Genomic DNA, 71,086 nt, shown 5'->3' on the forward strand with positions numbered 1-71,086 from the left:
TTTTTGCAAGCGAAACTGTCTCAAATTGCAGCTTGGGTCCCCAGCACCGATGGCAAGTTTTTATTTTGTCCTTCTGTTTATCCTTCTATCATCAAGGCTGAGAAACTGCTTTGCCATCTGGTTAGACCTAGGTGGGAATCGCAAGTGCCTGTGGATAAATGAGCGTGTGTTTGCTTGTGTTTAATTAGCATAGGCAAGCTTGGCCCATAGTTCTGTGTTCACATGTGTGATCGACATAAGCCAGACCTGAAACTAACAAAATATTACTCCTGACAGAGTGTAAACAAAGCGGGTATTTTCCAGCTGTTCTTTCCTGCCTGGACTTAGGGCACGTTTCCTGTATCCGTGGCTCACCTCCCAGGCTGCTCCAGCCTCTTGCCACCAGCTCCTGGGGTGGGCACCAGTGCCTGCTCTGCTTGCAGAGGGGACCCAGCCCTGGGGCTGCAGGCAGGAGGGTGGGGCCATCCCAAGAACTTCTCCTTATCAGGAGGATACAGAGTCCCAAAAATCCCCCACCCCCGGAGTCCGTGTTTCCTTTTGGATCTCCGAGCATCTTTTGATCTTGAAGCTAATCCAGTTTTCCTCTCTCTTCCTACTTCCTCCTCTCTTTCCCCTCCTGTCTCGACCAACTTAGGGAAATAAACTCCTAAGCGGGAGATAAGTTACCACAAATAGCAGCTGCTTTAACTCTTTCTTTGCAGGAATGCTCAGCTGAGCATCCACGATATATCAAGTCAGTCGAGCAGCTGTAAACAGGGAGTCTTTCAACTGTGTGTTTTATTGCAGTGTGTATTCCTCCACTAATGCCAAAAAAAAGTCTTAGTGGAGTTTTCTGGCCCCTACGTAACACCATACACAGTAGGTGTGCATTAAATTTCTGGACTAATTGGCTTGATTTTGGAGCATTAGGTAAATACTGAAAGAGATCATGTGCTCTGTTCAGGGGCAAGAGAGCCCTGCCACCCGGTGGATCCTGTCACTGGTCCTGGAGGGCTGGGGCTGCATGTGAGGAGAAAGCCTCCCTGTAAGCACTGACTTCAGGTCCAGAAACCTGACCGGGAAGGCCCAGTTCTCCCCTCACCTGCTCTGAGCTGGCCTTTCCCCTCTCTGGGCCTCATGGTCTTTTCCCCTAAATGCTCCACCTGTCTATTGCTCTAACAAGGGTGCTGCAAGGATCCACTGGGAGAGTGGATGAAGTGCTTTGTGCACGACAAAGACCATCCCCACACGGGCCTGCTGACACGCCTCAGGTCAGTGAAGTTTCTAAGGCCAGACCTCAGAGAGCCCTGTGGACAGGTTGACACTTGTCCTGGTTGCTCCATCCCCTTCCCAGGGACACATGAGCCCAGGCAGCCCCAGTGACAGCCAGGATGGAGTTGGTTCTGACCTGCAGCAGGCCTCGGATCAGGCTCGGAATTACCTAATCCCAGCTAAGAGCATTTCGGATTGCTTGACCTTGGACCTCCTGCAGCTGGATTATCAGATGTGGCTTTGGGGAATAGGCTTGTTTATGATGCCGTAGACAAAGAGAGGAAGCCCAGAGTAGTTAAAGCAGCAGTCCTTCCTGTTGCCCCAGCGCCTTTCATCCAGGAGCTCCTTACGAAGCAGGCTGCCCGCCTGAGCCGGCCCAGGGGAGGGGAGGAGGAAGGACAGTGGCTGTGCGGGACGGGCCCAGCTAATCCCCGCCACAACCCCATGGGCAGGTACGGATGTCTCCTTTCTGCAGAGGGCGCCAGCCAGGCTCAGGGAGGTTAGTTCGTCTACCCAGTGTCTGCCGGCTGCTGAAGGGCAGTGCTGGAACTCTGAGGGGTCTGGCTGACTCCAAACTCCCCTGTCTTCCCTTAGCCTCACAGTGACCTCTTCACACTGGACAAAGCACAGCTCAGCTGCCCCAAAGGCCCCCAACACCTTCTTTAAGCTGCCACTGGGCATCCTGGAGTCTTTGTTATGGAGTCTGAGCAGCGGCAGGACCCAGAAGCATTGCTGAGTCCAACTAGCTCATTTTGCAGATGAGGCCCAGAGAGAAGCGGCTCATCCACCCCAAAGCCGCACTTACGCACCCTGCAGAAGGCAAGTCGGCACAGGGAGTTGTGAAGGGAAGATGGAATTAGCAGCGGAGAGCCTGGCACCGGCCAAACCCCATCTTCCCATTCTCTCTGAACATGCTGCATTCACAGGCCTGTGCCAGGCTCTTCAGTGGGGATGGTTTTGTGCACAGGTCAGTGCTACGGCCTAACCTGGGGGGTCTCTCATGTCTGCTGACTCAATCGTCCCCCCCAGTGGGCTCCAGCTGATCCTGAGTCCCACTATCCATGCTCTTTATCTACCTAATGTTTATTTTGAAGTAGTTTCAAACCTACTGAGAAGTTGCAGGAATAGTACAGAGAGCTCCCACGTCTTCCACCTTCTCCACAAACACTCCTCGCCCTTCCCGCCTGTTTCCTTGGACACCAACAGCTCTGCGCCAGGAGGGGAAGCAAAGCACAGAGCAGAGAAGACTGGAAGCTCCTAGCATTGTTGAGATCAAAGGTCTTTCCCTTGATCATCCCATGGTTGCCCGGAGAGTGGGAGACTGAAGACCTCCTCTGTCCTGGGAAGCTGCCTGGTCTCCTTTCATGATGAGGCCTCTCATTCCTGGCGAAGAGGGTCTCACGGAGACGGGGGAGGACATGACTCTTGGTGTCCCCTGAGGAGGGGATGTGGCTGGTGTCCCCGCCCAGGGCTTCCTCTGGCTGGAAGCTGGTGTGATTTGGGGTGTCTGGCTTCTTAAATCTCTGCCTGCCCCTCCAGATTTATTCTTCATCCCTTGACCTCTGCAAGTTGCCCCACCAGCTCCTGGCCTCTGGCTTCTGGTTGGAGTGGCAGATGGGAGGCCCCAGCGGGAGACCAGAGGGTGGGAGGAGAGGCAGGCCTTGGTTTCCCTGTGCCATGTGGGGCTGTGGCTGTGGCAGGGTCTGCATTCCTCTGGGGAATGCTCTGCAGCACCGGCTCTCAGGGGGTCTGCAGTGTCATTCCCCCTCATCCCTGCAGGCATGGACATGGTAACAGCTTCTTGCTGTTGCGACCTCCTAGGCACAGCACTGTCCCCTGCTGGATAGAGAGTGTTGGACTCTCTGCCCGTGTTCCTTCCCTAAACCCTCTTCAATGAACCCTCTGGTGCTGACCCTTACTCTAAGAGTGACCCCAGAGGCACTGAGGCTCCTCCAGATTCTGGGGGGCCCAGCCCAGCAGAGAGGTGAGGGCAGGGGCTTGTTACACATCACGGCCCCAGACCAAGGAGCAGTGAGTAGAAATCAAGGACTCTGAGTGATGTGCTCTGCAGTCTTAATGCGGGGAACATTCTTGGCTCCAGGTAACGTCAGAGCCATCAAGGGGTCCTCAAAGGCGTGACATGCTTCACATGAACCTTGTCAACCCTGTATCAGGTCAACCTTGGGTTGAGAATCAGATGTCCTCTGTGTCTGATGAACATGTGTTCATTAACTCATCGGTCACTCAATAAACGCTGGCCGAGCGCCTGCAGTGTGCAGTGCTCTGGTCCTCACCCTGGACTACCCGCTAGTCCAGCAGGAGAAGCAGGCCATGTGCACAGCCACACTCTCGCAGGCTGCTGTCAGCAGGAGAAGGAGAGATGCAGAGTGAGGTGCGGCCGGGTTCAGGTGGAGGAAATCAGGACTAAGTCCCCCGCCCTGGGTTTTGGGTGGAGACGACCGCGTACGTTAGTGCATTGGATCGCAGGGCAGGAGCTGACTGTGTACCAGTGAGTCAAACCAAAGGACAGTCAGTCTTTACTGACAGCCTGCCACGGGAAAGTGCTCCCCGTCCATCCACTCAAGCCCCTGGAGAACACAGTGCCTGCACAGTGCAGGGAAGGGAGCTCCGCGCCGGAGGTCGGACAGCTGGCCAGCAAACTCCACATTCAAAGTCTATTTCCAGTCTCTTCTACATCCATTCCTTACAGACAAACTGTTTCCATCCACTTCCCAGAGGAAGAAAGGCTGAAGTGGAATGTTCTAGAATGTTCTGTCTCCATCCTGATGGGATCACAGAGTCCAGTGTTAGCAAGTGTAACCAGACACTCACAGGGCACCCAGGGATTCTCACCGTCCTTGCTCCCTGGGGTCGCTTCCGGTTGTTTTAGGTCATTTGCTGGAACCAGCAATGGGACAGTGAGAACAGACCCCTCCCACCTTCACCCCCAGCCCCTGCTCGGGCTGGAGTCTACCCATCTTTGTGCTCTTTCCTTCCTCAGCGGGACCTGTCCTCCAGTGGCCCCCTGTGCCGCCCACTGTGTGAGGCATGATGACAAAAATGACAAAAACATTCTCAAGGAAATGAGCTGCTGTGCTCACGGGGCCACCGGGGGTGTCAGAGAAAGCAGGCCTGGGAGTCATGCACTCTGTGCAGTGGAACCGCTCCAGATCTGCTCCGGGCCGGCTTTCCCCTTCCTGTTTTGAATTCAGATACTGTACTCGCCGGGAGCATCTCCCCGCGGAGCAGAACTCGAAGGGCCTGTCGTCCTGGGGTTGCGCCTTGGCAGAAACGGGCTCTCCTGGGCCTCACCGGCCCTCAAACGCGGCCACGGCAGCGTGCAGGGGACAGCGGAGTGTCCGCACCTGAAGGTGCTCCAGCTGGGCCTCTGTCATGAGGAGGCGGGGGCGGGCAGGGACGAACGAGAGCACTGCTGAGGCTCGGATCCCTTCTTTCGGAAGGGGTTTCCCAGCCTCTGCTCCCCATAGGTAACTGTAGGAACAGTTGAGATAATATTTATGTATATGCACGATCACTTTGTAAACTGAAAAGAGTTAAACATGTCACTGTGTATTTTAAAGATGTGCCCCTCCCCACTGTGGGTGTGTAGGTGGTGTCGCCGTGGCAGCACCCCTGCCTGGGTGGCACTCCCTGCTCTGAAGTCCACCATGGCTCCCAGCTGTGGCAGCTGCTTTGTGGACAATCCTCCTCCCCTTCTCAGCCACGAGCTGTACGTTGCTCCGCTCATGCAGGGCCCATTTCCAAGTGACCGCAGGCCTCGCTTACCCTGTCCCCAGCCCTGCTTGCCACCCGCATGAGCCCCACCAGGACATCACGTCCAAATCCAAACTCTCCACCACCATGACCAGCCTCTCCTTTGCTCAGCTCGGTTGCACTCAGCCTTCACATGGCGTGCGCTGGCCTGCAGTTGCTGTCCAGCTCCGTCTTGGGCTTCAGTTCAGTGGGTTTCAACACTGGCTGAAAATTCCTTAGGGAGCTTAAAAAAAAAAGAAATGAAAAATTTGAAATACTAAAAAATTGCCTTGGCCTCAGCCCTAACCAAGAACCCCTATCTCTGAAGGTGGAGTCTGGGTGCTGAACTTCCGAAAGCTCCTGGTCATCCTGCTGCACAGCGCATGAGCTCCTTGGCTGGCCATGCTGACCCCCAGCACCCTTGGACTGTCCTGAGGTCAGGGTCGTGACACCTCCTTGGCTCCCTTTAAACGTGCCAGCTAGAGATCCCCCATCTGCCATGGGCCGGGCCACCGGGGAGCCCCATTGTACTCAGAGGTGCTGCCGACTTCTTTGGAAGAGTTTTGTGCTTACCGTCCTGCCAGTCTTTAACACCCTTTTATTCTTTGTGTAACTGACAAGGAGCTGCATGTACTTACCACATACAATCCAGCGAGTCTGGCCACGTGTGAACACCCACGGTACCATCACCCATGCAGGCACGCCCCACAGTCCCCACGTAGCCTGGCCCCGGGTTTGTCTGTCTGTGTTTGTGTGGGTGGGGGAGCACCCGACAAGGGTCTGCCCTTGCAAGGATTCTGGGTGCACAGTGCCACCCTGGTGGCTGTGTTGTGTGCAGACCTCAAGCCACATCTTGGCTATTTCATGTGGTAAACAGTTTTCATCGTCTTCTGTTGCGGAACTGCTTTTCTCACTGGTGGACAGCTGACGCTCTGGTTCCATTTACGGGGCATGTTGACTACATGCATCAGCTAGCTGGTGCCAATGGCCGGCCTCTCCCCCTCTCTCTGGGGGTGTCATTCTGTCCCTTTCCCCCAGCCCCCTGAGGTGTGAGCTGGAGAAACCCCCCACCCCCACCTGCCCATCCCCTCCCCACATGCCCTGAATAATAGCTTCAAAACTGGATTTGGGGGCTGGAAATCCAGAGGTCATTTTACCGATGGGAAACTGAGGCTCAGAGATGGAAAGTGACTTGGAGACTGCCACGTGGTGGGGCAGAGCCTGCAGCTGAGGCTGCTGCCGGGCAGGGCACAGCTCTGCTCTCTGAGGCACACTGCCAGCCTGCAGACTGGCGCTCTTCTCTGGGAAACAGAGAGAGGAGGCAAAGCCCTCACCTCTGGAATCTGCCTTGAGTGCTCTCTCTGTCTGTCCTTCAGTCTCTCACTTTATCCTGCTTTCTCTTTTTCCACGGTGCCAGTGAAGGCCTAGATGGGTCATCCCTGCCAAGGCTCCCTCCCACTCTCTGTGTTAGGGACGGGTGTAGAGCTAAGTTCTGCAGCCGGTGTGGGGGTGGGTGGGCAGAAGTTGCTAGTTGGCGGTTTCAGGTCAACTTTATAAGGGCTAATTCAGTAAGTAAGTGCCGTCACCTCTCCCGTTCCTCCTGCCTGAAATGCACATCAGGTGGCAAAGAGAAGGAGCCCACAGAGCTGGGGTACAGCCCAGCGGGTCTGTCCGTGCTCTCCGTGCTCCACTTGCAGCTGGGGCTCAAGGGGAGTATGGAGGGGACATACAGATAAGGCGAGAGACCCTCTGAAGGCAGAGGGCTTTTGCGAAACCCAGCCCCACAACTAAGACCCAATCACGCCCCCAACAGACTTCTCCTTTGGCAGGGCCTCAGCAAGATGTGTTAAGGCAGAATAGATTGGACGAGGTTCTGACAATGGCTTTCCTGAGCCACCTCAGTACCCATGAGTTGTGGACAGCCCCATGCAAGAGTTGAGGGTGGGTAGTCTTGGTGAGCACAGAAACTGGGCACAGACCACCAGTGCCAGGCTAAATGGGACCCCAGTCAAGCTGCAGAGCCCACAGCAGCTGTCCTGTGACCATCAAGAGACTTGAAGAGGGAATCAGCAGAAAGGACAGCAGGGAAGGAAGACAGAAGAAGCCAGGGACATCAGTGGCACCACGAAGCTCTATACCAGCTCGGGAGTATTTATCTCCAGACTTCTTTTATGGGAGAGGAAAATAAACCACCACTTGGTTTAAGTTATTTGGCAGGAAGCATCTCTGTTGCTTGCAACCAAATGCAATTTCTGATACACGCCTGACCCACCTTGAGACCACTCCAGCTGTTTAAAGTTGTTTTCCGAAGTCAAGCTGAAATGAGTCTCAGTGTCCTAGGAAAGTCCCAGCCTAACTCCCAATGCTGCCCTCCAGGTCCACTCCAAGGACATCTAGTCCCTTCCTCACCTCTAGACTTTCCCTATTTCCTTCCATTGACGTTTTCATCTTGACGTTCTCAGCTTGTCTGTCTGTGATTGTTTGTGTGTTGGACCACTGGTCCCCAGTGTTGCTTTCTCAGCTGCTCTGGGGTGGTGGAGGGCAGAGGGTATGGCGCTGCTGGCTTTGCTCCTTCCTTGGCCATTTAGATGTTTCCTCTATGCACTTGGCCATGGCTGGGCAAGAGAGCTCTCTTCCCTCTGCTCCACTATTGCCCTATTCTTTGCTCTCTGTACTTTTACCCATTTTTACCACTGCACAGTTCCCCAAGTATCATTTATCCTGCAAACATTTGTCAAGCATGTATGAAGTGCCAAGCATGGGGCAGCAACGAACCAGACCCACTTTCTGCCTTCAAGAGCTCAGAAGAGGCTGCACTTGGCACTATGAGCCCTGCAAATCCAGGTCGTCTCATTAGCTACGTCCCTGCTGATAAGTTGTCTAGAAAACAGCAGCATGTGGGGGGGGGGGGGGGCGGGGAGAGAAAGATACTCTGGCACTGGTTTTTGTTTTGTTTTCTACAGTTTCCAAGGATTCTACTTCCTGTGTCAATATCAGGTTTCTCTCAGTCCTAAGTCTCTTCTTGAATTGTCATGAATGTGGCCTTCCTTTATCAGCAGACAGAAAGGGACCCATCACTGGAAAAACTTTTCCCAGTGACTACAGCTTGAGCAAGAGGGTCTGTATTCTCAAACTTAATTTCTTTCCTTCTTTCTCAGACACACTGTCAGGGGACCATGGCAAATCCAGAGCTCCTCCGTCTTGTCCCTCGTCCCCTCTGTTTTCTCATCACTTGGGACCAGATCGAAGGTTCTTAACCTTTGTGGATCTCTTGGGGAGGTGTCTGCGGGGGGCTTCAGAGGCCCAGGCCTGGGGATGGTGTCAATGTTTTATGCACATGGGAATGTACTCATTTTTCAGGAAGGGCATCGGCGATGTTTGTAATTTTCACCATGATTTTGAAAAGGGGGTGTATTTTTCATCTGGATTAAACATTTTGAGAACTAATGCCTTCGGCAGTTCTCAAGTGGTCCCCAGATTCAAGGCTCATGGTCTGTAGCACAGAGTCCCGTGCCATCTTTTCCTACAGACTCTCGTTGTAACCTCAGCGGCCCTTTAGCTCAGCATCTTTGTTTTCTGGTTCAGGAAAAGGAAGCACAGAGACGTCGAGTGGCTTGCCCAAAGCCATCAGTTAGTTGCCAGCAGAGCCAAGGTGGGCTCGTGAGGCGGGGACCCTTCAGAAGTAGCCGGTTGCTCTTGTGCTGAAGCGTGAGGACCCAGGTGCAGAGTTCTGTCTTCTTTCCTGGACAATAAATTCCATCGAGCACATGCCTGTCTCACCGTGCTGTGCCTAACCAGTTGTCCAGCACATAGCAGGAGTTCAACGTTTGCTGCTGATTGCTTTACGCCTATGGGTCGTAAGTTCCGCAGTCATGAGACCCGCTTTCTCTGCTCATTCTATTAGTCTCTACCTGAATCCACCACTTGGAACCTCAGGCACCAGAGTATCCTTTCTGCCATGTGGAGCAGCCTGGCGAGCCGCGAACCCCGGCCAGTCAGCAACAGCTCTGGGAAGACTTCCTCCACCAATCGCCTTTCATAGAGCATGATTCATCCCACCCACTCCTTTCAAGTTTTTAACTATTTTATTATTTTTTGTTGTGGTAAAATACACATAACAAAAAATTTGCCATCCTAATCATTTTTAAGTGTACAGCTCAGTGGCATTAAGTACATTCACAGTACTGTGTAACCATCACCACCATCATCTCCAGAACCTTTTCATCTTCCCAAGGTCAAACTCTCTACACCTGTGAAACACTGACCCCTGTTTCCTCTCCCCCAGCCCCAGGCACCCACCATTCTACTCTGACTCTATGTGTTTGACTTCTCTAGGGACCTCATGTAAGTGGAATCATACAAGATTTGTCCTTCTGTGACTGGCTTATTTCACTTGGCACAATGTCCTCAAGGTTCACCCACATTGCAGCGTGTGTCAGAATTTTCTTTTAATGCTGAATAACATTCCATTGTGTATATAGACCACATTCTGCTCGCCCACTCATTTGCTGACAGGCATTTAGGCTGCTTTCACCTTTCTGCTGCTGTGAACATGGGTGTGCACGCACCTCTTTGAGCCCCTGCTATCAGTTCTTATGGGAGTACACCCAGAAGTGGACTTGCTGGGTCATGTGTGATTCTGTTTTTAATGTTTTGAGCATCTGCCGTTCTGTTGTCCACAGTGGCCGCACCATTTTACATTCCCACCAGCAGTGTTCCAGTTTCTCCACCCCGCTGCCAACACTGGTTTTCTGTCTTTATTTTCTATAACAGCCATCCTAACGGGTGTGAGTACTGTCCCATCGTGGTCCCTTCTTGTCTACACATCATGTGTCCCCCCCATCGGCGTGTGTGTTCTGCCAGCTTGTGGCCCTCTGGCTTCCAGACGCTGTCCTCGCCCAAAATCGATCACAGTCCGACTTAAGCGCTGGGCCCTGTTGGGAACGTGAGTGCGTACGTCCTCGGGTGTTTCAGGACTTCAGTGCGCTCGGGCTTGGGTGTGTCTGTTCATGTTTCATCCCTCTCACATAGGGATACACCTTGTGGTCGATGGCAAGTCTTTGTCATGGTTTCCCACCCCTTTTTTCTTTCTTTCTTATCAGTTCATAACATAGCAGAGCTCCTTTCAACCCTTGGCTAATTCCAGCCCCTGGAAGGTGGTGCTGAGAATGACCCTTGAAGGCTGTGTGGCCCATGGGCCACGGGAGGAACATGAGGAGGGCTCGGCTGCCCACCGGAGGGTGCAGCTCTGCTTCTCTCTGGAGGTGACATGCCGGGCACCTCACATCATGGTGCTCCTGTGGCTGCTTCTGGCTGTGTGTGCAGGAGGTCGATCAGCCCATCGACGTTCCAGCCACAGCCCTGCCCCTTGCTCCTGCTCACCCTCTGGGTCTAGCCTCGGTGTCACCCCATGCCCGCCCTGTGCAGTGTCTTCCCGCAGGCACATTCGCTGCCCGCCCGCCACCTCCCCCCGCCTCGCCCACGTCCAGCACTGCAGGGGCTGTCACCTTTTCTGAGCACTTCCTGTGATTTTTCTTCCTCTTCCTCCGCCCTTCGTCTGTTTTGCTCTGCTTCCTCCACCCCACCCCACCCAGCTGGAAGGCCTCCTCCGTGTTCTCTCCTGGCTTCCTCCTGAAATCCCCGTGCAGACTCCCGTCCTTCCCTTCCCGCAGCGGCACCCCTGCCTGCTGCCTCAGCCTCCGCGGGCTTGGCTGGTGCTGTGGGAGCTGGGCTTTGCTGGGACCCACTCAGCACCAGTGGTGGGTCTGCAGTCTCTGTGCTCACCACGACCACTTACCACGGCTTCCCAGCCAGACCCTCCTCCACTCCTGCGTGGTCCTGTCCACACTCCAAGGTCACCGAGGTGGCTCAGAACAGCAAACGTTCGAGCTCCTCCAATCCATTCTGCCTTAACATACCTACATGAGGCCCCACCCTGAGCGCAAGCCTGGTTGGTTGGGAGAGAGGGGTCTCCTCTAGAGCTCAGCTGTGAGGCTTGGCTGGGCAAAAGCCCTCTGCCCCTGGAGAGTCCCTCACCTTATCTACCCCCCCGCCATGCCCCCAGTGCTCCCCTCTCAACCCCAGCCGGGAGTGGAGGGTGGGGGCTGGGAACCAGCCCTGTCCTGCTGTCCGTCCTCCAGCCCTGCTCCCTTCTGCTCTCTGCCCCTCCTCCCAGCGCCCCTGCACCCAGAGAGGTCAGGCCCCTCCTTCCCTCACATCATCCTCCACTGGCTGCGGCCCATGTGATCACCAGTGGGGGAAGAGCGGCTCCTCTGTGCTGCACGGGAGCCTCCAGAGTTGCTCAGGGCACTGGGGCCATCCTCTCCCTGGGCCAGGCCACCAGCTCATCTTGTTAAAGAGGCGAGTCTCCTCGCACTCCTGCCTGGGGGGAGAAGCTCGCTTTGCAGTCATGAAAGGAGGACACCAGTGAGGGGAAAAACTGATGTGTGCACCGTAACCTATCAGTGGCGGTTAATCCTGTGTCCCGCACCTGGAGGCCTGTCTGTATGTAGGAAGCGAAGTCGTCCTCTGTCGTCCATCGAGCATAGTGGGGGGATCTGGCAGGGGCCCCACCCCAGAAATCCAGCTTGGGACTCAGTGACAGGCAGGGCTCCCTGTTGCCACCTCCAGCTGGTTCACATCTCAGCTCTTCCCCTTCACATGACGGAGTCCCCAGCTCAGATCCACGAAGCTAGGGACAGACAGTCAGCTCATGCAACTCTTCAGTTTTCCAGTGTGGGGTGTGAATGCCCCCATGCAGGGACAGCAGGTGGCTGGTGCCCAGTGTGGCCCTTTTCCAACCTGACTCTATGGCCGCTGACCACAGCATGTAGGAAGCCTCAGGCCTTCTCCTCCCATCCTTCCAACCACCAACTCCAGAGTTGGCACCAACGCCATTTCTATGTGCCACGCCAGTCCTAGCTTCTTCCTTCTCTGGATCAGCCCTAAACATTGCTTTAGTCTCAGCTCAGCAGTCTTCATGTCACCTCCTCCAGAAAGTCTTCCCTGACCTGCTATTCCTCTGACTCTGCCTTCAGTCACGCTCTGCATGCATGTATCATATATACAGAACATTTATTATGGTGTGTTTTAGTGTGTTTATTTGTCATACTAGAGTGTGATGTTTTGAAGATGGGTGCTACGTCTTATTAATCTTTGTATTCCCAGGACCCAGCATAGAGCCTGGACCAAAACAGATGCTCAGAAATCTTGTTTGGATGCGTGAATGAGTGGATGAATGAGTGTTGAAGAGTGAATGAATAACCTGGTGGGGCCAGGTTGCTTTGAAGGTGAGAGACCAGAAGGTTCAAGAAAACCTTCCCGTTTGCGTCTCCCTTCCCTGCGGCTGCAAGAGAACGTCACAATTGTGGATGCTCTGCAGAGATGACGTGCACCTGCTTCTGTTCTGTTGACCAGGCTACAGACAGCCTGCTGTCCCTGTGATGAGCAGTGTGGCGTTCACACCTCGCATGCCCCAACTTCTACAGTCCCCAGGGTGGCCATGTGTGCATGCATGCATGCGTGTGTGTGTGTGTGTGTGTGTGTGCGTGCGTGCGTGCGTGTGTGCGTGCGTGTGTGTGTGTGTGTGTGTGTGTGTGTATACCACCTGAAGTTACCTGCAGAATTTTTTTATCAGTTGCATGTAGGGACACTTGAGTGTAAAGACACTTATTGGGGGCATGGCTGAGATTTCCGTCAGTTTGTCTGGGACTGTGTGGTTGGTCACTTTCCTGGGGCACCCAGTATCAGCCTGATCTCCAGCACTTAGGATCCCTCGGGTCACATTCGCTTTTTATATCAAGGGCCCAGTTGGAGATCAAGAATTCCAGTTCAGAAAGGGATTACATTCTAGAAGAATGCCGGAAGAAAGGGGCAGTTACCCAATTGAGTGTATGTTGGGGATTATGCTTTTGCCTGGGTCCCCAAGGAGCCAGGTGTTTGTCTTAGCTCCAGGACAGGCTCCTGTCTTCCCTCAAACACCCTTCAGAGATACGGTCCCTGAGAAGCTGAGAGAGGCTGTCTCTGCACAAGAAGGCCTGCAGAGAGGAGAAGCCCTGGGACACGAAGGGGATGCTGGGGGACACAGGGATACTGATGGACATTATGACTCTGGGGGACATGGTAACTCTGGGGACATGGCAACACTGGGGGACATGGTGATGCTGGGAGACATGGTGATGCTGGGGACATGGTGATTGGGGGACATAGTGAATCTGGAGGACATGGTGATGCTGGGGACATGGTGACTCTGAGGGAGACAGTGATGCTGGGGATGTGGTGACACTGGGGACACGGTGATGTTGGGGGACATGGTGATGCTAGGAAACATGGTAATGCTGGGGACATGGTGATGCTGGGGACATGGTGACTCTGGGGACATGGTGACGCTGGGGACATGGTGATGCTGGGGACATGGTAACATTGGGGACATGGTGATTCTAGGGGACATGTTGACTCTGGGGACATGGTGATTCTGGGGACATGGTGACTGGGGGAGATGGTGACTCTGGGGACATGGTGACTCTGGGAACACAGTGATGTTGGGGGACACAGTGATATTGGGGACATGGTGATTCTAGGGCACATGGTGACTCTGGGGACATGGTGATGCTGGGGGACATGGTGACATCGGGGGCCCACTGGCACTTCCTCCTCTCTCAATCCGTCCCTGAGAACCATGAAGGATGCTCACTGTCACAAGAGAAAATGAACAGCTGGTCTCTGGAAGAGCTGCTCTGGCCCTGCAGGGATGCCTGTGGGAGGCCTAGGCAGAGCCATTGATAGGGCTCAGAAGGTAGGAGCTTGAGGCAGCTATTTATAAAGCTCATGCCTGAGATGAGAGAGGATCAGGAGGCTTTTTGTGCAAGAATATTCCAAAAATGGGAGAAGAGTTCTTTTCCTTTAGAGGAAGGGGGATGGATGGTAAGGGAGGGACGGTGGCATGGGCCACTAACCCCGCACGCACAGATGCTGCTGCCTGCAGTGTGCACATTCACCAGGTCCTGCTACGATTCTGAACCACCTATCAGCCAGGACTCCTCACTGGATCACGACTGCCCAGGTGCCAGCGTACGGACAGGCCTGGCTGTGGTATGAGGCTGCGTGCAGCATCGGCTCATTAGTTGGCATATATTTCCTGGACCCTACTCCGTGCTGAGTGTGGGCCAGCATCTGGGGAGTATAGATTCTGCCTCCCAGGCCTCAGTGGACTTGGCCAGAAAGGATGCAGGCCTGCATGTAGGAACTGTCAGGAGAGCTGCATTGAAAATGGGGGTTTCCCTGGGTTTGGGGGGCCAGGGAGGTCTCCACAAGGGAGGGAGCCAAGGCACGGTGCAGGTGGGAACTTGGAGTCAAGGAGCCCGGTTGGAGTGAAGCACTTTTGTGCAGAAAAGCAGCAGGATGTGAGGCTCCAGGGGCAGCTGGCATGAGTGGGAGAAACCCTCGAATTGTGGAATACAGGGCCAGGGCTTTTTCTGCAGATGCTGGGGAACCACTGAAGGTTTTGGAGCATAGGAAATGTCCAGGTGAAAGCTGGGTTTCAGGACAACCAGAGGCAAGTGCACAGCACAGAGAGTGGGGACCTGCACTGTGTGATGATATGATGGGGCTCCACCGTGGGGGGTAACAGGGACGGGAGTGAACAGTGGGGTGATGGGCTTGACCCTACTACGCTGGCCTAAGCCCCCATTCCCCCACGTTGGGGAAGCAGGCTGGGTTGTTCACCCATGGAGTCCATCATGCAGCTTACAAAGAATTTGGGGGGATGTGAGCAGCAGCATTATTTTTATATTAAAGTGAACGTCACCATATAATGAAGAAAACACAGCATCAAGCGGTGGCATCCTCTCTGGGTTGCAGATACAGAGCTCCAAGCCCTCTTGTCTGCACCCCTGTCCCCGAGGGTGTGTACCAAGCCTCCTTCTCCAGCTCTCTCTCTCCCTGGATGGCAAGCGGGGTGGAGCCCAGAGGTGGGAACCCCAGGGTGGCACAGGGAAACCTCAGGAAAGGGGCACGCTGCCCAGGTCTCCTCGTCCAGCATTCTTACCTCTGTGTTTGTGGTCTTCTCCTTGCCGAGCCACCTCTTTAGTAGATAAACTATTAAAGCATTCAAAGGAGCTCAAGGTTAGTAGAAGAGGGTACGAGAAACAGCACGAGGAAGGAAAGGACTAAGGATCTGTTGAGACTTGTTCCATGCCAGACAGTTCATGTGCATAAACCACTCGGTTATTATAACCACCACACAGAGTGGCTGCCACTGCATTTTGCAGGTGGAGGCCACAAAAACCTAGATTATGCCATTCATCTCCAGGTACATGCAAGTAGTAAGTGGTGGGGGTAGGATTTGAACTCAGATCTGTCTGATGCCAAACCTTTGACCCTTCTTCCACCCCATCCCAGTGGATTAAGCTGCATCTACATAGTTGAGCAGGCCAAATCTGGGGTGGGCAGGAGGCTCCTCTCTAAAGAGGGGGAGTGGCAGGGGGTGCTCAGCCTGTGAGCTGCTCTCTGACCCCGCCCTTCCTTTGCTCTGTTACAGCTTCCTGGGCCTCCACGCCATGAGCCGTGCCAGCAGGGATGCCCAGGCCCCGAGCCACCACGAGCGCCTCCTGCCCTCAGTGGCCCACACCCCGTCTGTCACCCAGGTCACGCCAGCCAAGAAGATAACCTTCCTGAAGCGAGGGGACCCCCGCTTCGCTGGGGCCCGCCTGGCCGTTCACCACCGTGCCTTCAGGACCTTCAGTGCGCTGATGGATGAGCTTTCTCAGCGGGTGCCTCTCTCGTTTGGGGTGCGCTCGGTCACCACGCCCCGGGGCCTGCACAGCCTCAGTACCCTGGAGCAGCTCGAAGACGGTGGCTGCTACCTCTGCTCCGATAAGAAGCCCCCAAAGACCCCCAGTGGGCCAGGCCAGCCTCAAGGAAGAAGACCCTCTACTCTGCAGTTGCGGGATCTCGAAGGTCGGCGCGAGGTGCCGGGAACGTCTTCTTCCTGGAGGGGTCCTAAAGCCCCAAGGAGGGTGGTGCTGGTTAAGAACAGTGACCCTCGATGCCAGCAGACAGTGGTTCTCAGCCACAGAAATACCAGGAGCCTGACGGCCTTTCTTAGCAAAGCCTCGGCTCTTCTGCGCTTTCCTGTGAAGCAGGTATACACAGTCAGTGGGAGAAAGGTAAGCTGTCGGGTCTGCCACACTCTTAAAAAGGTCTTTGGACCTCATGTCAAAATACTTACATGGACTGGGGAGGTTATTCCTTAAAAAGAGGCACTTGATTGTCCTGCCACTAATTAAAGGTGAACAGGGTGGAGATATTCAGTCAAGTCAATTACTGAGATGGGCAATTGTTAGTCACCTTTTTGGCTGCCATTTAGCGTGCACTTAGTGAGTGCCAGGCTCTGTGCCTTGCACACTCGTGACCTTCTTATCCAGTCCTCTCAACAACCTACCTCACTGAGAGTTCAGGGCAGGAAACAGAAACCACCTAAGGTATCTTAAGCAGAAAGTGCTTTAATATAGGGCATCGGGGGGCTTCCAATCTCTGCAAAGCTGGACAGTGAACTCGAAGCTGGGTCTGCAGAAAGGCCCCCAGCACGCGGCAGGAAGCTCCTACCTCTGCTGGAAGCTGCTATGATGACAGCATTCAAGAACACTGCTGTGTAGCTGGCATCCAGAACTGGGTTCAGGAGGCCACCTCTGCTGTGCCCAATACATGAGCTCACTGGAGGCCATGCCAATCCCCTGCTGCCCTCGCTGCAGCCCCCCAATACCCACACACGGGCTTCACAGCAGCAACGGCCAGAAGCAAGAAGAGAGGCATCTGCTTCACTCCTGCATTCCCGCCTTCACCAAGTGCATTTATTGATGGAGAATTTAATCTGCATGTTGCCCTAACTGTAAAGAAGGCTAGTGAATGTGACTTTTGCCTCTCCAGGTTCTGCAGAACACGAATTTCCACCAACAGAGGCAGAATAGAAGATGAAGGTTGACTGGTGTAACTCACAGTCTCCTCATAATCTGACCCTGCAGCTGCTTGACATCTGTCCTCACCATCGCACCACATTACATCCATGAATGTCAGCTGCAGCAACATTCTCTGCTGTAGTCAAAACATCATCACCTTCTCCCCAAAGCTGCATCACCACCACAGCATCCGACTCCCAGGACAGGCACAATCTTACCTTGACAGCCTCTGTCTTCAGGTCTGACTATGACCATGACCATCAAAATACCTCCTATAAAGCAGTATAGGAAATCAAGTTGAAAACTGGTTAACATACAATATACACCTAGCAGAGCTGTAAAAACATTAGGCTATCTACCACAAAGCCATTGTTGGTGTTTAAAATTTCCTTCCACTAAGCATCCCATCCACGTTCCTTCCACCATCAGCTCAGCCCACTGTGCTTACGTGCCTGGCAAGGTGACTAAACCATATCTCCGAGGGGTCTGAGCCCCTGGAGGTCCTCCTTGTATGAGGCTGCTGTGGTCTTGTCTCTACCACTGGACATGGCAGCCATAGAAAGCACCCAGTGGGCTCCCTGGGTAATAGATGACTTCCTCCCTGTCCCATGTGAAACAACAGCCCTGTTTTCCCTTGACGATGGGAAGCAATCACCCCATCCAACACAGAAAACTCCTCATTGCCTGTTGGTTCATTGTTGTGAGAAGCCCCAAATGGCCACTAACCCTCAGCTTCCCCCTCCACAGAGTCACTGCCACATTTCCTGGGGGGACATTCTCCCTTGGGTCCTGAGACCTCCAAACACATGCCCTAACCCATGAAGATCATTTCTTTCCAACGAGCTGATTTCATACAAAGGATGCGAGGCAAAGATCTCATGCCTGTGGAACTCACTGTGTGGCCCACAGAGCCCAGAGTTGCTGGGACGGGAAGCGGAATGTTTGCAGGCAGGTCCAAGGTACACTAGTGAGAGCAGGCTTCTCATTGTCACCCTTCATGCCCAGGAATCTAGGGAGAGTCATGTCTATGCAGAAACAACACAACATATCAGTGGCCAATTAGGAGCATGCACCCCATACCACATCCCAAAGACAACATCTCAACATCATAAAATGACATCCTGCAGCTGGTGCCCAACTGACTCTTCATAGAATGTTCACTGTTCCGTAGTCACGGCTGCTTTGCAGCACTGGGTGTGTGGCTACACAGTGAGTTCCATGGGTGTGGGTGCATGACTCACGTCCTTCGCATAAAATCAGCTCTTTGGGTAGAAGTACTCCTCATGGGTTGGGGCAGTGAAGAGTGAGGTGTTCAGTAAGCCCCTGCATGGTGACACTGGAGAAAGGATGATGGGCCAGGGACCGAATCTGTACCCCAAATAAGTATCTAGTCCAGTGAACACAAATGGCTGACTGTTTCCATGTAGCAGAGCTCAATGTCATTAGCTCCCACCAGGTGCTGGCTGGCCCCTCCAGGTGTGATGCAAACCACTGTTTAGTAGTGGCCTCTTCTCTCGGCAGGCCAGGCCTCAGCAGAGGTGGTGGCCGATGTCCATGAGCACAGTGGAGTATGGGTAGCTAACTCATGATACTTTGTCTGCACGATGTTACCTTTTGGTGAGCATTCGCAGGGACACAGGTGTTCTCAGCCTCTGGGCCAGTACCGAGAAACCCAGCCACAGACTCTCCCCAGGCTTCTCTGTCACTAGTCCTTCAGTTTTCTTCCATTTGAGTCCCCAACAGTCAGATCGAGCCGCTAACCACGGCCCATAAATTGCTATAGAACTTATTGCCATTGCTCCATCCATGAGAAAAAGTCAACCAAACCACATTGTCCCTTGGACTTGTCCTCCCTGCCACCCGCTGTGGCCCTCGAGTGGGTCTGTAATGTTGCAGCAGCCAAATTCTGGTCCTGTTGGCAACCTGCATGCAATCCCCCAAAACCCAGACTCGAGGATTTTCTTCTTCAGTTAGCTGGTCCTGGGGAGCTTCTCAGGAGGTCACAGGTGTGTGCCGAGGAGAGGCGGCACACCCCAGGAGCAGGCGAGCTGTGAGTGTGAGCCACATGCTCCAGCACTGTCCTCGCCTCGGTTCATGCTTCTGAGCCTGACCTAGCACATGTCACCTCCCCCGATGATCTTTGATGGTGCTCTTGGCTCGATGGATCACACACACCCAGCTCAGCTGTATTTCAGCAGCCAGCAGAATCCAATTCCGCATCTGAGTTTTGGCTACAAGAGAAAAGAGATTCTTTGGCAGTAGTTGTAGAAGCTCCCAAGTCCTCTGGCCATCCTTGAACTTGAGTTTGGACCTTCAGCTTTACTTGACATTTTTTAAAGTCAGAAGCAGGCAGCCCACCCCTTGGCCCTGCAGTTTTTTTCTCACTCCAAGAGTCTACCATGGCAGCCAGTGGTGAGCCAAAGTCCTGCTCTCAGTAGCATTGCTTACTAGTATCAGAGGGGCCATGTAAGAACCCATTCTATCATTGTGTGCCACAAGACACTGGTGTCCCATTGTCCCCCAGGACAGCACCACCTTCAAATCCAACAGGTCAGTAACTAACCCAGGTTCCCATCCTTGAAGGTCTGCCACCTGTGACCACCTTTGATATCATACGCTGTGTCAGCCATGGTTCGGTGCAGGAAACAGAATCCTCTCTTGGTATCTTAAGTGGGGAGAAATTATACCTGGAGAGTCTGATGCTTAAAGATTCAGTGCAAGGCTGGAGGAGAGGAGGCTAGTTTCCTGGAAAACGTTCCCAGAAAAATCACAGAGTTGACCTGTCAGGGTAAACACTGCTAACATAATCAAGAAAGTGGTTGTTGGGGGGGATCACCAGCGGGACTGTTGAGTTTAGAATCAGCCAGCATTGCTGTGATCCAGAACGGGAAGGTGGCATGCACAGCTGTCTGCTGATACTCAGAAGCTGGTGAGTGGCACTGGGACAGCAAGGGTGGCTTTTGCCATCTTGGCTGTAATGTGCCTCTCTGCATCCTTGACTATTTTTTCACTGGTGTCAACAGTCAAAAGCAAAAGGAAGATGGCCTGTGCTCCACTACCATGCTCCACACCATCGTACCAGGAACCTCAAATTGGCAGAGCGCATTTCTGGTTTAGAACCCTAGCTTCAAGGGAGCTCAGGAATAGGGTTTGCAGTGCTCTAAGTTCTGCAGTCCAAGAAAGCACACCAGAAAGAGGGTGGGACAGAAGTGGACTAGTTTAGGATGTAGCACCTACCACACAAACTCATGAGGATCTGGTATTATCCCTTGTAGGCAGATAAAAAAGTGAGGTACGGAGGTTAAGTAACTTGCTCATGGTTGTATGGCTGGCAAGTGACAGAGCCAGCAGTAACGACATCAAGTTACAATGCGAGGACGTGTTTGAATTATTGTGCATTTACAGTGGAGCAGCATGTGTTGCATGCAGGACACAGACAGACAAGACTGGGTCTCTGCCTTCAGTGAGCTCACAGTTTGGTGGATGTGGCATGGGGGAGAGCAGGCACAAAACAAGTTAGCTGTAGAAAGAGATGCTGGAGTATTTTCATGCAGACTTACTGCAGGGCTAGTAGAGCTGCTGGAAGATGCGATGACCTCATTGCTCCCAGAATCGATCATCAGCTGGCAGGTCCTCTGTTGGATGGATGCTGATAACACGCCTTTCGCCATGGTTCCTGGATTCTCTCTCCCTAAGGATGGGAATGTCATTTATCCCTCAATTTATCTTCCTCCCTAGAGAGTTCGATTCTCTGGAAGAATGGCTACGTCTGCACATTGATGGACTTGGGTCATGTTTGTATTTTGGGGATGGACTAGAAATCCAAATCAAGGAAGAAGTGTACCTTGTAGCTTAAAACAAACTTCTAAATGACTGGGCTGAAAGATCTGGTGTCCAACAAACTCAAATGTCATTTTGGGGAGAGAGGATGTCTTCTTTTCATTTCCTTGTTAATGAGCATAAACTTCTAATTTGAAAAAGTAAGAAAGAACATATTCTGTGTTTTTAAGATGGAAGGAAATACATTCCCCAACACCGCTAGTTACAGTGTGACGCTGTCCACGGCACAAGCTCTCAGATGTACAGGGCATCTAGGACCTGGGGAGATTTTCTAAAAGCAGAGACCTGTTTCCCGGAGTGGAAGCCAGCAGTGATGTTGCCTGCTCAGCTCTGAGACCAGGAGTGGGCAGGGGGCTGTCCTGCTGTTGGCTCCAGGGGTGGCTGGGGGCAGGGGCCTAGAGACTATTGCAGGAGTCTGTGGGGAGCAGTGCCTGGCTCCTTCCCACTCCTCTTGGGCAGAGGCAGAGGCCATGGGCTCAGATTGTGCTGGAAAACACAGACCACACCTGAGAGAACTCTCACCTGGGAAAAGGGTGGGACGGTGAATCAGATCTCCATATGGGAGCTGGGGCTTTCTGCTCCGGTTGCTTTAGGAAATACACATTCTGGAGGGTGGACGTGTGGGCAGAGAAGCAGGCTAAAGGCGCCAAAGTCTTCTTCACCTGAGGCATCCACAGTGACCTTTGGATCACAGGCCTCCCTGTGGGGGAGAGAGGGGTGCAGTGGAGAGGGAGATTGTGATGGTAGGACCCCAGCCCCGCCAGGGATGGAGCAGTTATGGGGGGAGATGGGATCCCTCCTTGGACCAGGAGTTGGGAGGGGACTGGAGAGACTGGATTCCTCTGTGGCCTGAGCCTTCCTGGGCGGAGGGCTGCTGACGCCATGCTCTCCTTCTTCAGGTGGACTCTCTGCAGAGTCTGCTGTGTGGCCCCTCTGTGCTGCTGTGCGCCGGTCATGAGGCCTTCAGACCTCTGGCCATGGAAGATGCTGGCAGACATTGGACTGAAACTTCATCTGGGTTGACTTCAAGAAATGAAAACGGTAAGTGGGTTTGGGGGTCCCCCAACCTGACTTGAACTGAATAGAGGCTCGGGGGGTGGGGCAGGTATTTCTTCCTGCCTTTGGCCCATATTTTGGGGTCATTTGGGGTCTCTCTTGCCTCATCCTCATCACCATCAACCTTAACTGGGCTGAACATTTGGCTGGAACATGAGAGAGCAGAGTCTGATATCTAAGGAGAATGGAGATTAGGAGATCTTGAACTTGAAGTTTCTAGGCTCTAAAAGAACTTTTATCAAGAACCGCGGTGGGCATGACACTGTGGAGGCAGCGGGCTGTGTGCGTGTGGCAGTGGCCTCCTTTAAGAGTCATAGCTGCGGCCTGCAGAGGGGCCGAAAGGACAGAAGCTAGCCGTGACCATCAATCAAACAACCATGTACCCATGCAAAAGGCCTGCACTGTGACACAGTCTAGGGGTTGTTATTTAAAAAACAAAAACAATAAACAATAAACAACCAAAACACGTTATTTCAAAAAGCACAATGAACAAATGCAGAATAAAAGCTTATGAAAAATGACTGGGTAAATTTTGGTGAGAAGCAAACTACTACCCTTTGTGAAAAGCTAAGAAAACACCAGCAACAGTTTGGTGATTGCTGGACCCCAGGGGCTGGGGGCACAGAGACCCTCCTGCAGGAGCCACAGTCTCGGTGAGCGCTGTGGAGGAGCAGGCTTCTGCCACATATGCTCGTGGGTCTGTGTTTTTGCAGGTCCCAGGCTCAGCCCCGCCCTCCGGCCAGCGTTAGCACAACAGATGGAGAGAGAAAGCCCTGAGGGCCCCATTCTTTTCGAGGGCCGTTTCTCTCTGTCCCCAGAGGCTCCTTCCTCCTCTCTTTTTCATGGCTGGGGTGTGGGAGGGACTATCAGGACCTGACCTGGTGTGACCAGGTCCCTCCTTGCAATCAGTCATCAGCTGCAAAGCCTGATGCTTGTCAGGATGAAAATGGCCATTAGCCGTGGCAAAGCATCTTGCAGTTTACGCCAGCACGCCGCAGCCTCTTGATTCCGTCGGCTGTGCAGGGGCGGGCGGGGAGGGCAGGCCTGGCTCTGGGCACCGCTGCTCTGCCTGTCGACGCTGCTGTCTCTGCAATCTCCCCGGAGCTAGCAATTGCGCAGGAGTTTATACACAAGGCCGCGCATCACAGAACACACCTGCCAGAGCCACGTTGTTATGCTTATTTTACAGTTCAGAAGGCAGCCTCTGCCCAAAGCCACCCAGCTGGCAGGTGGCAGAGTTGAGATTGAATTGAGACTCAAGTCCATGGGGCTCAGCTGTGCCGGTTCACAGATGGGCAGTTCCGGGACTGATCATTCTGGAATGTCTGTCCTTACCGTATGGCTCTGGAGGCAGCAGTGTGATTTAGAGGTGGAAGGCTCGTGACCCCCTTATTCCTTCACCCTGATGTCCCCTGTAGCTCACTATCTTTTCCTCTTTTCTCTTACTTTTCACTGCACACCAGGGAGCTGGGGGCCAAAGGCCAAGCCGAGCGTGATCCACTCGAGGCCCAGGTCGGGCGGCAGGCCGCGGGGGTTCTCCTTGCTGTCGGAGAGGTCTGGTCTTGGTGATCGAGCCTGGGTGGGCACTGCCCCCAACAAGCAGGCTCAGGATGCGCCTGCCCAGCTTGGCCCCTTGGTGGCCGGAGATGACCTGGAGAAGAAGGTCTGCGTGAATGAGGATGGCAGCCTGTCTGTGGAGATGAAAGTCCGCTTCCACCTCCTTGGCGAAGACACACACCTGTGCTCACGGAGGGTGGGGCAAGCCAGCGGGGAGGGCCCTGTCCTGGGGGAGGTGGACCCCCTCTGCTGTGTGTGGGAGGGCCACCCTTGGGGCTTCTGGGAGCCTGGGCTGCAGAGACCGAGGCCCTGCATGGCGGGATTTGAGGGAGCCTTCGGCCACGGCCGGCAGCCAGGGCCCAGGTATGAGATCTGGACGAACCCCCTGAACACCTCCCAGGGAGAGGGACCCTCTTCTCAGACCAGGTCCAGGCTGACCTCCTGCTGCAGGGCTTCCTGTGGCCACGCGGCCGCTAGCAGGAAAAGAGGCTGCAAGGACAGTGTCAGCCCGGCCTCCAGTGCCAGCTGCCCCGAAGGCTCCGAGCCAGACTCCTCCTGCCCCAGGACCCCGGAGGGCAGCGTGGGCAGCAGCAGCCAAGCCCCCATGGCTGCTTCCCAGACAGAGGCAGTGAGGGAAGCTGGCCAGGGACCTGGCCCTTGCCCAGAGGGAGCGGGGCCAGGCAGCCAGGAACAACACAGTGCAGAAGGGGCTCCTTCTGACACATTGGCCAGTACAGGGTGTCCCGAGGAGTCCAGCGCACGGGGCAGATGGCACGGGGGCTGCCTGGGCCAGGCGAGGGCTGCGACTTCCCAGCAGAAGGCTGCTCGGGGTGGTGGTCCTGGTTCTCCCACCCAGACTCCCTCATCTTTGAGGGACAAGAACCTACAGGCAGAGACATGTGGAGAGGGTACCTGGTGCCTCCAGGCCAGGGATGGGTCCCTGCCGAGGTTGCCCCTGGGCCATTCTGGCTCTTGGGACACCAAAGGAGGCTCTCCCTTTCTTTCTGCCTGTGCCGCAGCCCAGCAGGGGAGGAAGCCGCAGAAGAGCCGAGCTAGTGCTATGGGCTCAGCCGGCGTTTCTGGCCTCGGCCAAGTGGTCCAGCAAGGCCATCCCAGGCAGCATGGACACCGCAGGGACACCGGCTGCCCGCTGGACTCACCTGCAGCCTGGCAAGTGCCAAGGCCTCCTGACAGAGGAAGGGCCCACCCCGCTGGCCTGGCACCACGACTTTCTGAAAGCTTCTCACATGTGAAGCGGAGCTCCAGGGTCCCCCGGCCTCCCACCTCGGGTTCCCTTCATTCCCAGGACCTGCCTGGGGTCAGCAGCGCTTCTGTCACACCTGAGAGTAACTCCAGCTGTGCATCTAACTTCTACCACTGTGACACAGCCTCTGTTGGGATGGCAGGGGACCCCGAGATCAGGGCGGGCTCAGCAGCCCCCATGTTCACCCGCATGTCTGACTCCTGCCTGGTGGAAAAGCCTTCCCCACCTGGGCCAGGGGAGCCAGGAGACCCCCGAGGCCACTGCTACTCACAGGTGGGGGCGTCCCCGGTCCACGGGGCCACAGGTGCTGAAACACAGTCCTCGGGGGGACCCCTCTCTGACTCCCGCTGGGTGTGCCAAGGGTATAGCTCCTCTCCCTCCATGGGGTGGCCCTGTACCAGGAAGCTCCCTTCCAGCAGCAATGGTGACTGCAGTGCTGACTGGGGACCCGGTAGGGGTGAGCGGGGGGAGGAAACACTCAAGGTGGGGTGTGTGCTGCCCGCAGGCCCTGAATCAGGGGCAGCAAGAAGTAGCCCCAGCTCTGGTGCTGGGCCCAGGAGGGTGTCACAGGGTATGACCATCGGTGTGGAGGGAGGCCTGGGGGCGCAGGTGGGGGATGGTGGCGTGACGCCTGGCACTCTGCCCCAGGCCTCACCAGATGCCGTGGTCCGTGAGTGGCTGAACAACCTCCCAGAAGAAACTGAACTCATGAAACTCGAGATGGTGGATGAGACCACAGATGTGGCTGGAGACAGCCCAGGGGACCCCCAGGAGAACCCTGGTGATGACCACTGTCCCAAAGACCCAGGGGAGTTAGCCCAGGCCGGACAACAGCTCCTGGAAGGGGATGCCAGTGAGAACCTAGAGCCAGCTGGAGCCATCCCAGTGACCGGAGATGCTGGTCCCAAATCAGCAGAGGGTCTCCCCCAAAGTGCAGCTCTGGCGGGAGTTTCCAAAGCCCATGCGGAGGCTGGGGCGGGCACAGGGACCTCTGTGGGCTGCACTGGGAGTTGGGGCGTGCTGCCCAGCAGGCTCTCTGCCTCCACACAGATGTTGAAGGTGCTGATGGGCTCTGAGCAGGGCCGGCCCAGTAGCCTACCCGAACTGTCCCACACGGCAGCCACCAGGCTCAGACGCTCGGCCGGGGCCCTCATCACCTGCCTCGCCAGGCTGCACTTCTTTGATGACAATCTTGGGTCTCCTGCCGGCAAAGGGGGCTTCACAGACTCCCCTTGGTACCAGGAGCTGCTGAGCCTCTCCCACGCCCTGTGGCCAGGGTGTGGCCCTGGGCTGGACCAGTTGGACTCAGGCCTCCAGGAGGACTCGGGCCTGCAGGAGCTTGCCTTGTGCCAGGCTCTGCCGGGCCTCGGGTCCCACGCCATGACTGAGGACTTCACACCAACATCTTCTTCGGGTGTGGATGTCAGCAGTGGCTCAGGAGGCTCGGGGGAGGGCAGTGGGCCTTGTGCTGTGGACTGCACTCTGGCCTCTGAGAAGGTGGAGCTGCCCCTGGAAATGCCCCACCAGGGGTCTGACTCCAGAACCTCAGAGAACCCAGAGGGCCTGGTAAACCAGCAGCCGAACTGCTGCACAGCCTCCTACAACTCCCGGGCGTGGGCTCCTGCAGCCAACTCAGACGGATCCGGGAGAGTTCTGGGAGAGCAGATGCTGAGCAGTGACCCAAACCAATTAGCTGCAAGCATGGTGCAAGAAGAGGGGGTCGAAGAGGAAGGGTCTCCAGGAGAGAGAGGAGCCAGTGGCCAGGAGTTGGAGGCCGGCTCTTCAGACGGGGAGGACAGGGGAGGCCAAGGGGGAGACGAGAGCCTGCAGGAAGAGGAAGCAGGAGGAGATCCTGCCTCTGCAGGGCTGCACCCCCCAGGGAGTGCAGAGAAGCCCAGAGAGCTCCCTGGTCATCTCAGCGAGGGGGATCCAGATGCTCCTGAGAGTCAAAGCAGTCCCAAGTTTGAGCCTGGTTTGGAAGAGCCACCTGGAGCAGCAGTGACAGTCCGCAAGCAAGCCCAGGCCACGTCCACCCCAGAAACTGGACAGACTGCCACATCTATGGCTTGCAGAGCCTCTCTGGACCCTGATCCCCTCTGGGTGTTCAGGTTGCTGGAGAAGATGGAGCAGTCCTTCCTGGCGCACCTTGTCAGTGCCGTGGTTGAGCTCCGAGCCCGCTGGAGCCTGCAGGACAACTGCCTCCTGGACCAAATGGCAGCTGAGCTGGAGCAGGACGTGGGTCGGCGGCTTCGAGACAGCACCGAGCGAGAGCTCCAGGAGATCCAGAGCTGGGCCGGGGGGAAGGGCGGGGGGCTGCCCCAGAGGGGAGCTCTTGGGGGGAAGGTGTTCCTGCGTGCAGAACAGCGCAGGCACCGCCTCCAGGGCCTGCACAACCTCTCGGCCTTCTCTGAGCAGACCCAAAGCTGGGAGCCCCTCTCCCTTGCCCAGGAGGACAGGCTACCCCTCCATGCAGCCCAGGGGACTTGGCTAGATGGGGAGGCTGGGGGGGACGAATTCTGTCCCTGTGAGGCCTGTGTGAGGAAGAAAGCAATCCCTGGATCCCCCAAGAACACCATGGGGGCGGCCAGCGCACCCATCACCAAGGCCTTTGACCTGCGGCAGATTCTGCAGAGGAAGAAAGGAGGGTGCGCTGATGGGGAGGTGGCAGAAGTGGCTCCTGGGACAGGAGGGATGCAGCTGCTTCAGGAGGAGCCCTCCAGGACCAGGACCATCCAGGGAGCCGATGGGGGGCTGGAGCTGGGGTTAGGCCCTGACCCTGGAGTGGCCGCGGGAGATGAGGGACAGGGAAGCCAGGGACTCAGCAGAGAGGAAGATTCCGAGCTAGCAGAGGCCGAGGGGGCCAGCTCCCGGGAAGGAGAGGATGGTGCCGCTGCTCAGGAGAGAAAAGGGGATGCCTGCCCCAGTGCTGGCAGCGACCTGCAGGGAGCAGTGCACGAGGAGCAGGGTGGGCATGAGCAGGAAGAGTCTCTGGACGGGGGCTCCAGGAATGAGGACAATTCGGAGGATGAGGCTTTGGAAGGAGGGAACCCCAATCCAGGAGCACAGAGCAATGGCACCGAGGCCGTAAAAGCCCTGGAAGCTGAAGGACAGGGACAGACTGGGTCAGAAGGAGGATGTCAGAGTGAGAATGAAGGTAGCCCTAGGGTTAGTCTAGCACAGGGCCAGTCGGGCCAGGCTTCAGGGGACAGCAGCCCAGACAAAGAGGGGCAGCCCATGCCAACCCCTGGCCCAGAAGGAGACGTCCCCCACCAAAGGCTGGACCCCGAACCAGGCCTTTCCTCCTCCAGCACATCATCTCTGGGCAATGGCTCTCAGGCCTCTGAGAAAGGCCCAGAAGACCATTTGAGTGCAGACATAAGGGATGTTGAAGCAGAGTCTAGGGAGTCCCCTCATGCAGAAAGAAAAGTCACCGGGATGTATCCGGAACACTCTACTTCCGAGCAAGATGGGACCCCCTCAGGCCCAAGGACTCCAGAGCAGGGGCCAGGCATGCGCTCTGATTTACAAGACCAGACGGCAGCAGGAAGCCTGGCCCTCACCCAGGGGGTGGGCCGGCCAGATGGCTTCAGTCAAGATGACTTAGATTTCTAGAAAATGTCAAGGTGTGAGACCATCATATGTCTGGGAGCTCGGTTTTTATTGCTATTTTGTCTACAAGCCTGAGTGAGGCTCCCATCCACTGGAGATGTATAAAGGACGTGGAAAAAGATCCAGGACTTTCCAAGGACACAGCCCTGAGCCCCCGGTCGGTCCGCGCACAGCTGGGGAAAGGTCTCTGCAGAGCCAGCCTGCCGTCGGGGGATGGACCGGCTGGAAGTGTCCGGAGACGTGTGTGTGTGTGTTGCTTTTTTCTAGTGAGCAACTCTCTCGTTCTTTCCTATTGATCTCCTGCTACTTTTCTCCTTGGGTGCTTTTTTTTTGCTAGTCTTGAATAGATTTGGTGACTCTGCAGATGCAAATCCTTGGGAAAAGCAGATCAATTCAGGGTCATTTGATAAAGTTTGTTCTCAGTCCTGAAGTCCAAGTGTTTTTCTTAATTCATATTTTTTTGTAATGGAAAAATTGGAAAATGCAAAAAAAGATGGAAAGTGGTCACCCGTAAAACGGCACAGGAGATGATTCTGTCAGTGGTGTGACACATTTCCTCCCATCACTCTTTTACAATTTTGCAGTTGGGATTATTCTTTATGTACATTTATATACGTCTTATTTTTAACTGAGCAATGTAAGAATTTCCCCTATTTATCTCCAAATCTTCATAAACCTATCTTTTAACTTGAAAAATACTTTACTTTGCCACTTCCCTACTGTTGACCATTTAGATGGTTTCCATTATTTTATTGTTAAAACTTTTTTTTCCCTGAACTTCTGATTATTTCTGTAAGATAGATTCCCAGGCATGGAGTTAATTACTGGGTCAAAGGATATTGACATTTTTACGGCTCTTGATATTTCGCTACTGAATTGATTTTTTAAAGGTCTGCCCTAATTTACATCACCTGGCCAAACACATGCTCATCAGTGTTTGATATTGCCATTAAAAATGAGAGATCATTTGCTCATTTTGTGGGTAAAAAAATAGTACTTCATTTTAATGTGGTACTATTTTATATATATTTGATTACTAAGATTAAATTTTTTTCTAGGATTTAAAAGGGACTATTTGCATATCAATTATAAGCGTATGTCTTTTACCCATTTTTCTACTGAGATCCTAGTTTGTTTCATTAAAGAATTGAATTGCATGTGCCCTTATAATTTTTTTTAATTCTATTTATCATTTTTGAGATTTAAAAAATTTTCCCTTGGACTAGACCTCCCTGAAGGGAGCTTCTAAATGCAGCAGAATTTCTTTGACTGATTCTCACCAGCTTTCCTGCTCAGACAGGACCATTTTGTGGTGTCCAGATTTACTAGAATGAAAGTCTGTGTGACAAGGATTGGGGTTGTTCACTGGTTGTTTAAATGTGTCCACATCAGGCAAAGGTTGGGCGTTTGCTGTGTCTGCGTGCATGTGGTCATCAATTCTCCAGATGGAGATGTTCTTAACAAAATTTGACATGTTTTTAAAACTTCTGCAGAAGTGTTCTTTTGGGTAGAAAAACAGTAAAAGCATTGATTTATATATATATTTGGGGTAGAGTGCTGCTGGATACTGGCTGAAGGGCCAGTGAAGACTGCAAACTCATAGGCCACTTGTCAATCAGAGTGAAGAGCTAGCGTCTTAGCCAGAGGCCCCCAACAGAGTACATTACACATGGGCTTGGTCTAGATATGGTGACATGAAGGGTTGACTGGAACTTGTCACTACTAGTCAGCATGAAGCATCCCCATGCTCCTCTTCTGTGATTCAAGGTCCCCAGACACCCCCTAACAGATGTCCCCACCCCTTTCTTGATGACCTGACCCTGCACTGTAGTGACATTGTCCCTCTCTGGTCAGGAGAGTGCAATGGGACCTGGAGTGGGAGGAACTAGACTCAACCCAGTGATAGCACCTCAGTTTTAACTGTGAAATGGACAAAGTGATGTTTTTCTCACTGTATTGTTGAGAGGTAGATGAGATGACATGGGAAACTTCATTACACATGCGCGGAGGAAATTTCAGTTTCTAATCATAAGTACTACGTAGTCAGTGCCTACAGCACGTCGGGCACCCTGCTAGACTCTTTCCATAAACGATGCCATTTAATCTTCCCTGCATGTCTGGGGAAGGTAGGCATGGTTATCTGCATTTCAGTCGAGAACCTGGGGCTTAGAAGAGATGCACCACCTCGCCTGAGCTCACGCAGCTATGTAGAGGCAAAGCCAGGATTTAAAATCAGGTATTTCAGGATCTAAAGTCGACATTCTTTTCTATTGTATCATATTTTTTTCATTTCAATTCAGGCCCTGTACATAAACAACTTAGCTAAAGGTAGTCAACATTTTGTTGAATTTACTGCAAAATAGTGAAGACGTAGGAAAGTAAATTAGATGGAATTCTTTTGCCTGACTGATTACATGATGCCTTTAGTTATGTTCTACTCTGTACAGCTATATATATATATAACCCAGTGTTATAAAGCTGAGAATTAAGCTGAAAAGTTAATCCATGGAATTCTCCTTTTAGTTACAAACTCTCCTATTTTAAGTCCCCAAATCCTTCTGCCTTTTGTATTTAAAAAAAGTTTGCTGTTAATGGACAACTCTGTGTTTTCTTCTGACTTGGAGATAAAGACTTCAGGGCTGTCAGCTGAGGTGGGGAGTTTTGCATCCCCTTCCAACCCCTTTCTCTATGTCAGCCACATTGCTTAGGCCCCTGCAATTCAGCATCTCTTGAAAACGTTGGCATTCCTCTAGCTTTAGCCTGTCCCTGAAATAAAATTCAAATCGTCCATCACTCAAGGTGCTGCCGAGGTACTTGCAGCATCAGCAGTAATGCAGAAGCTTTTTAGCCCATGGGGTTTCTCCTTGAATGGTGGGGGACAGGAACCAAGCCCTTCTCCCCTATCCTTACTGTCCAGCTGGTGGGGATCAGAGATTCCAGCTCAGAAGGACCACCTTGCAGTAGCTGAGAACTGAAGACCCACATCCAGCCCCGTACCCGGAGGCTCTGACTTTATTGGTCTGGGTTAGGGCCCCAGCACAGATATTTTTAAGGCCCCTGGACATGTATAATGTTCAGCAGAGAGAGGTGCTCAGTCACTGATTTAGTCCAATCTCCTCCTGACCAAGATCCACCTCGAAAAAGTGAATTTCCTAAATCACACAGCTGTGGAAGTGGCAGAGCCGAGACCAGAAACCAGGCTTTCTTGCATATCTCACTTAATATCCCCTCCCAGAGCCACAACAGCAAGGCAGCAGACAGCAGAGCTGCCTCCTCCTCACCCAGGCTGGCTCCACACCTGCCTGCCTGCCCCCATGCCTTCCTCTTCACAGAAACACCTGTGCCTCAGTCTTCCCCCAAGGCCCAGGCTTTGTCTCCAGAGGGCCAGGGGAGAAGGTGACCTGACATTAGTCTGATGAAACACTCGATGCAAGTGCACTCTTGGAAAGGGAGGCTTCCTGGGACAATTGCAAACCAACCCGAGGCCACTTGTTTTTTCCTTCACTTTAATGCCCATGAAAACCACCTGCAGAGCCCGACAGAAATGCTAGTTCCTCTCATATGAAATTCTGATACCGTGTGTCTGTGGTAGGGCCCAGCCATGGGCATTTCAGCAGTGACAGAGGAACCCTGCATAAATCCCCCAGGTGCTGGCACGCTCCAGGCAGACCCTCATCATACCAGGAGCAGGGTTCCTGGAGAGTTTGAGCACTTCTCACTGCCCCGCCCCATTAAACACACACACACGTGCACATACATGTACACATGAGTACACAGGTGCATACACGTACATATGCATGTGCACACACACATGCACACATGCTGTTGTGCAACAGGCTCTCACCTGGGCAGGCACAGACCCGGCCGCAAGGTCCTGAGCTCATTTCCTCTCCCTCCAAGCTGCCCCAGGCCAGGCCTCCCAGGGTGACTGGAGCTGAGCCCTGCATCCGGGCTGGTGCGGCTGCCTCACGGTGCTCCCCCTCTGGAAAGGCCTCCACTGCCCACGCTTCAACCTGCACTTGAGAGGTGCTTACAGAGCCCGCCTGTGCCTTCACCCACAGAGGGGTCTGCACAGCCCCATGCCATCTTGGGTTCTAGATGTTGAGATCTGGCTGGGGTGATCACAGGTGAGGAGCATGCCTCAGGCTGCTGTCCACTCCCCCAGCTCTGTGACTCTCCCCTCCTCATGCTCTCTCCAGCCCCGCTCTGGCCCTTTGCAGGGGAGACACTTCATCCCCTCTGCCTTCTGCTTCCTGGATGATCTCATCCACGCTCTTGCTGTTTCTGCTCCTACTTCTGGGCTGGTAGCCCCCAAATCCAGGTCTCCTGCCCATGCTCTCCCTGAGCTCCCCGTGCTGCATGGTCCTGAGAGCGGCACACCTGGAGCAGGACTCATCCTTCCTGCCAGGCTGCTCCTGGACCGTGGCTGCACCCGCCCAGCCACCAGCCTCTCTCCCTTTCATCTGCTAAAGCTGCCCAGGCCCAAGGTCCGTCCCCCCCCGTCCCTCCACCTGCCCCCCACTTCACAAAGGTCCCCCCACTTCACAATGTCCCACTCCACTTTGTCCTCACCACAGCCACCACACACCCACCTAAAAGATGAATCTCACATGTTGCTCTGCTGTGCAAGTCAAGGACAGCTCAGCACCCGGAGTCAAGGGCCAGGCTCCGCAGGCAGGCCCACAACACAGCCCCAGGCTGGGTTCTGCCAATTCCGTTTCCTTCTCTCCTTCCCTCCTCCACATCCTCCTCACTGTCTCTCCCTACTACCTCCTGTCCCCTCCTTCGTCTTCCCTCTTTCCTTCTGCCCTAGCTTCTTAAGGACACCAGGAAATAGCTCTCTGTCCCCAAGAAGCTCCCCCTCCAGCTGCAGATGTCAGGGCTACAGGGCCTTTGCTCTGAGAAGCACACGGCTCCTCCCCGGATCACCAGTCACTCTGCATGTCACAGACTTACCAACCAAAGGCCTTTTTGCTAAACTAGCTCATTTGCTGCAGTTTGGGAAGAGGCTATTTTCTTCCTAATTTCTTTTCCCAGGATTGTGGCTCAAATACATCCTTGCCTGGACTGTGCCTGGAGGCGGCACCTGCAAAGCGGCAGAGTACAGTGGTTAGGCCTCAGGCTCTGGGGTGGACAAGGGGCTCCGGCCTCACCTGCACCGGCTGCTGCTGCCACCTCACCTCCTTCATCCAAACCCGGGAGACTGGCAGCACCTGGCTTGCATGTTGGAAGTGACACACATTACCCTGTTGCTATGGCATGGTGCCTGGGCACCAGCAAGTAGTCAGGCAACACCATCAGTCGTCCTCTCTCATCTTGTCCTTTTCATTTAGCACAGTCAGGTATGTCAATAAAAGAAAAGCAACCTGGGCATTTTTATTTAGGGATGAAGGAGCATCTCCTAAAACAGAGGCTGGTGGGGTGCAGCGAGACAAAAGCCTGGTGTGGAGGAAACCTCATGGGTGCTGGCAGCAGGCAGGGCCTTCCCAGCAGGGTGGTCCAGGAAAGCACAGGGATAGGAACACCTGGCCTGGGCCTTGCGTGGAGACAGGGAAAGAATATTCCAGATGGAGATGATGGCAGGAGTGAGGGAGCAGAGAGGCCACACATGGGTTGTCAGGTCCCTGGAGCCGGGGTGTGAACAGAGAGAGGGTGGACCCCAGGACAGCCCCAACCTTTGGCCGGAGGCATTGAAACAGCCCTGGGATCAGTTTGGCCTGACTGAGATCTGTGTTTTGGTAACTGGACTCTGCCTTTTCCCAGGGCCTGGGTCCTCACCTTGGGAACTCGGCTCTGCCTAGGCTCCCTCCAAGTCTTGGTCTCTTCTTCCACACAGCCCGCTGAGCCCCACATGCCAGGGGTCCCCTCACCTCACACTCTCTGGGCCAAGCCTCAAGCCCCAATGCCTCCCCTTGGAGCCTCATGGCCAGCGGCCGTGCCATGCATGCTGTGCCTGTGGACGCGGGGAAGTCCTGCTCTTGATCTGGTTCTTCCACCTTGCCCAGGGCCTACCTGACACACCCCACTGTCCTATCCCAGACAAGAAACCTGGAACCTGTGGTTTTCCAACTGGAAGCAGCCTCAGAAAAATGTGGAGTGTTTTGTCATGGCGACTGCAGATACCAGTGATGACATCTGGTGGGCAGGGCCAGGATGCGGAGCTCCTGCAACATGTGGGAGCCTTCCTCGCAGGATGAATGGTCCTGCCCCAAATGCCCCAATGACCACTCCATTCTTCAGTTAAAGGGACTGAAGTCCAGGGGCATGGTGCCTCCCCAGAGGCTCACAGCTAGGAGTGGACGGGCATCTTTCACCTGACATCTGCTTCTTCCCATGGTGACCCAGAAAGACAGGATGGCTTCCCACATTCCAGGCTGGCTTGGGAGCACCTTGCCTCAAGGCAGAGGGATGCACTGGTGGCTTCTCGAGGCTTCTTTTGCTGTAGTTCCAGGAAAGCACAAACCCAGGGACAGACCCATGCCAGGTGCAACTGATGGGAACGGGGAGAGTTGGCAGAAAAGTCTGAGCCCCACATCATCTGTTTTTCCGTCCGGCACCGTGAGCTTATCCTTGCCCTGTGAGAGACAGGCCCCCACAGGACAGGCAGCTCCAAGAAATGTTAGGGGCCAGGGATAAAGACAATGCTTCTCAGGTCTTGTGTTCTGCCATCAAGTAGTGAGTCCCTCTCACCCCTTCTCCATCTCAGCCTTCCGAGCACGCCGAGCTCCCCAAATGCGTATCAGAATCAAACCCACAAGTTCTGAATTTGAGGGACAAGGGTGACTTCTGTGAGATAAACTGAGTCTACTCCCTTCTGGGTCCAAGAATCTTTACGCCAACTATGAAGCTAAATAGTGTCTGGGTCATCCTGGTCCGAGCAGCTGTTCTGCGCCAGGTCATGTGGCAGCAGCTGACAATGCAGAGATGAGACCCCTGCTCCCTGGTGGACACCCCTCCCACGCGTACCTGCCTGCCCCCCCGATTTCATTGGTCAGAGGCACTGCAGTCCTGACGGATAGTGGGATGACAGAACGGTGGTCCTGCTTCGTGTGCCTGAGGATGACGGTGACTGCAGGAAACTCCTATGGTGGCTGAGAAAACTGAGATGCGGGGGGGACCTCGAGCAGCCACAGCAGCAGCAAGGAGCAGGGGTGTGGTGTGGCTTTTCCCGGAGGCAAGGGCTGGAGCCAGGAGGGTCAGTTGTCATGAGCTGAGGCTGGGGTGAGGAGACTGCAGCATGGGGTGAGCCCCAAGGAGAGAAACCGCATACAGGTCATACGGTGTGACTATGTGTGTGTGTTTGTGCACGTGTGTGTGTGCACATGTGGGGGGCAGATGGGTCTGGGGTGTGGGCAGAGAGGGAGCTGAAGGTCACAGAAATGCTGCCTTGTTGAGGGGGCTCTGAAGACCCCCAGGCCAGTGCCCTGAGAGACGCCCATTCTGGAAGGCCAAAGTGTGTTGTTAAAATGAAGGACGGGAGTGGGAATTCTGGATCCTCCTTAGGTACTTTCAAAGCAATAGGATGGAGCTTTGGCTGATGAGGGGACAGCCAGTATCCTGCCGGTGGCCTCTTCCCATGCCTCAGGGGGATGGACTTCAGCCAGCCCAGCTGGCAGCTCCAGTCCTGTCCCAGCTCGAGGACCTACCAGGTCCCCAGAACACAACCCAGAGAGGAGGGCTGAAGATCTGAGAGGGATGAGTGTGGCTCTCAGGATGGGCTTGTCCCTTGTCAGGGACACAGCCGTGTGAGGCAGAGAGCCCAGGACTCTCAGGACCCTGGTTCTAGGGGAGGGGTACAGGCACCAGGAGGGCCATGGTCTTCTCTCTTCCAGGTGTTTCCTCCTGAGTCCACACACTCCTCACTGTACCTGGCTTCTCATCCTGGCTGTCCCTCACCAGCAGAATGACCCAGGGTACCCATGTCCACAGGGGACTCAGCCACTCCTTCCCAGCTCTGGAGTCGAGGATGTGGGAGGCCCACCCATGATTAGCAGCCACAACAGAGGAGACAGAACAAGAACGGATGACGTCCCCCCGACAACCCTGAGACACACCGGCTTCTAGGGCTGGTGACGGTGGGTGTTGGAAACCCACTTTTGTTTTCCTGTTCCCTGTGCCATTGACCCATGGGACTTTTGCACCAGGAGGGCCGCACACCTGCTGTGTCTTAGCTCTGCCATGTTCTATCTTTGTGTTATTGGAGTTTGTGTAATCCAGCGCCCTTGTTTGAGAGATAAGAGCACAGAGGCCCAGAGAGATCTTGCCCCTGCCCAAGGTCACACCGCAAGTCCATGCAGAGCCAGGACCAGGAACAGGATTCCCTAATTCACAGGCTGCAGGGAGTGAGCGCATGAGCCTCAGATCCCCACGGCCTCTCTGCTCGGGTGTGGGGCAGAGCCTGGGTGGGGAGGGCAGCGTCCCGGCCTAATTAGACGCTACAGAAAAGCAGGGACATGAGGGGCCGTGCTCAGAGATTAGTGCCCTCCATAGATCACAGGAACACCAAGGACATAATAAATAATCTGCCCAAAGGTTTTAAAGGTAAAAATCAGCAAACCATTAATAACATCCCCGGTGCCATACATCACGCTGAAGTCTCCCATGACGCCGCTCCCCGAGCCCATTCCCATTTTCTCCGCTGCTCTTTTCTCTCCTCCCAAGTTTCTGGTGTGTTCTACTGAGGCCTCACCCACAGCTGCTGTGGGAGGGTGAGGCTGTGGTGGCAGACAACGGTGGAGGGTGAGGCTGTGGTGGCAGACAACGGTGGGGGCAGGAGAGGTCCCACCCCCTTCCTGGAACCCTGAGCTCTGCTTCCACTTTCCTTGCTACTGGATGGGATGGAACATGTCACCTTTCCCCGCCACCCCCAGCTGTACGCAGGGAAAACTGTACATCTCTGCAGCCACCAAGGAGGCTTAATTAATTAATGCAACAGGGTCACTTGAAATAAGAGAAGTGCGGATTGCTGCGTTTTCCAACAGCTGGTTTGCTGGCGCTCCGTTTGGCAGTAGCTCAGGCCCCTGTTCCCCGGCTTTGGTGCATTAAATGTGTGTTAGGACTGGAGGGCAGCCTGCGGTGTCAAGCAAATCAGGAGCTGGGGGAGGAAGTGAGCAAGATCAGGGAGGTGGCAGCCAGAGCATGGGCCCGGGCAGGGCCTGCTCACTCCTGGCCAGCAGGTCTGTGACAGGGACGGCATGGGGACCTGGTGGCCACTCAGGAGGAGAATCAGGGGACTGTGTTGGAGTCTCCCCTCTGGTGCAGGTTGTGAGACTTTGGCCAAGTCACGCCGTTTGGCCTCAGTCTCCCCAGCTGCAGGGCAGACAGTGAGGAGACAGCCCTGTGTGTGGTCACCTACCACACCCAGTAAGGGTCCTCTGCAGGGCGGGCAGCTTGAGCGGGGCCCACCGTTGCTCCCATGAAAGTGGTTTCCTGGATGAAGGATCCACACTGCAGACAGAAGAGGAGTCCTGTCCTTGCTAATTGTGCCCTCTAGGAAGACCCCATGGGGACCACAGAGGGGCCTCCCCTGCAGCTCAGGGAGGGCTCCAGGGTTGGCTCTTTCGTAATAAGTGGATAACCTCGAAACTGCTCCCTTGCCCTTCTGGACCTGTTTCCTCATCTACGACGTTCCTGAAGTCTCTTTCAGCCGTGAAATGCTGGGCAGAGTTGCCCTTAATTTCCCTTTGCGCTCACTGGAGTAGAGCCAGAGCCACGTGCTGGCGGACCCGCGAAACCTCCTGGGCAGTCCTGGTTTAGAGCCTGGGACCCGCCCACCTCAGCCTTGTTTGACTTCGGCTAAGACATACCTCTCCACAGCTCAGGGCTCCCCTCCCCAACCCCACAAAGACAGGCCACGGGCATTCTCAAGACCACTCCTCCATGTGTGCTGCCCTGTACATTTCACAAAGCATGGCCTGGTCTCCTTTTGTGTCAGAATGACCCGGTGAGGAAGAAGGCAAGGCCGGCTGTGCCCACTGACGGACTGAGGAAATCACCCGGAAGGACAGACAGGGGGTGCTGAGAGAGTCCTCCCTGGGAAGGGTCTCTTGTGGACAGGTGCTAGAGAACTGCATGCCATGACAGCCGGCAGTGCAGGTGGGGGGCGGGGGTGGGGGGGCTCTGAGAGCTTCTCTCTCCCCTGGAAGGTACCCCTGAACCCAGCACCTCCTGAGGCTGGTGGGTCTTCCCTGGACCAGATCATCCGCATTGCACCTTCCCTGCAGGGGAGCCTCGATCCAGTGTGTGGTCCCCGAGGGCACCTCAGCAGGTCCCGGAAGCTCTCAGCTTCCCTCTGATGTGACTCCCTTTGTGCACAACCTTTGCCCACCGCCACACTCTACTTTCCAACAGTGCGATTGGGGCAAGTTACCGATTTTTCTGAGCCTCCGTGTACCATCTATCAGCCTTGGCCTCATACCTACCTGACAGAGTGGTTGTGGGGGTTCTGTGGTGTCATAGATGGTGTGAAGTGTCATACAAAGACTTAATGAGTTAGTTGTCATGGTGACAGGTTGGAACATATTTGGCTGGAGAGGAGCAGGATGCTGCTGAGGTTAGCGGGGAGAGCGGGGACATTCAGACTGCGGGAAGCGAATCGGGAAAGGCTTCTAGGAGAGATAGCATGTGGTCAGCTCCTTGAAGGGAGAGGAGGGTTGGACTGGGGGGTGAGGGATGGCATGTGGGCCCGGGGGCTATGGAGGCCCCCTCTCCTGGCTGCGCTGCTGCCATGGCGTCAATTCTTTTTTTTTTTTTTTTGTCGTTTTTTCATGACCGGCACTCAGCCAGTGAGTGCACTGGTCATTCCTATATAGGATCCGAACCCGCGGCGGGAGCGTCGCCGCGCTCCCAGCGCAGCACTCTACCGAGTGCGCCACGGGCTCGGCCCCCATGGCGTCAATTTGACGCTGTAAAGCACTTTGCCATCCAGCGGTCCTGGGAGACTTGGGCTTTCTTCACACCCCAGCCCCTCTCAGCCTTGATGGATGGCCCTGCGCAGGATTTCATACACCTCCGTCTTCTCCAGAAGCTGTGACACAAGTAATTGGGGTCACCTCCGTGATGCATGCCAAATGCTGACAAAACAGTCTGTAATAGGGAGCTCCGGGGGCACTGCCCTGGACCGTAGGGGGAAGGGGCCACCGAGAACCACCGTGCGGCCGAGCTTGGGGGGTCACTGAGGGAGTGGCTGTCAGCCCAGTCGAACCAGGGAGCAGACACAGAGGTATCCTGATCCCAGCATAAAGGATGTGCTAGGACCCTCCTACCGAGATGCAGCCCGTTTCTCCCCAAGCCTGTGCCTGGTGTAAGGCACGGCTGTCTGCTCCACCCTGCTCAGGGCTGCTTGGCATCTTGGGGACGGGAGTCAGAGGCCCCCGAGAGTCGTCTCTCCTGGCCCCTGTCAGCACACTGGCTGCCGTCCCCTTCGCAGTAGATGCAAACACAAATGGGGGTGTCCTGCAGGAGGGGCTGATGACGGGCCTGCAGGTGAGGCCATGGGCTGCCCTGGGACATGGCAGACCTCGTGGGAGCCAGGCCTCGGCCTCCTGAGCTCTGGAGGAGTGGCGGGAGGCCTCTCGGACATCCCGTCTTTCACAAGAGGGCAGCGGGCATGGCCGAGCAGAGGGGCACAGGGAACCAGAACACACACCTGGGTCAGGGGATTCCACCGGAGAGAAGCGGGGGACTGGGGTGGCTGGGGGCTGCACAGGGCCTCTGCCTCTTTAGAGACACTCAGCATAGTCTCCCTGTGAAGCCAGGACAGCCACGAGCTGGGCGCACACGTAGCATGTGGCCTTCTTCTGGGGCCTTGCCTGGCTGGCCCTCCTCAGTGGCCCCTGCCCAGTCCCGGGAGAAGCTCCTGGAAACAGCCCTGGGGCTGCAGGCTGTGGTCACAGTGAGATGCCCGGGGACAGTGTCCACAGCCTCATGCCATGTCCCCTCCATGAGGACAGTGGGCGAGAATTTCTCTTTGGGTTTAGTATCAGAAATAACACTGTGGATTTGGATTTTTCTTCTTTATGGCTCCTCCCAAACAACTTGACATGGCGTTTTCTTTCATGATGTCGGCTGCGAGCGTGGTGTCCTGGCTCCGTGTGACTTCACATCATGCAGCATTGTGGCCCGACCCTCGCTCCTGGTTCCATTTCCTTTTTCTGTTTTCTTTCCCTCAGCTTTCTTCCTGATTTTAATTCATTTCATCCCATTATGTGGTCTGCATCTTACAGGCTGGTTTAGGTCCTGTCCAGTATAAGGTGGGGCTGAGGAATGAGTGACAGACACCGTCTAGTCCCGTTGTCTGGACTATGCACAGGAGAGAGGTAAACATCCCCTCCTGGCTCATTGTCTGTCCCCTGGGTCACCCCTGCTGTGGTCCCCATTTCCGACCTGGAGGGATGTGATATATGCTCCCCACACGTTCATTCTGCACCTGCCACGTGCCATGAGCCATGAGCCATAGACCAATGGCAGCAGCGACCCTGACACCTCAGCAGCCAGGCCTGGCTGAGGGCAATGGGAGCTCCTCCTGGGGACCACGTGATCAGCCCACAGGGCACTCGCTTCCACAATGACTTGGCCCAATGTCTGGCCCAGCCCCAGTGTGTCTCCTCTTCTGCCGCCCAGCAGCCGGCCTACCAGGATGACTAGCAGGACTGCTCGGTGTCCTCCCCATGGGCCGCTGGGCATCGGACAGACAGGAGAGCAGCCCATGAGCGAGGAGGGGACACTGGCCACCTGGGGTCAGAGCTGTGGCCACCCAGGAGGTGCTCGCTCCTTGCAGACAACGAGACTCTGCCTTCCTGCCGGGGAAGGCTGGAAGGGCCCTTCTTGGGTTAGTGATTCCCTGTCTGCACCTGCCGCATCCGCAGGGAGAGACGGGGCTTCCCCAGGGCTGGAGCCAGGCCCGAGCAGCGCCTACCTGGGGAGTGGAACTCTGGGCACTCCCGCCGCCCCACCACAGTGCAGTCTCCGGCTGGCCCCTGGGACCTGCAAATCCTTCCTCGATGCCGCCTGGCCCGGGAGAGCCCCTGCCACTGGCTCATTGTCCCACTGCTGGGCTTTTCCTCTGCTGCATTGTTCCCGTTATCAGCACCCTCCACGCTGCAGCGGCTGCACAGGAAAGCCAGGCGGCTGTCTCTGGAGCTGTCGCCGAGGCGCGCGGGCGGCCCAGGTGTCCTGCTGGCGGGTGGGTCCCCGCAGGCCTGGCCTAGCGTCCCCACTGGCTGGTCTGCTGGGCTGGTGGAGTACCCAGCTTGTGGCTGTGCTCTCTTTGGGGTATCCTGGTCTCGGTGCTTGGCGTGGGGTGCAGGAGACTCTGGGCCCAGGCCCCCCACTTTCCAGCTGTTTTATCGGGAGGAGCACACAGGGGCTCCAAGTCTCTCCATTCACCTCCATATGCCCTGCACAAGTTAGAACCTCTGAGCCTCAGTTTCCTTCTCTATTAAGTGGAGGCCAGACTGTTTTCTTGAAAGGACCAGAGAAGGCTGAGGAGGTGAAAGAGCTTTGTAGACGGTCCTCGCCAGACAGGAGGAAGAGCGTTCTGCTCTGGGCAGAGTGGTCCCAGCATCCGCCACTCCTCTGCCCTTTCCGAAGTGAGGGTCTTAGATGAGAGGGGCCTACTAGAGTGGCTTCCACACAGAGCTTTGAGGAGATAGGGCTGGGGGAAGAGAGGAAACCCCACTTCTGGTTTGCACTGGGCTAGAATATTCTAGGAACCTCAAGGTGGGTTGGGTGTTACAGATTTAGCAAATAAAAAAATACAAGACACCTATTCAAATTTGAATTTTCAGATAAACAAAGAACTCTTTTTTAAATGTTAGTATGTACCATGTACTGTTTGGTGCAAATGAAAAATTGTTCTTTGTTGACGTGAGATTCAAATTTAATTGGGCATCCTGTATTTTTTTCACCAATCCTACTGTTAGGCTCCCTTGTAGGGTTCAGAATGCTGCAGGGAGACTTTGGGGATGTTCAGACAGTGGAGGGGAGGTGGGTAGGGGCATCTTCCTGGATCAGTATCGTTGCCTAGAGTTTCTCTGGAGCATCTTTCCTCGAGTCTTCTGGGGAGACCTGCTGGCCGGGGTTGGCTCTACAGGGTATGGGGATGCTCACATTTGGGGCTGCCGCATCTTCTGGTGGGGCTGTGGGTACCCAAGGGAAAGTCACCCAGCTGGCCTGCAACCCACCGGCCCTAGCAAAGAACGCCAGGGCCAAGCTGGCTTTGTCCCTACAGGTGGGGTGTCTTGCCCCCTGCTGGCAAGTGCAGACATGACAGGGTTTCTCATTTTGGCGCCGTCATAGGAAGACCTACCACATCAGCCGCATTTAGGGTCTATGGTCAACTCTTCTTTATCCTTTCAGAGAAACTCTGATTTGTGGCTTTGCTGTGAAGAAACACTCACCCTTGTGAATCTTTGTTGTTGGAAAACCCCATTTCTTTAGCCCAGCAGAAACTTGGAGAAAACGAAATACAAAGTTCACTAATTTCATGTTCCAGAGGAGTGAACTTCTAGAAACCAAAACGTGAGCAGCTGTCTGTGAGGTGGTGGCTCTCAGGTCCCCGAGGGGTGGCAGCATCAGGAGAAGATGACCATGCTGCAGGCCCCCAGCTCCTGTGAGCCCTGCTCAGCAGGCTGTCATTTTCTCAGTTGCTGTACCGTGACAGCCATTCTCACGTTGCCGGTTTGCACGTCTCCCTATTTGCTGTTTCCTCCTCTTCACATGGGTAATTAGATGCTCCCTGTGACCCATTTTTGCTGTAGTGCAAGGCATGTTTGAGTGATCAGGAACCTCAGGACAAAACTCTCTACACTGCTCAACGGGCCAGTGGTACCATTCTTGCAAACAAGCCAGTGGCATAGCACAAGAAGGCCTGTGAGCTCCAGCCAGTGGCCAGTTTTACTTCATGGACTGAGTGCAGGAAATACAGACACTTGTCCTCCATCAAGATCCCTACAATATGTGGGGAGAATGGCAGAGTTACTGCTGTGAGCTGACACAGTGGCGGGGACGTGCCACACACAAACAGGCAGACCCAGGTTCTGTGGGGACCTCAACAATGTGAAGGCCTCTTCGAGAAACAGAATGCAAGACTGTGAATGCATAATTAGGCTCAAAAGTCGATATTTATTTGGAACGAGTAAATAAATCACAACAGCATATTTGTAATAGACCTTATTATTTAGAGCAATTTTAGATTCACAGCAAAATGGAGCAGGAGGCACAGAGTTCCCATACACCTCCTGCCGCCCCCTGCCCCCCCACTAACAATACCTCACCAGAGTGGTGTGTCTGTTACAGTCCATGCACCTGCACTGCCATGTCACTATCACGCAGGGCCCACAGCTCACATCACTCTTGGCGGTGCACATTCTGTGGGCTTGGACAAACGCATAATGACGTGTCCACCACTGCAGTATCATACAGAGATTTTTCATTGCCATAAAAGTCCTCTGTGCTCCACATTTTCATCCCTCCCTCCCCTCTAACCCCTGTAAACAACTGATCTTTTCACTGTCTCCATAGTTTTGCCCAAATTCTGCATTTCTAAAAGTTGGAAAATCTCCATGGATATTATGAAACCAGAAAAGTAGTCCTTACAAGCTTCTGACTCTGTGCAGTTGGAATCTTGTTTCTCTTCCACTTGGTCCACCCTGAAGCCCTAGGTCACGTTCCCACTGAGGCACCACACGTGCTTTTCACCTTCATCTCAGGGCACTGGCGGGTCATCAGGTGCGCCTGGGAGCCATTCCTACACCAGGACAGGGAGCAGTGCTTAACATTCTACCAAAGTGACTGAAATAGGTAGGAACATAGATAGATAGATAGATAGACAGACAGACAGACAGACAGACAGACAGACAGACAGACAGATAGATAGATAGATAGATGATAGATAGATAGATAGACAGATAGATAGATAGATCCTATTAACCCCAACTAAACAAATCGTCAACACTCCCTTAGCTGGATCCCCATGTGCTGTTGGCCTCTCCAGTGCCACCTGGTCAAGTGCAATGGAGGGGACGCCACAGTGAAAACAAGCAGTTTTAATTAATTTGTGATTAAAATATCTCACTTTGCATGTTTCACAAAGATGGAATGTGTCTAGCAATGTGGTCCTGAGGCCTAACCTCTGTCAGCATCACTGTAAGCCTCCCATTACACATATACCCAGCTCAAACCTCAAAACAGACAGTGTTAACATTATCCACAAAATTTGGGCTGATATTTAGAGAATTACACTATGGATAAACAGTTATCCTCAGTGTTGTAAGGGTTTGGGGGTATTTTTCCAAGAAGCACAGCCTGGTAAGAGTCATTCTGATTTCTGCATGTGTTTTATGAAACCAGGCTTCTCACTTGTAAGCCCAGTAAATAATCAAATGCTATTTACCGTTTATAGGATCTAGTTTTATCCTGAACTCTCAGACAATGTTAAGTTTAACCTGCCAGTGTTACCATTAGGACCAACTTGTACTGTCCCAACCCTACCCTGTTCTCCATCCTGGAGACGTGAACTTGGTAGCTAATGACCGGTACACAAGAATAATAGAGGGACGGTATCTTGGGGGAAGTAATTTGAACTGCTGCCGTGTGAACACCAGGTTCAGAGTCAGTGGAACAGAACGGCAGGAAACGTCACACAGTGGATGCGGGTGGGGGAGGTTTCCTCCACGGGGAGGTCGGCTACTCCAGGACTGAGCCCCTGAGCAAGGCAGGGGGATGTTTGTGAGCTCCCAGTCTTCTCATCTCTTGGGATGGTTTGGACATGGTTTGGAGGAGACATGAGAACCTCTTTGGATGACATTTAAGGCTCAGAATTATAACTTGGCTGAGTTTTATGCTTGGATTTTAGGTAAACAATGCCCTCTACTGCTAAACAGCCCACATGACGGCTCTCAGGGCAATGGCTTTCCCACAGAGGCTCTGTCTACAAGTGGAACAAGGTGGGAATGATGGTTTGATCAGTAAGACACCAAGCACCGTCAACCAGAACAGAGGGTCTTCCCCAGTGACATATTTAGATTCATGCATTGGGGTAAGGATCGACTTCACGGCCCTTAGAACTCAATCAGCCCCAAGATACAAGAGTATTCAAGTTTTGTTGGATAATTTTAAAAAACAAAACACTTCTTCTGTCTGTCTATATCCAATGGATGGGCTGGAGTACATATCTCACCAGGTCAGGTCTTTGCAAGCAGAATGGAAGGCTGTGTACATTTAGAGCTCTTTCTAAGAATCAAGAGTTAAGCACATCTATCCTTCCAGGACCTCCAATTTTACATAATTTAAGAATGGACAAGACCATTGACTCCCATGCTTTATGTAACTTGAAATATCTCCCCAGGAAACCCAAATTTTCTTCTGAAGATGTTCGGAGGCTACAATGTACATGGTGATCTAAGATATCCCACCTTAATCGTTTGAGACAAAAGCCTGTGTCCACATCACTGGTGTCCCTTGGCTTTCCGGGTTGTATAGGGCCACGCCCTCCTCAGCCGGGCTTTTGGGGGGAACCCTCTCTCTCCTTTGTTTCTCTCGGTAGTGTGGGGGGCAGGCCAGCCTCCTTGACCTCGAATATTTTGCTAACTTCCTCACCCTCTCTCTCTCTCTTCTCTCTCTTCTCTCCTCTTTCCTATAAAGTGAAGAAATGGATTGAACTAGGGGATGTCTACAATATCTTCCAGCTCCCACTAGGATCCAATAATCCATTTCTTTCTCCCTCAAGCTTCTGCCAGGCTCCTTCTGGGTAGACCAGTTGCCTTACTATAAACAGGAGAAAGGGTCTCAGCAGGGGAGATCTAACACCAGGTAGCCTCTGCAGCCTGGGGCACCTACTACTCTCCTGCAGTCTGTGCCTGAACATTTGAATGCAGTAATACTTACCCCTTTCCAGTGTGAGAATGAATACTAAGGAATGCCCCCATGCTGTGTGGAAGGAAGGTGTGTTATACACACTCACTTAACCATCAAGGATGATTTGACAAGTTGTTTTGCTGGCTTAATTGATTACATCAGGCAAAGATGCCTCAACTCATCTGTGTTGATATTTTCAAGACTTAAAAGTAGCTGGGAGACCGTACCCCAAGGGGTCCAGGCTCAGTTTCCATCTAGACTTGCACCCCCAGGGTGTGAGCTGATAAACATCCTTAAGCATTCAGGTTGGCAGGCACATTGTGTGCTTACCCCATGCCAGTTACGAGGCTGAAGGCCATGCCCTCCAGGAGCTCCCAGCCACCTCTAGCCACCCGCCTCTCTGTGGTGCCAAGGCTCTTCTGAAGGAGGCACCTGCCTTTGGTTCCTTCTCTGAGTTCCTCAGCAGCTGAGGCTGGGAGGGGAGAACCAGGTAAAATGAAAGGAATCCATGATATTTAGGTGCCTAGAGGGCTTCTTGAAAACTGCCACGGGCATGGGAACCACCTCAGAAAGATAATACTAGCGACAGAAACCAGAGCGGAGTGGCCCCCTTTTGATCTTCTGTTTCCTCCATACAGGTCTTGGTGCTGGGTTCAATGTTGACTTGAGCATTCTCTTGTTAAAAACTCCAGCTTCCTTCTGACTGCAAGGCAAGCCTAGGAGAATCAAGAGGAAACTCTCCAGGGACAGGGTCCTGCTTGTCTCCACCCCCTCCAATGTTAGCAGGTCTGCGTCTAGGGAATCTTGGCACCCTAATCTGTGCTGAGGTTCAAGTGGAGCACTTGGAAAATGACAAGCCGGGCTTAGCATCCTGCTAAACCCACATGTCCACACGTGCATGTGCCCACAGACACAAACACGCCCCTCTGCCTGTGAATACAGGATTCAGCCTGCGAAAGAAACAATAAGAGCTGGATTCAATGAAGTTCCCTGGCAAATGCAGTGTGTAAGGTTTTGTTGGGATTCTATTGTGTGCACTGGAGTTTCTTAATACAGTAAGACAGCAAGTGGCTTCCTGTTATGGAAACAGTCAAAGCCTGACATTCAGAAAGTCAATCTATGCAGCAACTGGATAAACAACCGAGATAACCATGAGCCACAGTGGGCACAATGGCTAAAAGGCACTGCTTGGGGGGAAGAGCTGGCGCTGACCCAGGCGGTTCAGATGAATATGAGCCACCTCCAGGCTAACAATGCCACTCCCTGCGCCCTGGGCTTGTGCACGCCACCCTGGGTACCGCAGTGGAGTGTGTAGCACAAACCCCAAGCTATTTTAGGCCCGCCGGCCGGGAGCCGCGTGTCTGGCTCTGTGGGTGACCTTCTGAAGGCCTGTGCAGGGACCGTCCTGGGACAGGTGTTCTGTCTTTGCCAGCACTGAGGCTGGAGACAGGCATCCAGGTCCTGTTACAGATCGGGGAGAGCTTGGCCAAGCCAGGTCTTGAATCCGGTCTCAGTTTCTCCATCTGCCAAGGGGCCTCCCAATAATGTGTCCAGCACTTCTTCTCTCTGTCTCCTCTGAGGGCTGCACAAATGATGGGGCCTTTGATACGAGAAGCAGGGATAGCAGAGATGGCTTTTATAAACTATCTGAACACCGGGCTCAGCCCTTCAGCAATCACAAGGCTGAAGCACCTTCTGTCCTCCAGACCACTCTTCCAGCCCCCAGAGGATCCCGGCCCCACAGCCCTAACCCAACACACATCCAGCTAGCTAACCACCTCGGGCATCACATTAACACAGAGGGTAACTCCAACCTGCTAACTCGGTGGCATGGCTGGTCACCATGCGTCCTGCCCTGGAGGGCTTTAGAAGGCCTTATTGACCTCTGACTCTTTCACTTAGCAGTCAGTCTCTGTCCCAAAGGAAGTGCCCACCATTTGACCCTTTGTGTCAAACTAGAAGCTGGGGTGCACTGTGAGTTAGGGCACAGTGTCAGGAGAACCTTGTCAGAATGGACATAGTCTGTGTGGGAAATTGAGGGCCGTCGGAGGACCCACAGCTTTCTCCCACACCTAAGTTTCTTTGTTTGGGAAGAAAGAGCAGATCGGACAAGGCCTGGGAGGCCAGAAGGTGGCATGGGGGGCACTGCCAGGGACTGGGTAGGACATTCCAGAGTCAGGAGGGACACAGAAGGCTAGCTTGCAGTAATGGGGACTAATGGAATTACAGTTGTCTCTTGGTATCCACATGGGATTGTTTCCAGGACACCATGCAGACACCAAAATCCACAGATGCTTAAGTCTCTGATATAAAATGGTGTAGTGTTTGCATATAATCTACACACATCCTCCCATATACTATAAATTACTTATAATTTAAAGTATATTACTTTAGGGATCCGAAGATGGTGGTGGCTGCGGCATTTGGCGTGGAGTAGCTGAGGTGGAAAAGGCGGCCACTGGGCCTTAGGCAGCCGGGAAACTTGTGGACCTTCCTCTTGCCGTCTCTTAAGGGAGGACCGCTGCTGGTGGCCGGTCGTGGGGGCTGACCGCCACTTCGCCCTTGGCAGGAGAGGCTGCCTCATTTACAGGCAACAGCTTTGAAGTGTGGAGCAGGAAAAGAACTGATTCTTAGCTGCAAAAGCGAGTCTCTAAACAGGGAACACGGTGCCGGGCTGCTGTTGACGCTGCCAGGATCCCGGAGGCCAGGGCCGCGCTGAAGGCGGCCAGCTGCCCTATTCAGGATTAGAGGTTTCAGGCCGGCATAAAAGAAGATTCCTGGGAGCGCCCGATCTGCGGCGGGACCGAGTGAGCAGCCTGAGGCGGCGGCGGCTGAGAACAGGGATGGCGATGACGCAGAGGCAGAGAGGGAGCCGCCCGGCCTGGCACAGCCCTGTGAGTGACCCCTGGCCTGGCCCTGCTCAGGGGGCGGACGCCTGCCCGGCTTCCGCCTGCCCCACCAGGCCACTCACCGGGCCACTCACCGGCCCTGGGGCTGCCTCCATTTTCTCAGGTGGTGGCGGCTCCGGCCCGGCTCAGCCAAGCCTGTCCTCCTCCCCCGGCTTGGCTCCTCACTGAGCCTTCCCACTTGCTTGCCCCGGCACGGGGCTTCCTGGGGCCTGCAGGCTGGCCTCCCCTCCCACTCCCTCTGCGGTTCTCTGGTGGGGCTGGTGGTGTGGGGCGTCCCCAGCCAGCATCGGGAGGGCAAGGAAGTATGGGTTGGGATGACTGTCACCCCACCGCACCCTGGGCTCCGGCCCCCGGTAAATTTCCTGTTACCGGGAGGCAGATACCACCTCTGTGGCTACCAGTTTGGAAAAACGCCCAACCGATTTCTGGTTAGGAATAGTGTGGTCGGAGAGTTCCCGAGTTCACTTGAACCTGCCGGAGAGCTGACTGCCGGCGGGCACCGGAGTTGGTCCGCGCCAGGGGGATTCAAAGGTGAACCATGTGCTGCAGGCTCCTCCCCCGAGGAGCTCATGCTCTGGTGTGGGAGATAAGACAAGTACACAAATAACCATGATACCAGGAGGAAGGTGATAAGTCCCAAGAAAGATCTACACAGTGCTACAAAGGCACCCAGAGCGACGGGTTGTCTGCGTCTAGCAGAAACCTGGTAGACTTCCTGGGCGAGGCAGTGCCAAGCAGGGACTTGAGGGCCCAGCTGATAGACGAGTGTTGCAGAAGACACATTCTAGCCCATCCCAGTGCGCACAGAGTGGGGAGACGTCCAGCTAGGGAGGTGGAGACTCGACAGAAACCACATACCCTGTGGGGCTGCCACTGCATGATCCAGCAGCCCAAGCCAGAGCGCACGGAACAGGGAGAAGTCCTGCATGGGAAGTGGAAGCTCAGCAGAGATCACACACCCTGAGGTACCGCCCTGTGATCCAGCAGCCCTGCAGAGTCCAAGCTGACCAGAGAGGTGGCTCCCGGAGAGGCCCAAGACCCGAGGCAACCACACACACAAGGCACTAGAGGCCAACTGAGCAGTCACGGAGGTAGCCATACCGAATTGGCAACCACAGCAACATCTTAGTTAGTCAATAGTCTCAAACCGGTGGACTGTGAAACCTCCTGCCACAATGAATAAACACCAAAAAAAAGATACCAGAAATACAAAAAATCAAGAAAGTACACCACCAAAAGTTAATAAATCTCAAACTCTAGATCCTATAGAACAAGAAGCCCTTGAAATGACTGACAAGGAATTTCGAGTGATAATTCTAAGGAAACTGAATGAGATAAAAGAAAACTCAGATAGACATCATGATGAAACGAGGAAAAGTATACAGGACCTGAAAGAGGAAATGGACAAGGAAATCAATGTCCTGAAAAAAAATGTAGCAGAACTTGCTGAACTGAAGAAGTTATTCAGCGAAATAAAAAAACACAACGGAGAGTTTAACCAGCAGGCTTGTCGAAGTTGAAGAGAGAACCTCTGAACTTGAAGATGGGCTGTTTGAAATAACACAAGCAGACAAAAAAAAAAAAAAAAAAGAAAAAAGAATCAAAGACATTGAAGAAAATCTGAGAGAGATATCAGACAACCTTAAGCGCTCAAATATCTGAGTCATGGGTATCCCAGAAGGGGAGGAAAAAGGAGATTGCATTGAAAACATATTCAACAAAATAGTGGCAGAAAACTTTGCAGGTATAGGAAAAATCACAGATCTTCAGATCCAGGAAGCTCAATGATCTCCAAACATATTCAACCCAAAAAGACCATCTCCAAGACATGTTATAGTCAAATTGGCAAAACTCAGAGACAAAGAGAGAATCTTAAAAGCTGCAAGAGAGAAGAGTCAAATCACCTATAAGGGAGCCCCAATCAGGCTAACATCAGACTTTTCATCACAAACCCTAAAAGCTAGAAAGGAATGGGATGATATATTCAAAATACTAAAAGACAAAGATTGCCAGCCAAGAATACTTTACACTGCAAGGCTATCCTTCTGAAATGAAGGGCAAATAGTACATTTCTCAGACAAACAAAAACTGCAGGAGTTCACTATCACACGACCACCCTTACAAGAAATCCTCAAGGGAGTACTGGGTTTGGTTCCTGAAAAATAACTACCACTGCCATAAAAACCCAAGAAAAATCAAAACCCACTAGTATAATAAAAATGGCATTCATGAAGAGAAAACAAACAAACAAAAACGCTATCTACAACCCAAGGAACCAACAAACACAGAAAACAAACAGTAAATCACAAAGCAAGGAACAACCAAACAACCAATAAAATGCTAGGAATAAATCAACACCTTTCAATAACAACTCTTAATGTAAAAGGCTTAAATTCCCCAATCAAAAGACACAGACTGGCTGACTGGATCAAAAAGGAGGACCCAACTATATGCTGCCTACAAGAGACCCACCTCACCCATAAAGATTCACATAGACTAAGAGTGAAAGGATGGAAAAAGATTTACCATGTAAACAGAAAAGAAAAACGACAAAGTAGACTTTAAACTAAAAACTATAAAAAGAGACAATGAGGGACACTACTTAATGATAAAAGGACTGATGCATCAAGAAGACATAACAATCATAAATATGTACACACCCAATGATGGAGCAGCCAGATTTATAAAACAAACTCGATTAGACCTAAAGAAGGAAATAGACACTAATACCATAATAGCAGGGGACGTGAACACCCCACTGTCAATATTAGACAGATCATCTAGGCAAAGAATCAGTAGAGAAACACACGATCTAAACAATACTCTAGACCAATTGGAATTGGCAGATATCTACAGAACATTCCACCCAACAACCTCAGAATATTCATTCTCATCAGCACATGGATCATTCTCCAGGATAGATCACATATTAGGTCACAAAGCAAGTCTCAATAAATTCAAAAAAATTGGAATTATCCCATGTATCTTCTCAGACAACAATGGATTAAAACTAGAAATTAATAACAAACGAAACTCTGGAAACTATACAAACACATGGAAATTAAACAGCATTCTACTTAATGACATATGGGTCCAAGAAGAAATCAAGCAGGAAATCAAAAAATTTATTGAAATTAATGAAAGTAATGATACATTATACCAAAACCTGTGGGATACTGCAAAAGCAGTATTAAGGGGGAAATTTATTGCATTAAATGCTCACCTCAGAAGAATGGAAAGACGGCAAGTGAACAACCTAACACTTCACCTTAAAGAACTAGAAAAACAAGAACAATCTAAACCTAAAGTTAGCAGACAGAAAGAAATCATTAAGATCAGAGCAGAACTTAATGAAATTGAAACCCCAAAAACAGTACAAAAGATCAATGAATCAAAAAGTTGGTTTTTTGAAAAGATAAATTAAATTGACAAACCATTAGTATGGCTAACAAAAAAAAAAAAGAAGAGAGAAGATTCAAATAAGAAAAATTAGAAATGATAAAGGCGATATTACAACTGATTCATCTGAAATACAAGGAATCATTCGAGACTACTATAAACAACTATACGCCAACAAGTTTGAAAATCTGGAGGAAATGGATAAATTTCTAGACACACACAAGCTCCCTAAACTGAACCACGAAGACGTAGAAAATTTGAACAGACCAATAACAATAAAGGAGATTGAAGCTGTTATCAGAAGGCTCCCAACAAAAAAAGCCCAGGACCAGATGGATTTACAGCAGAATTTTACCAAACATTCAAAGAGGAATTGACACCGATTCTTTACAAACTATTCCAAAAGATTGAAACGGACGCAAATCTCCCAAACTCATTCTATGAAGCAAACATCATCCTGATACCAAAACCAGGTAAAGATATAACCAAAAAAGAAAACTACAGGTCGATATCCTTGATGAATATAGATGCAAAAATCCTCACTAAAATACTAGCAAACAGAATACAGCAACACATACGTAAAATTATTCACCACGATCAAGTGGGATTCATCCCAGGGATGCAAGGTTGGTTCAACATAAGCAAATCAATAAATGTGCTACACCATATTAATAAAGTCAAACACAAGGACCATATGATCATCTCTATAGATGCTGAAAAAGCATTTGATAAAGTTCAGCACACATTCATGACAAAGACCCTCTATAAGTTAGGTATAGAGGGAAAGTATCTCAACATAATTAAAGCCATATATGACAAACCCACTGCCAATATCATCCTGAATGGGGAAAAGCTGAAAGCTTTTCCTTAAAGAACAGGAACTAGACAAGGATGCCCACTCTCACCACTCCTATTCAACATAGTGTTGGAAGTACTAGCCAGAGCAATCAGAGAAGAGAAGGAAATAAAGGGCATCCAGATTGGAAAAGATGAAGTCAAACTGTCCCTGTTTGCAGATGACAAGATCCTATATATCAAACAGCCTAAAACCTCTACAAAAAAACTCTTGGAATTGATAAATGATTTCAGCACAGTAGCAGGATACAAAATCAACACACAAAAATCAGTAGCATTTCTTTTCTCCAATAGTGATCATGCAGAAAGAGAAATCAAGAAAGCCTGCCCATTTAGAATAACCACGAAAAAAAATAAAATACTTAGGAATTGAGTTAACCAAGGATGTGAAAAATCTCTATAATGAGAACTACAAACCACTGCTGAGAGAAATTAGAGAGGATACAAGAAGATGGAAAGATATCCCATGCTCTTGTATTGGAAGAATCAACATAGTGAAAATGTCCATACTACCCAAAGTGATATACAAATTCAATGCAATCCCCATCAAAATTCCAAAGACATTTTTCTCAGAAATGGAAAGAACTATCCAGACATTTATATGGAATAATAAAAGACCACACGTAGCCAAAGCAATGCTGAGCAAAAAAAATAAAGCTGGAGGCATAACACTACCTGACTTTAAGCTATACTAAAAAGCTATAATAACCCAAAACAGTATGGTACTGGCATAAAAACAGACACACTGATCAATGGAATAGAATAGAGAATCCAGAAATCAACCCACACACTTACTGCCATCTGATCTTTGACAAAGGCACCAAGCCTATTCACTGGGGAAGAGACTGCCTCTTCAGCAAATGGTGCTGGAATAACTGGATATCCATATGCAGGAGAATGAAACTAGATCCATACCTCTCACCGTATACTAAAATCAACTCAAAATGGATTACGGATTTAAATATACACACTGAAACAATAAAACTTCTTAAAGAAAACATAGGAGAAACACTTCAGGAAATAGGACTGGACACAGACTTCATGAATACGACCCCAAAAGCACGGGCAACCAAAGGAAAAATAAACAAATGGGATTATATCAAACTAGAAAGCTTCTGCACAGCAAAAGAAACAATTAAAAGAGTTAAAAGACAACCAACTGAGTGGGAGAAAATATTTGCAAAATATACATCTGACAAAGGATTAATATCCAGAATATATAAGGAACTCAAACAACTTTACAAGAAGAAAACAAGCAACCCAATTAAAAAATGCGCAAAAGAGCTAAGTAGGCATTTCTCTAAGGAAGATATCCAAATGGCCAACAGACATATGAAAAAATGTTCAACATCACTCAACATCCGGGAAATGCAAATTAAAACCACACTGAGATACCATCTAACCCCAGTTAGGATGGCTAAAATCCAAAAGACTCTGAACGATAAATGCTGGCGAGGTTGCAGAGAAAAAGGAACTCTCATACATTATTGGTGGGACTGCAAAATGGTGCAGCCTCTATGGAAAATGGTATGGAGGTTCCTCAAACAATTGCAGATAGATCTACCATATGACCCAGCTATCCCACTGCTGGGAATATACCCAGAGGAATGGAAATCATCAAGTCGAAGGTATACCTGTTCCCCAATGTTCATCGCAGCACTCTTTACAATAGCCAAGAGTTGGAACCAGCCCAAATGTCCATCATCAGATGAGTGGATACGGAAAATGTGGTACATCTACACAATGGAATACTACTCAGCTATAAAAACGAATGAAATACTGCCATTTGCAACAACATGGATGGACCTTGAGAGAATTATATTAAGTGAAACGAGTCAGGCACAGAAAGAGAAATACCACATGTTCTCACTTATTGGTGGGAGCTAAAAATTAATATATAAATTCACACACACACACACAAAAACAACCGGGGTGGGGGGGAAGAAGATATAACAACCACAATTACTTGAAGTTGATACGACAAGCAAACAGAAAGGACATTGTTAGGGGGGAGGGAGGAGAGGGAGGAGGGAGGGAGGTTTTGGTAAGGGGCAACAATAATCAACCACAATGTATATCGACAAAATAAAATTTAAAAAATAAATAAATAAACTTAAAAAATATATAAAAAATAAATAAATTTAAAAAATAAATAAATAAAGTATATTACTTTAGATTACTTACTTATAATACCTAATGCAACGTAAATACTATGTAAATAGTTGTTATACTATATTTTAAAATTTGTATTATTTTTTATTGGTTTTTTTCCAAATGCACTTTGATCCACAGTTGGTTAAATCCAAGGACATGGAACTCATCAATATGGAAGGCCACTGTAGTCAGTGGAGCAGAAACTGATCAATAGTTTTTACTTGCCTATAGCATTAAATTCTGAAATCTAGGAGTGATGTGTTTGTAATACATTTTCAAGGGGCAGGAATTTGCTTTTCAGAGCTAGCAAGGGTCTGAGAGATCATTCCAGGCCAAAAACTGAGGCTCAGAGGGGGACATGGGTTGCCCCGGGTCAAGAGTGAGTGAACGGCAGGGCTGAGGTGACAGCCTGGCTCCCAAGTGCAGCCTTTGTCCCACCTGCCCCACGGCTCCCCACAGAGCCCACGTGGGCAGCAGCTGCCCTGTGAGCTTCCCGGCTTTTTATCCCAGAGAGAGGACTGACCAGGACCTTGCTCAGGCACGTCTGCACCTGATCCCCGGCTCTAGCTGCCTCCCAGGAAGGTTTCCTAAGGGCTCGCAACACAGGCCAGACCCCCTGGCCTCTTGACACAGCAGCCGCTTAGGGGACAGAGGGGAGCCCAGCTCACAGGATGCTCCCTCCAATCCCCGCCCAAGACTGAGGCCCCACCTGGGCCAGGAGAAGCCTGTGACCTGCCACCTGCCCCACCACCCAGGGAGAGCAGGGAGACCATAGCCAGGGCCAACAGAGGATGACTTGGAGTGAAGGACTCTTCAGGCCAAGAAAATCAGAGCTCTAAAACCATAACTCTTCCAATTTCTGCAGCACTTTATGGACTATAAAGCACTTTCAAGTTGGACAACCTTAACGGCTCCCTAGTTCATAGTGTCCCATTATCCCATTGCACACGCACACACGAAGCGCTAATGCCTGCGGGGCTCAGCGGATTCTCAAAGACCAAGTGCCCCTTGAGTTCTGCAGTCACGAGCTTCATCTGGCCCTTTGACTCGAGCCCAGGGCTCATTTCACCAAACCTTCCCAGACCTCAGCTCCACCAGGCCCTGCTTAAACGCTGCATGGACTTCACCAACAGAGATCAGCACTTACCTTGTCTGCCTATATTTATTATCGCTAGTAATTTTCAAACTTTTATTCAGTGCCATCATTCAACTGCTACAGGTTCAGACTAAAATCTGTGGTCTTATTAATCTAAAGTTCTTGACAGTAGAAAAAGAAATCTCTGCCATCCTGATTCTGAAGGTGGGTTTGACATGGCCTGCCGTGGTCTGCATTTCTTGTGTGGAGAAATCAGTGGCCTCTGGCCACATACACACAATAATGAAGGCACAGCCCAAGCCAAGGAGCGAAGAGCAAAGGAAGCCTCCCGTCCACAATCATCCAACATCTAGGCCTTTCCTGGTCTCGACCCAAGGGAGACTTCTGGTCTGGCCTTCTCCTGCCCCACTGGCCTTTTGCCACCTCTCAGAATGACCAGACCACATATTTCTATCCTGGCTAAAGATACTCCACCAGCCCTCTCCTCATAAACATTCTTTGCACACTCTCAGCAGAACTTTCCCTGTCTTTGTCTGCCTTACCCCACTTTCTTCAACATCGCCCATGTGGTGGGAGGAATGAGGGAAAAATCCCAGCTAGCCCCCGTTCATGTGCAAACCTGCAGAGGGCGTGACCCCAGCTCCTGGCTCACTGTGCTGTCGCTGGTGCTAATGGTTGGAGCTCAGCTTCCCAGAATCCACAACTGCAACGCCATGAGGCCGCCTCTGACACAGGCCAGAGGCACAGCGCAGGTCGCCTTCTTTCTCTCAAGCCTGGAGCAATCCCCTTGCCTGCAAAGAAAGTCCCACTCGGCTTGGTGGTCAGGACCCTCCCTCACCGGGCTCCCCCTCCTCGTGCCTTCTGATGGGCAGGGCGGCTCTCCCTATGCACTCCCCTCCAGACCTCCTCCCTCACGGTCTCTCATCTGTCCTTCCAGGCTCAATTCTCCTGATGGCTCCTTTGCAAAGCCTTTCCTTATGACCCTGTTTTGCAAATGAGGAAACCAGGATCAATGGGATTAAATAACTTGCCCAAGGTTACACAGTTGGTGGGTGGGGAATGCAGATTTCCTGCAGCCAGGCCTGTCGGACCCCCAAACCAAGGATCTTCCACCAAACCCTGCCTCCTCAACAGGAACCTGCCGGGTAACGTGCTGAGCTCAGGGCCAAGTCCTATACGTGCTGATCCTATACGAGTTTCTCTTTCCCCACCCGCTAGGGGGTGAGAAGCACAGATGTGATTCTCCATCACCTAGAACAGGGCTGTGCACTTTTCGGCTGTTCAGGCAGTCCCCTCAATAAAGACCACAGTACTGACTGACCACAATTGCTGCCAATCACAGTCTTTATCAATGACAATAGCTGCCAACTGCTGGGACTCAATTAGGTATGGGGTGCTCTGATGATCGCTCAGTCCTCACCCCACCTCACATGTTAGAGCTTATTATTTCCACTTTCAGAGGAGGACTCTGGGCTTAGAAAGCCAGATCGAGCTTGAGTACAGGTGGCAAAACTGGGGCTCAAAGAATGTCAGCCCTGGCCCTTGTATGTGGTGGAGAGGCCATGAGGACTATTTATTTACTCCTCGGGGCCACTGGGCCACCACTGATGGAGCACAAGCTGGCTGAGACCCTCCACACAGGAGCCCTGTGCCGACCAATGCACATCAATAAACGTGGCCTTTGGATGACCCGAGTGGGGTTCCATTGTTTAAACGATGGAGGAAAGGAGGCAGGGGCGGGGGAGGTGCAGGGCCCATTCACATGAGAACAGAGGGTTGTGAAGGGAGATCCCACCAGGCGCTTGCCACTGCCTTCAAGGGACCATGTGGCAAGCCACCTGTGATGCATAAGACAATTAATCAAAAAGGGGTCCCAAGACCCAGGCAGGGTCTTGCCTCTGTTACTAGCTGTGTGTCATGGGCAAATAACTGAACCTCTCTGAGTCTCCATTTCTTATTTTACTTGGGAATAATGATAACAAGGGTTTATTTCTTCACTCAACAACTAGTTTATTGAGTGCCAGCTGGCACCCTTCCAGGCTCCAGGAGCTCAGCCATGGACAAGGCAGTCAGGGGCCCACTCTCATGGAGCTTTCTTTCTAGTAAGAAGAAGCAGGAAATGAATAAATAATACACAAGATGCTTTCAGGTCATGATCACTTGACAGCTGCTATGGAGAATACAAACAAGATAGAGAGAGATGAAGGGGACCCTGTGGGCCCGTCCCTACTCACTCTGTCCCTCACCCCTGCCCTGCTGGAATGCAGGACAGAACTTTTTCTTGTCTGTGCCTGTATAACGAGTTACCTGCCTCTTCCTCTACCCTGAGCATAAAAACCTCCATCCAGAGGCGTGAAAATGCTGGTGGACATACTCTTGTCCTCCTTCCAAGGGGACTCCACTGCTGCAGGGATAGAACTTTCAGCTCAGGGGGAGGGGGATGTTTTCTTACTGGTTCACCCACCTTGCAGCCCCGGCAGCAACTACAAGCCAAGTCAGAAGCCCAGGTGCAAAACCTCAACATCCGCACCAGCCCTGGTCGGCAGCTCTCCCCGCCTCCCACCCTGACCCTTTCAAAAGGCATGAGGATCAGAAAGAAATCCACGGTCAATACAGTCGAACCCGGAGTGTGGTGAATTCTAGGCTGAGGGGAGCCTGGGTAGGACGGAGGGTGGGGCCGTCTTGGTTTGCACCTGTGGAGCTTTCTGGAAAGTGGGAATCTGAACTCAGTTTGGAAATTGCGGGATTGTGAGTGACATGGTTTGGTGGTGGAAAGGGTGGGAGGTGGGAGGGAGAGCTGGGCCGGCAGGGTGGTGGGGGGAAGGCCAGGACATGGCTGTGGGGTTTGCTGTTTCATAGCTGGGATGCGGATAGCTAGAACGAAAGAGAAAAACCTTCTCCTCCCAGACGCAGCACCTGCTTCCAAAAAGTTTTAGAATCGCTCAGTAATAAAACTGGAAGAAACACAAGAGCATCTAAATTAACTTCCTCACTTTACAGATGTGGAAACTGAGGGTCTGAGGGGAAGGTGTTTGCTCACCTAAGACCCACAGCCAGTGAGCGGCTGCCTTGGGACTGGACCTGGATTTTTGGCATCCAACCTGGCGGGCTGTTTTCCTACCACACTTCTCACCTCCTTTGTGCCTGGTGGCCCTGAGCCCACTGCATGTGCAGACTGAAGAGTGAAGGGGCGGCCTGATTACCATCCTTCAAGCTCTGGCAGACACCCTGTGCCCACTTGGCTTTCTGAAGAGTTGGAGGAGGATCAGGTTTGCCACACCTGTTGTAAGAGAAGCAAGCCATCCAGTCCCAGTGGTGTTTCAGAGCACAACCCATTTCTCCAGTGTGGACAGCAATATCCAGCTGGCTTAGCATCTTTCAGGGGGTGCTACTGTGTAGACACTGCTCTGCAGACCTGACTTTCTTGGCCAAGAAGACAAGAGATTGTCTCTGTCCCTTATTAGTTAAGAGACAACCCATCGACTTCTCTGGGCCTCAGAGTTCTTATCTGTATAACAATCTATGCCCTTCTACATCACGTAGTTGCTAGAGCAAAAATAAGACATTTACTGGTGATATGAAAAGTTCATAGCCCTGTGTCCACTCTGAAGCTGTTTGTCCGTGTGTCACGGTCATCATCATTACAATATCGTCATCATGGCCTTGGGGGATAGAAGATGTAAATAGTTTTGCACAACTCCCATAAGTAATTACCAGGGCCTCAGGTGACTAATAAAGATACAGATCAGACACTTGCACTGTCCATAGTTGGAACATGTGCTCTGAACAATTTCAACAAGAGGATGGCTCTGCTGCCAGGCTGCTGGTGTATATGAGCAGCTTGGCTCACCAACCTCTTCTGAAGACAGAATCAAGAGAGACTGGTCATGGAGGTGGCTGGATTCAGGGCTCGCAGCTGGAGGTTCCTCCCCTGCCATAGCGATGCTGTGACGGCCGACTGATTCCAGCTACGTACTCCCTGGGACTGTGGGATTAACTGTCCACACATGCAAAGCAGTGTCCTCTGGGTGGGCAGGCAGGACAGACTCTCTGGAGGGGGTGTGCCTTGCTACTTGGGGTGGGGGAGGAGTGGCAAAACCCTGGAAGAGGGTCAGGGCCGTGGCTGGTCTGAGAGGTCTTGTCCATTCAGCCAGTGTGTGCTGTGAACTGTCCACTGTGCAGAGAGCCAAGTGACCTGGGATATACTTTCTACCTCAAGAGAATAAATTGTCCCATTTCAGGATGACGTAGCCACATGTCTGTGAATTCACTTGGTTAAACTGTTAGATCACAGCACTGACATCACATCCCAGCTCATTGGGAACTAGGGGACAGGTTCTTTGAGATGAGTAACAAGCTCAGGTCACAGGGCAGGTGGGAGGCACATGCCAGGCTCCTGCCTCCGACTCTGGGGATGTGACCTCGTGTTGTCGCGTCAGCCCTCGCAGATGGCTGATGGACCTTCTCTCCCACCCCTTGCCGTCCTCTTCACTCCAGAGTAACTCCAAAGAGTTGATGCCACAGCATCAGACACACAATCACAGAGTCCCAGGAACCCAGGCCCAAGTGGCTCTAGGAAGTCAGGGTCACAGAGCGAGGGGCTGGGGTCAGTGAGGGAAGATTTGGCAGCGGCGGCCATCCCCGAACCCGAATGAATAGAAGTCTCAGCGGAAACACCTGGTGGTAGCGGAAATCCAGGACAACTTTTATTATCCCTGTTCACAGGTCCATTCAGACTACATTGGGGCTTCCTATTTCCTCTGCTGGCATTTCACACTCATTCACAGCAAGAAAAGCCATTGTACTCCTGAGCTATGGGCCACAGGTCCCCACGGGGCCGGCATTAAACACACTGGCCCCAAAGCTTATTTTTAAAATTGTATTCCCTGCTGGGCTGAAGGTTCTTATTTTTTCCTCCTCCCACAAAGAAAAGTTCAGAGGGTAGCTTTGTCCCAGACGTGAGGGTGACAGATAACTGCGAGGTCCTTCTCTGACTCTCCTCAGTGGCAATCTCGAGGGGTCCCACTACGTGGAAAGGAGCTCCCTTGGCTCCAGTTCGAGATTCCTGATCCCAGCTTTGCCCACGCACTCTCTGGTTGTGTTAGGTGGGGATTTAACCCAACTGTCGAATGATGGAGGGGCCGGATCTCCAGGGTCTCCTTCCATTCCCAAATGCTGTGAATACACGTAGCACACACTGAGGGGCCAGACCTCCTCTGGGATGTGGTCTGTGGATAGTGACCTCCATCTAGAGAGGGCAAGACCAGCCCTGCACACACGGCTGCCTCCCCAGGTGGGAACCAGCTGGAGCTCCAGCAGTCAAAGTTTCCAACAAGCCCCTTGGCCAGCACCCTGCAATCACAGGAGGCTATCAGGGTGTGATGCTGGACACAGGCTCTGGCTCCATTCCCGAGTCAGACCCTCAGTAAAAAGGTACCCAGTGCTGATGCCACCAATGGAGCGGCGGCCCCCACTCTCCCAGGGTGTCAGCTCCGGGGCTACGCCTGGAGCTGCTGAGACTTCTGTCCATGTCTCCAGACTCTTCTCCCCTGAGAGGGAACAGCCTTGGTCTTGGCCGTGACTCTGTGTCACTGCTGATCCACATGAGGGCTCCACAACTCAGCTGGTCAGCTAGGCAGCTTGTAAAACTCAAATGCAAACATCTGCACTCAGCAGAGCACCTGGCAAAGCAGATACGTGAGCGTTTGCTCTTAATATTACCTGTTAAAGAAAAAGTTATGTTGACGCTTGTCAAATGGCAGGAAAGACTTTATTCAAGACACTTGCCATAGCACCCAAACTGTCACAGTCGGGGAGAGAGATTGGGCTCAGCTCTGAACAGAAGAAGACATGGGGACATACAGCCAAGGAGCAGGTGAGGGGGTCAGAGGATGGAAATCACTAAGAAGAGACAGAAGGACAGGGGGTTCTGCCTAAACTGACCTAACAGGACTCTTGCTGCGGACAGGCTGAGGTGACCAGCATCCCCTGGGGGGTGGGATCCAATCAGCTGTGGAAGTGATTAGACATCCAGCATGCGAAGATTCCCTCTAAACTGACTTAGCAGGATTCTTAATAAAACTGGACCCTATAGACAGACACGGAAGCCTGAGGAGGAGGCCTAGTTGAAAAGAAGGTACAGAGGATCCTGTCTAAAGTTTGGGCTTTGTCACACCCTGGCCCTAAGCACAGGAAACGGGTTTGTCAAGGGAAAGTCACCAGTCTCTTCTGTGTCTTGGTGACCCACAGTTGACTAGTTCTCTCCTGTCTTTTCCCGTCAGGGAGAGGGTCCTCGCCTTGGTGGGAGTTGGTCTAGATCCTGACTCAGTTGCCTTCCGATTCTGAGTCCATGAGGGAGGATGTGTTTGGGAGGGGCATGGAGAGCCCCAGGCGGCCAGCAGCCACGGGCATGGGCCACCGTGGGAACTTTCTTCCTCTGTCTCTTCTTCCTGACAGGGTTGCTTGTGGCTAAAGGGAGGGGCCGCATGGACTGTCCACTCCTGGGACCTGCTGTCTGCCGTGTGCCCAGGCCCTGCCGCCTACCGTGTAGGGCTCAGCAAATAGTGAATGCATGAGTGTGTGCAGAGGGAGGGGGAAAGCAGGGTGGGGGCCACTCACGGCCCCTGAGCTCCCATGTGGCAGTCCCTGGCGAGGGGAGGTGCTGTAAGGTTGTGGGACCCTCAGCCCACTGTGGATTCTGAGAAGGGGCCAGGTTACCCTTCTTTGCCTTCTTAGCTCTGATCTGGGTTTTTTGCTAGTTTGGGGGCCACTGAAAATGAAAAATGGAAAATAAAATATCCTGGTAACCCCAAGTGCCCCTTAGTCCCAGACTGCGGTGAGTAGGATTAGCACCAGCTTTGGGGTGGGACAGCTGAGCAGAGGGATCTCTGCAGGCGGGCCAAGGGTGAGGTGCAGCACGTTCCCCTGGCCCACGTCCCTTGGCTCTGCTGCGTGAGGCTTTGGCTGGCCATGTCCTCTCTGAGAGGGAAGGAGAGATCAGGGGCTGGCACCCCCGCAGGGGCTGTGCCTTCAAGGTCCACCTGCTTCATCTCAACAGCCACCGCAGAAGTCCTTCAATGGGTATTAAAGTCCCCATTCTACATCTAGGACTTTGGGGTGCAGAGAGGTTCACTTTGCCCACATTCACACAATTGCAGAGTGACTGAGCTAGGGTCCCAGCCTTGCCTCCCAGCCAAGCTGCAGAATGAAGACGACACCCCCACTCTGCTCCAGTGCTGTCATGAGGGTCACGGGAGGACTGGTGGGCATGCCTTCACGCTGCATGTGTGGGCTGCCTGGGATGGTCTGCTTCACTCCCAGGCAGACGACTCCCATCCTCTCCAATTCTGATGGTGTCTGTCACTATAAAGCAGGGGGCTTCCAGGTGAAGAGCAAACAGACCAGTAATGAATGGGAAAGCCTTTGAAGGAGGGGCCATGGGGAGAAGCAGGTGCCCCCGGTTCCTGGTAAAACTGGGGCTGGGTGTGCTGTGGCCACTCACCCTGGCCACTTGCCCCAAAGCCCAAATTGCAGGCTCTTTGTTCCCGTGGGGCCCAAGTCCTTTCCTCACCTCAGCGGAGCACTCAGCCACTTGCAGTTCTCAAGGGTGCACACATGCACACACATGCACACATGGATGCATACAGGTGCATGCACACATATGCACACACATGCACACAAATGCATGCACACATGATGTGCACACACGTATGGGTGCATGCACACACATATGTGTATACATGTGTTTGCATACATGCACTCACTCATGCACGCACATGTGCACAAACACATACGAATGACATGTATGCAATGCACGTGTATGGGTGTGCGCACACACACGTATGCACATGCTTGAATACATGTAGACACACACACATGCATGCATATACAGGCATGTACACATACGAACATGGCAAGGGAATTTGGGGGTGAGAGCCAGCATTCATAAGAAGGCTTCTGCCCACACCGTGTGTGGCCTCTGTGGGTCAGGATTAGCAACGTTTCTGGGCATCGTTAATCCCTGACATGCCAACCCTACCCAACCCTCCCCGCCCCAGCCAGACCTCTTCTCTCCACTCATCATCCATCTTCCCAAAGTGGCCCCGACCTGCGTTCAGCTCACTTCTGTCAGCGTCACAGTGTCACTGCACTTGCACCCAGGCCTGACTGACACCTTAACCAAAAGTCCATGGATGGCCATGGATGGGCTTTAGGTCCCCCGAAGTGCCAACAGGCTGTGCGCTGAAGAGATGGTCACAGTGGGGTGTGCTGCTACCATGAAAGTTCCCGGGCTCTCCAGGCTCAGCCTTGACCCATCGTCAGCTCTAGATCCTGCTGCCCTTCCCTTCTGTGTATTGCTCTGTTTCTTTGGCCGCCTGACTACTCATAGAATAGGGGAGCTCCTAGAGGTGGTCTTACAGAAAGAGCTCCCAAGTCCCCCATTATGGGCTGAATTGTGTCCCTCCCCCAAATTTGTATGTTGAAGTCCCAATCCTCAGAACCTCAGAATTGGAGTGCATTTGGGGATGGCCTTCAAAGAGGTAATTAAGGTAAGATAAGGTCATTAGGATGGGCCTTAATCCAGTCCGACTGGTGTCCTTATAAGAAGAGGAAATTAGGACAGACATGCACAGAGGGACGACCACACGAGGACATGGCAGGGGCGAAGAAGCCGTCTACAAGCCAAGGAGAGAGGCCTCAGGAGATGCCAGCCCTACCGCACCTTGACCTGGGACCTCCAGTCCCCAGAATTGTAAGTGAATAAATTTCTGTTGTCCAAGCCACACAGTCTGTGGCATTTATTATGGCATCCCTGGCAAAATAATGCACCCCCAATGCACGGACAACTCAGGGCATAGCAGCCACCACGTGAGGAAGCATGCTGCAGAGCACAGCCAGTACTGTGCTGGTGGCTGTCAGGCAGCATAGGGGATGCTGTCGGCCAGCAGGCTCCATGAGGGCATGGATGCCATCCCTCCGTGCCCTGCCACAGCCTCAGAGTGCTTGGGTAGACATGAGGCTGTCTTCTGCAAACTTCCACCGCACTACAGAGTGGAAACCTAAGTGTCCGGGCTGCTCACAGACACTCAGGGCATGATACAGCTGTGCGGCAAATGCCACGTTGCAAAGAGGCTGTGGTTGCTGCAGAGAGGCAGGAGCTCCTTAGAGCCTTCAGGACCCATTGGAGAAGGTTCCCTGGGGCAAGTGAGTTGTAAAGAAGCCAGCCAGGTGGACTCATGGGGGCATGGGGTATGGGACAGGCTGGTGGAAGGTGGAATCCTTCAGGAAAAAGGGAGGTGGTTCCCAGGAGGGAAACCAGGCCTGGGTTGGCCCAGGGCAGCCAAAAGATTTCCTGAATTGGAGCCAGGTGTGCAGGAGAGAAGGTAGGAGGGATGAGGGGCCAGGAGAGGAGAGCAATGGCTCTAGCATGCAGGGCTCTGGGATGGAAGCCCCACAAGAGCGGGTGGGGAAGCTGGACAGTCCTTGAGCCTGGAGTCCTCAACAGGAAGGAGACTCCTGCTCCCCTGGTCTCCCCTTTGCCAGCAGACTTGCTTTGGGTGACTCCCTGGTGGGGCAGTCACCTCTGGTTGGATGCCCGTGTGGGAGGCGACTGTTCCAGGAGCCCAGAGGCCTAGGTTCTGGTGCTGGCTCTGCCCTGGCTGCTCCAAGTTGGTCTCAGGTAGCTGCAGCTTCCTCGCCCCATGTCAGGGGTCCCTGCACATCTTCTGGCTCCCACACACCATGGCTCTACTTCTTGCAGTGGGAGCTCACTGCTTCCTCAGGGTATGCACTGACCTCTAACATCGGGGAGCATCTTTCATTGACATGAACTGGACCTCCAGTAGCTTCCACCTCTCCTGGTTCTGCCCATGACTTACTCAGAATGAACCTGCCCCTCTGCTCCATGACATCCCCGATCCACCAGGAAACCCCCCCATGGCCCCTGGTCTTCTCCAGTCCAGGCATCTCCTGTCCACTCAGCTGCTCAGCTTCCAAAGAAACTTCCAGACACCTCTGCCCTTCCGCTGGTCTGTCAATGTTCCTTTGAAAACATGTGTGCTCTCATTGGGCCAGGCATTTGTGACTGCTGAGTCAGCCCTTTCTCAGGACAGCCGTGGTCCCCAACGCTCCATCCTCTCACCCCTGCAATGCCTCCCCACACCCCTGCAATCGTGTCTTTCAGCATCTGACATGGTCTGAGTGTTTGTCTCCAATGCTCATGCAGGACCTCGATTCCTAGCGCAGCAGTGATGAAAGATGGGGCCCTTAGGAGGTAATTGGATTGTGAGAGCTGTGCTCTCATGAATGGATTAATTCACCCACGGAGTAATGGATTGGTGGTTGAAAGGGTTGTCACGGGTGTGGACTGGTGGCTTCATAAGGAGAGCGAGTGAGTGTGTTTAAGTGTTCTTGCCGCCCTCACCGTATAAAACCCTGCCACACCATGGGACTCTGCAGAGAGACCCCACCCAGAAGAAGGCCCTCACCAGATGCACCCCATGGACCTTGGACTTCCCAGCCTCCAACACTGTAGGGAATAAAATTCTGTTTCTTTATGCATTACCCAATTTCGGGTGTTCTCTTATGAGCAATAGAAAACAGATTGATACAGTGTCTAATTCTGTGACCACAAACTACTTGTTGCCCACCCTTCCTGGAAACCTGTGTTTCTGTTCCCAGCAAATATGGGGAAGACGGGCCGGGGTCTGCTGGAAGGGAGCCCCTTCCTCCTCCTGCTCTTCAAAGGGTTAACAGAGTCCTGGGCCGATGGTCTAGGAAGCAGGCTCCAGGGAAAGGGGAAGGATGTCTCGCCTTTCATCCGGGTTACAATGCTGACAGTGAGCCAGTGGGGGGCTCACCCCCCCAAGTGAACCACGGGCCACCCACACAATGCCAAGGGTGTGGGGGAGGGTGGCCCAGCAGCAGCAAGGTCAGGGCCCGGTGGCCGTAAACAAGCGCACAATGCCCCTTCCTCCGAGCACCGGCTCCTCTCCGGGCCCTGTCCCCTGGGTCCGCCCGTCCCTCACCCTTGCGGTCCTCTGTCACCGAAAAGCGGCCGCTGCTTCCTCAGGGGAAAGCCCGGCCTTTTGTGAGCCGGCACTTCCTCCTCCTGTGGGAACCGCTGCCCGAGGACATCTGCCCGCGTCTTTCTCAGGCCAGGGAGGGGCGCAGCCTGTGCACCCGCGATTGTCACCACCGTGCAGGGCGGACAATGGGGCAGCCAGCCCTGCCCGCTTTCCTCTTCCCCGGCTGCTCCTTCGTGGGGCCGCAGGGGCGGGGGGATTCTTTTGTTCACTTTTGTTTCCTTTTTTTGAGTTTTGTTTTGTTTTTGTCAGGCCTCTGACTAGCCCCTGGGGGTTGGAAAACTGAAGGGGCCCAGAGGAGTTGGCCCTGGGCAGGGGTGCTGGGATGGGGTCTCTGGGAGGGGGTTGGGTGTTGCATGGGGAGAGAGCAGGTGCTGGGTGTGGGCACTGGTGCCACACTGCCAGCAGACCCAGCCTGAAGCACCTGTTCCCATCTGGGCAGCATGTCCGAGACCCTCGGTGATTGCGACATGGGGACAGGTGCCCAGTGGAGGAGCAGGGCCAGGGGCACTATGCAGAGGGGATTTAGAAGCAGTGATCGCTCCAGGAAATGGGTCCAGGGAAGCCCTGCCAACATCTCTAGCTGCAAACTCTGTCTGCTCCCCACAGCTGGTATAGATACCATGGGTTTGTTCCAGTACCCAAGGGAGCCCAGAGAAGTCACACCACTTGGGGAAGAAACTGCCTTAACTCTGCTTCTTTACAAGCTCCAGGGTGCGGCTTGGCACAGGCAGGCTCCCTTCTCTAGAAAAGCCTCTCAGCCTCCCAGAGACAGGTGTCAGCAGTCAGACAGACAACTGCCCCTGCCACAGTCTCACCTGACTCCCCGGCCAGCTGAACTTAGGCCATTCTGCTGTCACCCACTGACACTGTGTAGACACCGGTGTGGACACACTTTCTCCTGCACTGACATCCAGGAGGACCGCACCTAAGCACATTAGAAGGCAGTTGGCTTCAGTGACTGGGGAACGACTCAGGAGGATGCTTGGAACAAGGTGGAGGTGTCATCTGCACCAGCTGAAGTTCCAGCAGCATTGGGGAGCCACTCGATCCCGCTTCCAGAGTAGTGTGCTCAGCCCCGGCTGCACGGGAGAGTTGTGCAGAGCCAAAAAACAGCACAGACAGCCCTCTGCCAGAGTTTGGCAGTTTCTTCTAAAACTGAATATGTGACAACCACACAATCCAGCATTTGCACTCTTGGGCACTCATTTCAGGGAAGCGACAACTTGGATTCACACGGACACCTGCACGTGAGTGTTCACGGCAGCTTTTTCCTTGATAGCCCCAAACTGGAGACAGCCGGTGTCCCTCCATGGGTGAATGGTCACATGAACTGAGGTAGGTCCACAGCATGGAACACACAGCGGTACACACAGCAGTTCACTTCAACCCAGGCACAACCTGCGGGATCTCAAGGGAGTTATGCCCGGTGAAACAGCCGGTCTCAAAAGGCTACAGACTGTCTGTCCACTGCTGTAAAATCATTCGGAACCACAGCATTACGGACTGGAGGAGACTGGGGCTGCCAGGGCTGGGCGAGGCTGGCAGGGCATGGACAGCCTGGCGGCTACAGCACAGTTCTGCATCCTGATTCGTGAGGTGGTCATGCTAACATCCCCCTCTTGACGTTGATGGCGTGCTGTAGGTACACACGATATTACCATGGGGGGGACACGGAGGCAGAGCACACAAGGCCTCCTATACATTATTTTGCAACTTTCTGTGAATCTATCATTGTTTCAAAACAGAAAGTTAAAACCAAAACCAAAACCAAAACATCCCAGCCTTCATCCCCACCATCGAATCAGATTCCTTCCAAGCACACACCCGAAATAAGGCCAAGGTCCAACACGCGAGCACCACTAGAGTCAGATGGTCCGTTACTCACAGAGACAGCCAAAAGGATAAGCCGAGGGGTCCTCTCACACGAGCCTCGCCCCGCCCCCAGACACCCTGGCCAGGGACCACCAAGATGACAAGGCCAGCTGACTGCCACACAAGTTGTGGGCACCCCACTGCTGAGCCAGGCTAGACTCTGCATCTCTATTCTGAGTGGAGTGTGGAGGAAAACCCTAACTTCATCAGGCCTGGGGAGGCAGACTCCAGGGAGACAGGGAGGGCAGCGGGGACAGCCCCGTGGCAGCTCCTCCCAGGCTCTGTCCTCTTGTGTTCTGGGACTGCCACTGTTCTGCCAAGAGCCAGACAAGCTGTGCTTCCATTAAGCCTGTATGGACCGAGCAAGGCTGCCAGGGTGCACGGCGGAGCCATTCCTGCAGCTGTCTCTCAGTGGGCCTGGGCATCAGTATTTCTAAAAGCCTCCCCTGTGATTCTGCTGGGATGCTGGGGTTAGATGTCTGGGTCCAGCTGGGCAGGAGGAACAGAGGTCTGCATTCCGATCCTGCCAGCAGCACCCCTCAGGCAATTCAGCCACCAGGTCGGACCTCAGTTTCCTCTCCCGTAGAAGAGCGGGGTGGCCAGCCTTAAAAGGAAAGCCACTGGTATAGGATTGGGGACTTGCTCCCTGGCCACTGGACACCTGCCATCCTGAGCTGTAGCAAAGCCTCCCTGTTGACAGAGAGGTACTGAGGACACACAACAGCACATTCAACGACCACGGGTCCCAGGGAGGCTCTGCCCGGGCATGAGCGGGAGGATGATGGTGCAGAGGGCAGGTGTGCTCAGGCCGTGGAGGGGCTGCCCAGAGCGACCCTCCCACACGTGCGCCGAGAGAGTCCTTGAGCCTTCACGAACGTGCACCCACAGGAGAACACCCCAGTTTTCACCTACACGTGGGAATACATTAGAAGCCCATCCCAGATCCTCGCCCGTCGGTGTCCTCATTCACTCACACAGTCCTTTTGTTCAGCTGCAAACAGTGAGGTGCGCCTCATCGTTCCTTGGCGCTGCCTACATAAGCTTCAACTTCTCATTTGGAACTGCATGTTCATTTGAACTCGGGGGCCTCCAGAAAGCCCCAGATACTTATTTGGTATTCGGTATCAGGGCTGGAAACGTGAGGAAGTAACTAAGGGCAGAATCAAGGCTAGGGCTTGGTGAAGGAGCTGGGAGCTGCCCTGGGGCATCAGGGGGAGCAGAGCCGGTACACGTGCCGGGAGCCGGAATCTCACGCTGGGCTGAGGCCATGAGTCCTGCACGCCGTGTCAAACGCCCGCATCTGCCCCTGTCATCTGTGGGATGTTCATAAATGTTATGAGGAGAAAGAGCTTGCAGGGTCATGAAGGTTTAGGGAGGCCAGGTTCGCCAAGAGGAAGAGTAGCTTTTCTATGGGACTTTCCATAACCTTTACTGTGCTAACATACACTGAGTCCCCAAGATGGAGACATGGCCGGTGACCTTCCCAAAAGTCTGTGAACACAGAGCATCTCATGGGATCCTTGGAAATGCTGCCTGATGATAATGATGAGACGCTGGAAAAGGGACGGCACACT

At 52.9% G+C, this 71,086-nt stretch overlaps 1 protein-coding gene across 1 annotated transcript; it reads left to right on the forward strand.

The window, feature by feature from the left end:
- Positions 1-15,560: 15,560 nt before the first annotated feature.
- RP1L1 (RP1 like 1) lies at positions 15,561-28,287 on the forward strand. Its single transcript, XM_063087701.1, has 3 exons — positions 15,561-16,169; positions 21,698-21,839; positions 23,318-28,287. The coding sequence occupies exons 1-3, from the start codon at positions 15,561-15,563 to the stop codon at positions 28,285-28,287; spliced, it is 5,721 nt and encodes a 1,906-aa protein (XP_062943771.1).
- The last annotated feature ends 42,799 nt before the right edge of the window (positions 28,288-71,086 follow it).

This window comes from Cynocephalus volans, chromosome 2, assembly GCF_027409185.1.
Source record: "Cynocephalus volans isolate mCynVol1 chromosome 2, mCynVol1.pri, whole genome shotgun sequence".
Lineage (NCBI taxonomy): Eukaryota > Metazoa > Chordata > Mammalia > Dermoptera > Cynocephalidae > Cynocephalus > Cynocephalus volans.

Bases quoted from the DNA above. Each gene is read 5' to 3' on its own strand.
- RP1L1 (XM_063087701.1), top strand. From the start codon at position 15,561: ATGAGCCGTGCCAGCAGGGATGCCCAGGCCCCGAGCCACCACGAGCGC. The intron at 16,170-21,697 runs GTAAGCTGTCGG...CTCCTTCTTCAG, and splicing joins ACACAGTCAGTGGGAGAAAG to GTGGACTCTCTGCAGAGTCT. The intron at 21,840-23,317 runs GTAAGTGGGTTT...ACTGCACACCAG, and splicing joins GACTTCAAGAAATGAAAACG to GGAGCTGGGGGCCAAAGGCC.